This window comes from Helianthus annuus, chromosome 7 (genome assembly GCF_002127325.2).
Source record: "Helianthus annuus cultivar XRQ/B chromosome 7, HanXRQr2.0-SUNRISE, whole genome shotgun sequence".
NCBI classification, from domain to species: Eukaryota; Viridiplantae; Streptophyta; class Magnoliopsida; order Asterales; family Asteraceae; genus Helianthus; species Helianthus annuus.
The window spans coordinates 109,517,274-109,589,362 of NC_035439.2; the positions used below are offsets into that span (position 1 = coordinate 109,517,274).

Genomic DNA, 72,089 nt, shown 5'->3' on the forward strand with positions numbered 1-72,089 from the left:
TAACACCTATCTAAACCAAGATTTCGTCACCAAAACTTTTACCCACTGTATTAAAATAATATTTTGGGAATTTTAAAGATTTTTAATAATTTTTACCTCGCTCATAACCTGCGGTTATGGCTACGGTTCGGTAAATACCGAATATGCCCTTTTCGGCCAGAACATGAGTTCTACAAGGTCTTTTGACCCGATTCCAGTTGCTACTGGTTCCAAATAATAAATAAAGTATTTTAAGCTTTATAAGCTGTTCGGGAAACTCAGATTTCCTGTAGAACTCGAAAAGCTCTTTAAAAGTCTTTAAAATGACCGAAAAGCCCCTACGGGGCATAATATTAACTTAAACTCGTTACGGGCATCACGGAAGGTATCCTACTGATACCACAACCTCTTTAAGGCATATTGACTTAGGAAATAAGCGTACGACTCTCATGGTTAACCGTTTCGCCTATTGCGCGCACGGTTCGGCTTATGAAACTAGTTTTCATAAATAAACCGATACGGGTCAAATTATATTATTTGAACCCCAAAATCCAGAGTGTGAACCATAAACCCATATAAAACAAGTCTCTGAACTTTTTGGGTCAGAATCACACTCCATTCTCGGTTTTTCGCCTTTTCGCGCGATTAAACCATATCTATATATATCGGAACCAACCGGTCTAGGCTACGGCCATTATAACGACTCGTTAGGATTCTAAGAGGTTAATTAAAACCTTCGTTCCAGATTAGGAGCCCCAGTAAAAGCTATCGGTGATTTAATCCAAATTAAGGAAATATACTTGCAAAGGTAAATACTTTAACTTATTTCCCCTATATGGGCTTGGGTTACGGTATATTAATACCGCTTGATTGAGCATTGTATTCTTCCATCGCTTAGGTGGTTAATTAAATAATATGATCGGCTCATTTAAACAGTTTTGTTTCTTATAAGCCTTTGGGGGGTTTAATGACCGTTGTCCCGGATATCCTTGGCATCATTTTACGAAATGGCCACGACCATCGACATCCCGGTGTAGGCGTACACCCGGTATATATTGTCGACATTAAATTAAAAGACGTAGCCGTTGGTTTTTATACTACGGTTTTACGCAATGTGGTGTGTCTATAAATCTTTAACCCGGCACGACCCGGGCTACTGAACGCATAAAAGAACATGTAAAACGTTCACAAGATTTTATTATAATTTTCCCAAGTTATAAAAGAGTTTGTGCCTTGTGCATTCAAATCAATTTTAATAAACATTTTCAAATGTGTCAGTTGAATGTATTTACCAGTGTAAACTGACGTATTTTCCCCAAAATGATTAAGTGCAGGTACTATACGAAATGGGCTGGTATAGGCGTCCTAAGCATCGTACATAGTCTCGCAAACTCGATGCTGCATCTGAATGAACAACATTTATTACTTTTGATCCGCTGTGGATATATATTCAACTTCTGTAATACATTTGATATTACGACCAGAGGTTGAAGTTTATATAATTATCTTATGCTTCCGCTGTGCATTATATAATTGTGTGGTTTGACTATATTGTTGCCAACATCGTCACGGTAATCCCCCACCGGGCCCACCGGTGAAACACGTGGAAGTCGGGGTGTGACATCTATGCTTTGTTTTGCGTAAATTACCTTCTTGATTAACTAAAATAGCATAGATGTCATAATAATGGCGTCCCAACTTAAGGGTTCCCGTCGTTTATATTGTCACACGAGTCACGAGACAGATGACCAAATGAAATAATGTTCGATATCGGAATTATAGATATATGCAAGAGATTCCAGATAAAGAAGTCTAGAATTATCATTGACACACATGCTCGTGATTTATTCTAAATTGTCAATCGTTATGGCTTTTGGATTTCCTTATAGATATACATATCTATATAATCATATATTTCACATACTGTAATATACATACCATTCATAAGGTCAATGTATTTAACAGATTCATATTTCCAAAAACAGTTCAAACATCAGGTCATGGTACTATTTAGGGAATTTTGTCACTTGTTTGACATATCATGTACCCCATCTTACCCGGTTCTCACCGGAGAGGTAATTATCTTTGTATTTCCCATAAATAGATTTTCTCAAATCATGAATTAAAATGAATCTTTTATCAGGGCTTGTATCAAGAAATAAAGAAATTTGTATTCACATGATGATTTATATTCTAGAATCAAGTAGTACCATTAAGCATGAAATAACAGTGATCAAGTATTATGGCTTATTTATCGTATTTGCAATGTTCTCGTCATTATTCTTTTGGCATACCAATATCTACCATATTATACTTATACAAGTAATTAGCTTCTCTTAAAGCGTATATTAAGGCATCTCGTTCAAGTTCGAGTCTAAATACTATCTTGGGTGCTACCAGATAACATCTATTTTCTAACTCTTCGTTTAAACTTAGGTATTATTACAACACCTAATTGCTTAAACAAGTGGCTCTAATACCACTTCTGTCACGACCCCCGACCTCACCCTGGACGGGAGCGGGAGCCGTGAAGCAGCCAAGTGGTACCGGTGGTTTATTTTGAAAAGTATTGCAGCGGAAAATTTCATGAGGACCGTGAGTTAGGAAAAATATCAGAGTTTTGAAACACCAGATTTTATTTATTAAACAGATGGGATAAACCCATGTTTTGCAAAGGTAACTTTAATATGGGATAAGCTCGAATACATAAAACAACTTTTCTTAATTTAATTTAATTGATAAAATGAGCCACTTCTGTAAGCCTTTTGGGTGCCGTATCCAACTCTTATTCCAATATATTGTAATCACCTGAAACGCGTTTTAAAAAGGTTTTGTCAGCAGGAAATACTGGTGAGTACATTCAATTTGTACGAAAGATACGTTGTTATAATTTACAATATTAAGAACGATTACAATGTTTATATATCAACCAATTACCCCAAATCGGTATTTGTCACTCATCCGAATATGTGACTATGGTCATATCACCCATTGGCTAACCCGTTCTCCAATGGTCATGAAGATTATCAAGTAGTGTATACAAAACCCCACATATCGGCAGTAATTGAAGATTACAAAGACTTAATTACTGTAATTATAACTTTAAAAAAACAATTAGGGTTTTGCAAGGCAATTTGGTAAAAAGAGAATGACTCACATTATAAGCATGCAGTCTTGATTTAACAAGCTTCTTGATTCTACGCCTTCTGATAACTAAGCATTTACTTTATAGTTCTGAATCTTCTGATGATTAAATATCTTGTTTGATAGTAATTTTATGGATCGGAGTTTGTTGATAGTTAAACATATAGTTTAACAGAGTGGAATACGTATTAGTGTAAAACCATATCAAACCTAACGATGGTCACGAGATCAGAACCTTAACGAAATTCACAAAGTATAGTCGTATTTAGACAACACTTTGGCATTCGTTAGTTGGTTCCCGAATCGATCGGAAAGAATATCGTATCGGTGATTATTGGTTAGAACACCAACGTATAGAGAGAAGAATATAAGAAATGAGCAAAGAACAATGAAATCCTAGGCTCCTATTTATAGGTAAGAAGTATGGAATTTCTAGGAAGTTTCCTTTATACTTTCTAGGAAATTACATATATCTTTTCTAGGAAGTCACCTATACATTTGCTAGGAAGCTTCCTACCCACATATATATCCTCTTACACCTTCCTTGCACCTTCCTCATATATATCTATTTTCATGTATATCTATTTAGGTGTTCAATTTACTTAGTTAATTAATCTTACTTAGCTGATTAAGTAATCTTACTTAGCTGATTAATTAATCTTACTTAGCTCAATTAATCTTACTTAGCTTAATTAATCTTACTTAGCTGTTAAGTTTATTTATCTATTAAGTTTCTTAATTGCTAAGTTTTACTTAACTATTAAGTTTACTTAATTGCTAAGCATTCTAGTTAAACAGCTCCCTGAGTATGAGTTCTAATTCTAGATATAATGGAACTCGTATTAGTGTATTAACCCAATTCAACTTTAATGATAATCACGAAATCAAAACCCTCACGATGAATGACAAAGTATAGCCGTATACGGGCAACACTTAAACATTCATTGGATTGGTTTTAATTGATCGGATAAAGTATCGTACCAGTGATTAGAGTTATTACCCTAATAAAGGGTAGAGTTTCGGATTTTAGAGTATAATACCGAGCTACTATTTTGTTATAATAGAGGGTAAGAGAAAGAAAAGAATTGAACGAATCAAAATGTGCAGAGCTCGTTCTATTTATAGCTGAAACAGAAGTCTCTCGCGCCCCGCGAGAGTTTCTTCTTCTTCCTTCGCGGCCCGCGAGGAACCGTAGGGCGGTTTAGGGTATGCTGAGTCATGGTGTGGTCTTGACACGTGTCCCTCAACGTGTCCGGATAGAAACAAGTCTCTCGTGCCCCGCGGGAGATCTTTCTTCGTTGGTCGCGACCCGCGATAGAACAAAAATTCATTTTTATTTGATTTTTTAAACAGAATTTCATCGTACGTGTTTGGGATTACGATTATGGATTATTGTGGGACTTATTTGAGGGTTGTTACAGTGACGTTTACCGTTTGTAAGCGTCGTATTATTGCGTAGATTGTCTGTAAGTGCCGTATTTGTGCGTAGATTGTTATAGCGTATTATATCTCCATTGTTTGTATTATGGCGTATATTTAACAATAACAATCACAAACACACTTTTGGATTATAACTGATTTAATAGGATTACAATTATAGATACTTAACCTATATCTTGAACATTTGGGAAAAGATTAAGGTCAACGGGTGGTTTAATTAGCCTTCGATATGCGTCGATTAGATCCTTGTATTTGTCATGCCAGGCTGCTGCACTCTCTGTTATTTTCAAAGTCCAAAGATAGTTCGGGGGAGGCATTGGATAGGATTGTTCAAGCTTTACGTGGATGAAATGTCTATTGTCGATGAACACAACCGCAACCACTTGATGAGGCTTCTCAGCTTCATCCATACCGCCCAACAGAGGGAAAACTGTGTCGCTGCCAAGAATGTCCAACGTGTGAACAATCACACCATATCTTTGAGCAATAAAAGTCCCATATCAGTCATCACCATATAATTTTTGGACTCTGCCCTACCCACTCCCTTAAAACTTATCCTGTTGTACAGCTCATCATAATGTCCTATATTTTCAGGATTGAAGACTTGCTTCCAAATACCCTCGTTTTGATGCATCTCCATCAAAAGTTGTCGTTGGATAGACAGATACTTTGTGTGTTTCTGTCCTAACCCCACAGCTACTGATCGAAACCCACAGTGACCATCTGGTTTCACATCCTTTATTTTCGAGATGTATGGGTGAAACACTTTTGGAATTTCAGATCCATTGTTCCCGATAACTATATTCGACTTAGGACCCAACGTGATATTTGGGAAATCGGGGTGAAGGTTAAGCGGTTGTTGTTTTTTCTGTCTTCGAGAGTCTTGGGATGATACGTACACGCTGTGACGAGGAAGATCATATGAGCCGTCAAACCCACTTTCTTCGGACGGTATATACGGGCTTTTTCTTGCAGCTTCTACGGTCCTTTGTTCTTGCGTCTTTAATGTTGGTCGACCACGTGTGTTCATTTGAACAACCGGAGGTTTTTTGGTATTGTGGCCTGGCATGATGATTTGTTTAATTTTTTCCAGGTAGCTCTTTTTCACTTGAGGATGTGTTGGATTGATTTGTTGTTTGAGTTTTTCAAACTCCACGTCTACATCGATATCTTCAATCCTATTCGTTGTCAGCTTGAAGTCAAGCTTCTTCCAGAACACGTTTATCGAATTGATTCGGATTTTCCCCTATGAACGAAAACATATGGTAGTAAATTAGGTAGTGAAATCATAATAGCCAAGAGTCAATATGTAAACGTACCGTTTTTTTCTAACTTATCCAGACGACAAGCATATGGCAAACCACAACTGGTAAAAGGTTGGCAACCACAAGTTGCACCGTAGGCTCTCAACCCGTCTTCCTTACGTCGTAGCTCGAAAGCCATAAGCTCAATAGCATATATTGAAACCTTTCGAAGTACATTTGCAAGCATGGGGTGAACCTTGTGGTGGTCATTACTTTTCTAAGGCTTGTTTCAAAACCTCTTCTAATCTCCGTATATTGTTTCTCAACAATATGATCAACAAACCCCACAAGTTTAACCAGCGTGTTATGATGACTTGGAAGGTGACTTTTTAGCAATGCATGCATGCCCTCAACTCTGTTGGTTGTAGTCTGGTGAAAGTTAAGTTTCTTGTAAGTCCATGCAGCTATAAACTTTTTACGGTACAGATCCAACCATGATTTCTTCATATAGTCAAAAACCTTTAAAAATATAACCATAACTTGTTAGGTATGTATCTATGTATGTATGTAAAAAAGTATTTAAATAATTATGTAAGAAATACTCACATCCACGACCAACTTCTTTCAGCTACGGTTTGGAATATCCTGCTCTGCCAGCTGCTCAATCAGTCTTTTATCCTCTGAAGAAAGCCTTCTCGCATACGCGCGACCCTCGAAGTTTTCAATAGGAGTGTGGTTGTGCCTCGCGTCCTTCTCCTCTATCTTCCAAACACTTCCTTTTGCTTCCGTAAACCCTATCAACTCAAACGGGCAACCTATTTTCTTGCTACCTATTTTCCTCACTGTAGCTACACTCTTGTACTCCCCCCCCAAGACTGAATTGAAACCAAACCTTGAAATTACTTCCTCTTTTATTCGACCTTTTAATCACAATGATGTAGCCATTGTCCTTTCCCATCTTCTGTACATAATCCACCAACTCATCACGTGACGAAAATTTCCGGTTTGTATCAAAAGAAAATGTAATTGGGTAAGAGCATTCCTCATCTGCTCACCACCCTCTCCCTGGTCGGGATAGTCTTGCTGTACATAGCTCCGCTCACCACCGTAACCATGGTCGGGATAGACTTGCTGTACATAGCTCCGTTCACCACCGTAACCGTGGTTGGGATAGTCTTGTTGTACATAGCTCTGATCACCACCATAACCATGGTCGGAATAGTTTGGCTGACCATACGGATATTCACCCAGAGGATACGGTTCACCTCCGTATCCGTAATCCGAATAGCCGTGTTGTGCGTAGGAGTCTTCCACAGGGACATTCAAGTACAACTGCACCGTATTGTCATGATAACGAATGCTAGATACAACCTCCTCCTCCCTCGTGTTGAAGGGATCGGTATATTGTACGAGGCAGAATTAGCGGTTCCCTCGTAAGAATTTGGAACAACGGACTACTCAGAGTATTCACCAAAAAGGTAGTTGCTAAACCACGACATCGTAATCACTGAAAAAAATGCTCTACTCAACAGAATTTTCACATTTCAAAACAAAAAAACCCAACAGAACCTCAACCTCAATTTTTTGAATACGAAACAGAATGCATGACCTGCCTCTTAAATGCAACTGGAATGGGGCTCGAAGCACCTCGCTTTGGCCAAAGCGCGGCGTTTAGGTTAAAGCGTGACACTTTCTGCAACCTCGTACAGAATATAACATCGTATCAATGTCTCATCACCCTTTGTCTGCCAAAAAGAACCCTAAACGCCCCGCTTTGGCCAAAGCGGGGCGTTTTGGGGTACACCTCGTACACTGTCACATCATCTTTTGTCTGGAAAGCAAGCCTAAACGTCCCGCTTTGACCAAAGCGGAACGCTTTAGGGGGCGAGTGTGTGAATATCATGTTGGTTAAATTATATCACGAGAGTTCATTAATCTTTTCTTTAAATTCATTCTTCCCGGCAAATCAGATCCATAATAAAGTGGCCACCCTTTTTCCTGCATATTTTTATCTTTTCTTACAACATTGTCAGCCTCTTCACCCATGTGCACATATTAACTGTTTGGTCAAATACCCCAAAGAAACTGTACCCACTATACCATTTGCATTCTGCACACACTGTTACACCAATAACAATTCTAACCATATAAATAATAATAATTAATCCAAACCCATGTCATTTACAACTACTAATCATTAAAATCTGTAAATATAATCAAGAAAGTTTATGTTTTTGGCAACCCCTTTGCCCCAATAGCTGTTTGTTCATAAAATCATAACACACTCCTTCTATAGTTCTATAGCCATAGCCACTCATATATGTCAATATCTATTGAGTAAGTGGTCTTGTTTGATGCATTGTTATCATCTTTTGCCATAATTCTTTTGTGGGTCATTTTTACTAGACCTTTTTATCTTCCCTCATGTGTTTTGTCTCAGCTTTTTAGCAAAGTCTAGATAAACATTCCACAAAAGCAAATAGTCTTGTAGCTTTGTTTCAGCTTTCATCATTCCCATTGGTTGGTTTCAAAATTCCATATGTGTCTCTTCATCTTATTCCTTAGATAACCCATAAATACTTTTGGGATCAGCATTATTCCAAGATATCATTACATTCATGGGTAATTCATTGTTACCATTCGCAATATGTGTCTCATTTGTTCTTTTTACAACTTGTAATTCTCTATCTGATAAAGAAAAAGATAAGATTGAGAAACTACCTGGGCAACCACCAAATGTTGGTTTCTTACAATACTCAGGTTATGTTACTGTCAACCAACAATCTGGGAGAGCTCTATTTTATTGGTTAACCGAGTCACCGGCTAACCGTGATCCGAAATCAAGACCACTCTTGTTATGGCTCAATGGTGGTCCTGGTTGTTCTTCTATTGCTTATGGAGCAGCTGAAGAAATTGGTCCTTTGCATATAAATCATGATGGGAAGACCCTTTTCACTAACCCTTACTCTTGGAACAAATGTATGTCATTACTCATTTCTAACACAACATACAACTTTTTATGTTAAAGTTTAAACTGTCACCAATTTTGTTATTGAATATTGATCTTGTATTTTTGGTTCTTTAACTTGGTAGTGGCGAATTTGCTCTTCCTTGAATCACCGGCTGGAGTCGGTTATTCGTATTCAAACACTTCATCGGATTTGTATACTGTTGGTGATGCAAGAACTGGTACCCATAATTTCGACGAAAAGTCACCCTTTTAGGTTAGGCTGCATAAAGTTTTGTTCTATAAGTTAAAGTTTGTTAATTTGTACTTATTTTGTGTAGCGGAAGATTCGTATATATTTCTTGTCAATTGGTTTGAGAGGTTCCCTGAATACAAGCACAGGGCTTTTTACATCGCTGGAGAAAGTTATGCAGGTTCCTATACAAAAACTAGTCTTGTTAGTTGTTACTATAGGTTCTGTCGATAAACGATAAACGTTCTAATGCGTGTTAATCAATCTAATCAGGTCATTATGTTCCTCAGTTGTCTCAACTTATTTACCAAAGAAACAAAGGAGTAAAGAATCCGGTTATTAACTTAAAGGGCTTCATGGTATGACTATAAACTGAATTATAATCATCAATATTTTCCATCTTTTAATCATTCTTTTTTAGGTGGGAAATGGTGTTACTGATGATTACAATGATTATGTTGGCACATTTGAGTATTGGTGGACCCATGGTTTAATTTCGGATTCTACTTATAAGTCACTTCAAAAAGAATGTGAGGGAACTTCCTCTGAGCATCCACCCATTGGGTGCTCTAAAGCTCTAAGAACCGCTGAAATGGAACAAGGATATATTGATCATTATAGTTTATATACAAAGCCTTGCAATTACACCTCATCACGAAAGCCTAGAGGCCGATATGTAAGTTATATTATATTAAACGTTGGTTTTAAAATTATATTATAAGCAATCTTGATACATATGTGAAATTATGATTGTGACAAAAAGTTCATACTTGTAAATATTGTTTTGAGGTGATTAGTTTCTAAAAATGTTTTTGTCTTCTATGGACAGCCTTGGATGCGCGGAGCATATGATCCATGCACAGAGAAGTATGCAAATATGTACTTTAATCTTCCTGAAGTTCAGAAGGCTTTTCATGCCAACACTACTAAGCTTTCCTATCCTTGGAAAACCTGCGGGTGCGTATTAAAATTTAAAATCTTTAGCTCTTTTACGCCTTTTCTTTATTTTTATGCGAGTTATGATAATATTTCCTTAATTGTAGTGATATAGCTGGTGAGTATTGGACAGACTCTCCACTTTCAGTGCTTCCTATCTACAAGGAACTCATAGCTGCTGGTTTACGCATATGGGTATTTAGGTATAGTTTCTTGTTTTTCATATCTTTGCTTTACGGTTTTAAAGATTATACCGGCCATTTTAGATTTTGATAATGCGAGTTATATGATGATTAGTTGATAAAAATGTAGGATAAATTATTTTTTTGTCTTGCAGTGGTGACACAGACGCGGTGGTTCCCCTCACTGCAACAAGATACTCAATTGACGCGCTAAATCTTTCAACAATTGCCAATTGGTATCCATGGTATGATAATGGGAAGGTAATGAGTTTTAGTCTCATCCATCTTTTCATTTGAAATGTATGTATTTAAATAAATTTTCTGAGTAGTTGTAATGATTTTTCGGGATAGGTTGCCGGGTGGAGCCAAATATATAAGGGGCTGACATTCGTGACAGTAACGGGTGCAGGACATGAAGTGCCATTGCATCGCCCGCGACAAGCTTTTATACTTTTCAGGTCATTTTTGGAGAACAAAGCAATGCAAAGAAGCTAAAACTCCATCTAGGCTCAAATTATTTTCTGCATAATTAATAATTCAAAGACATCCCATTCTTCCTTCCATGATTATTATTTGTTTCTAAGTTCCCTAATTCATCATTGTTATGTACTTATGTTGTTGCCACAAGTGACAAGGGTGTTGATGTGGCAAATCGAAAAAAATAAGTGAGATTCTTTATACATTAATGTTTCAGCTTTTAAATGTTATTTTATAAAATATATATAGATTTTAAGGTGTTATTAATTGTTCGTTGAGAATGCGTCCTTGTCTACACAAACATGGGTGGAACTAGGGGGTGCCCCGACCCCTTTTTTTTATTTGTACTGTAAAGTTTACCGAAAACACTGAAAATTTTATATATATATAGTCTGATCCCCTATTTGTTTCTTTAAAACATTCTGCCATCCTATTTAATAGGTCAAGATCTACCGCTGTTAACACAAACACGGTGTATCATAAGTTGTTTGAACCAAATAAAAGGGCCATCTTTATAGAAGAAGTCACTTAAAAAGTGTGTAATCATTCTAATTAATAACATAATATTTATGGATTGAATCTATTTAATTAAACTTATCTAAAATATTATACTTTATTAATATCATTAGAATAGAATATGAGTTTCATTTCTCTCTCAAGTAGGATACTAAACGCGTTAATTACAATACTAGACACCTAGCTTTCATCTCTAGTGCCGGTGTCTTGATGTTCTTTCGGATCTCTACACATTTTACCGCTCCAAAGAAAATTCCTCCCCTACTGTACTTCAGCTTGATTATACTTACTCTTTATCTAAATAATATCAAGTCGGGTTCTTCTCCTACTACTCATTCACTGAGCATTCTTAATATTATTCCTTGAAGCTACTTAACCACTTTGCAGCATCAAAGAAGTATGTAAGATTTAGAAATTTCAAGTAAAAAAGTACTCTATCCAAATTATCGTAATTACACAAATAGTCAATAATTAGTAACACAATCTAATGTTTAATTAACCATAAGATATTATTTACAAGTCCCATATTTTCATCAAACACAAGGAAACAATTAGCTTTCACTCTAGAAACAAGTCATTCAATCAACATTATATATCTAGAGTTAAGTTTCTGTACAAATAACTATAATATACAAAACGTACGAACTGAAGGGTTTTGTAATTTTAAGCGGTGGCAATAATTATAGTGTTGACCTCCATAAAATTCAACCATCTCAATCATTTCTACACCTAAATCAATACAATAAACAAATCAAACCCCAAATTAATTCTCCTAAACCTAATCAAATTCAATACTAAAATCATTAGACTAAGGGGCCGTTTGCTTACCTCTTAATTAGGCTCTTAATGGTTCAGACCTCTTGGTTTAGCACTTAATGGTTCAGACTGTTTGTTTCACGAGCAGATGTCTGAATGGTTCAGACATTTGCCTCTGAATGGTTAACATTTATACAGAGTCTGAATAGTTAAGACCTCTAATCTGAATTGGCCAGACATTTGCCTCTGAACGGTTAAGCATTATACAGGCTCTTAATGGTTTAAACCTCTTACTGGTTCAGCACTTAATGGTTCAGACCTCTTACTGGTTTAGCACTTAGCAATTCTGATGTTGCCAAACAGCTCCTAACTTCCAAAAATCATCCGATTCAACTCCAAAATCATTTTATTTAGCTCTAAAAATCCGATTCATTTCCCAAATCATGGGGTTCAGTTCCAAATACATCCGATTCAAGTTCTAAAATCATCAAAATTAAACAAAATTCAGATGTTAGTGATATCTTGTTTTCTGATGAGCTTGTAGAGTAATTATTTCTCTTTTGTTTTATTTTTTGAAAAATTAGTAGGGTAATTATGATGTAGTTGTAGATTAATTTTGAATTATATGTTGTTTGTTGAATTTGTAGAGTAATTATGATACACTTGTAGAGTAATTTTGAATTTTATATTGTTTGATGTACTTGTAGACTAATTTTGAATGACTAGTGTTTGATGCAATATGTATGATTACTCTACTTGTAGAATAATCACTCTAATATAATTATTCTAACATAATTTCTCTAATAATAGAACAATTACTCTAGTTACAAAACATAATTACTCTACTTTTGATAATTACTCTACTAATAGAATAATTACTAGCAGGATAATTACTCTTGAGTAATTAATCTATCTCACGCCGATTCAAAATCATTATGTAAGATCAAATTCACAGTAAAAAACAATTTGCAAGGCTCAATTTAACAGTCGATTATGATTTATAAGCTTCAATTCATCATTAAAAAGTTTCAATTCATCTGATTCAAATTTGCAATTTTAAGGAACTTCAATTGATCGATATGAGAATCAAGGGAAATCAGAATCAAAGGAGTGTTCAAATCACGTTTAGCGCAATTGATCGATCTGTATTTATGATTTGCAAAGCCTCATTTGTTAATGAGGGCCGTTGATTGGTAAGAAAGAACGTAGTCTGAAGGAATTGTACTTTGAGGGAATTAAAAAATTGCCACCGCTTTTTTTCAAAAAATCCTTCGGTTCGTATGTTTCGATGGATAAGGTTATTTGTATTTGATCTTTTGTCTGCATATCTAAGGAAAAATTACCAAAATAAACAAAGTTGACCAAAGAATTTCCAAAATAGCCATATTTTCCATGTTTTACGTTTCAACTAAGTAGCACGCGATACATAAGGGTTTCGGCTGGGACGACTAGGGATCAGCCGTCAACCGGATGTTACTTTTTGGCATTGACTTTCATGAATTACAGACGTAGCACCTCCAACCAAGCTTAGCTCGACATGTAGCAACCAATGAGTATAATAGCCGACCAATCAGCCAGCCCATCTGTCAGTTGCCCAATACCGTCCCCGAGAATCATTGAATTTTTTTTACCATGGGCGAGTAGAAGATGACGGGCCCTATAATATAAAGTCAATAACTAAATTATGAAAAGAAAAGTTAAATATATTTGATTTAGTACATATTAATATACTAGAAAACATAATAATAAATGAAAAATAGGCTCTTAAAACATATTTAAAATACATATATAAAAACTAATGGAATTTAACCCGCACATTGTGCAGAGTAGCAACTTTATCTGTTTATGCACTTATAAAAACTAATGGTATTTAACCCGCACGTTGTGCGGAGTAGAAACTTATCTGTTTAAGCACTAGCTATACCAAAGGAAAGACAAAACCTAAAAAATATAGATGTAATATGCCTAAATTATGCTCGCATCATTAGTTTTTGTATAATAAAAGGTAAAAAAATATTTCAAGAGTGAAAATTGTTTAGTTAAATTTAACATAAAGAATAAACAAAATAAAAAAAAACATAAATAATACAAGATTTGAGTTTTAATATTAAAAAGAATACTTAAAAATGAAACAGGAAATAATAACGAAAAAACATGAAAAAAGAAAAAAAAGGAAAAACAAAGCTCATTTTAACGCAAAGAAGATTAAAAATATTGTGCAATGAAAGGATTCCGGCTCGAATCGAACGCGCGTTTCACTCTATAAGCTCATTTTAATGCAAAGAAGAGACCATCACACCAGCCTATGCGTTGCTTATTACTTCCGAAACCAAACTTATATATATATATACACTTAATATATAAAGAATTTAAAAAAAAAGTTTCGGGCCCTCGAGGAGGAGTTCGGGCCTTGGGCGGTCACCCACCCCGCATCTCCTCCAGGCCGCCCTGCATTAGCCGACAGTGACACGTTGGGTATCTGACTAATCTAGGCGGCCACATATGATGTCTGCCGGTGTCACATGGACTCTTGGATGTGATAGTCGCACACATATAATTTGAGCTGTCACAGTTATTTCAATTTAGTCGGCACATGCTAATCGGCTCGGTTGGCTATGTTGTAATGGCTAACCGACGTTGGTATACTAGCCGACATAGTACAAAGTAGGTGTTTTAGATTTAATATCTTTATTATTACTAGTGGGCTGGCTTGCACGATGCGGCAAGTGTCATCGAGGCTCTTTAGGGCACAATCTAACCCGACCTACCTTAAACAAATACTATTATATTTGGGTATAATTATTATGTAAATATTTGATAATTATATAGTTAAGTATTTAAATAAAATTATACTTAATTTAAATAGTATTTGTTTATAAAAATATAAATTATAAATGTGAATTTAAACCTTAATTTAAAGTTTTATAAATAAGAATACTTAATGTAGAGATTAAATGTAGTCTTATTAAATATCAGTAATAAGTGGGGGCAAATTAGGAATTCTATTGTATATAGCACTTATGCCATACACCGCAAAATTAATACACGTTATAGTTTGCGGATTTGAACATGCAAACCATTTGCCAGAAGATCGTGATTACCATTTGATTTAAATCTAGGGAAATTGGATTTTAAAAATATCAAATTTGACCTATAGGTCAGGAATAACCCCAACTTAGGAAATGTTTACAGATAGTCCCAACTTTGAATGCAAGTCACTTGCCAGAAGATCGTGATTACCATTTTGATCTAGATCTAGGGAAATTAGATTTAAATAAGATCAACTTTGATCTATAGGCCGGGATTAATCCCAAGTTCGGAAATGTTTACAGACATTCCCAACTTTGAACATATTTTCATTCGGCAATTCCTTACTAACAAAAAATTAAACTCAATTTGTTTTTGTTGACGTAGACTACTTATGTGGCAAAAAATCAAAGTTTTATATGACATGGACTGTTTGCGTGACAGTTCACACCAGCCAAAACTAAAACCAGCCAAAACTAAAACTAACTGGGTGAACTTTCAATTAGTATGGGACCAATAAAGGAAAATATGTTTAAAGTTGGGACTATCAATAAACATTTCCTGAGTTGGAATTAATCCTTTCCAATAGGTCAAAGTTGAGATTATAAAAACCTAATTTCCCTTAAATCTATCACCAGATAATTTTTTGTCGTTTTCATAGCCGTCCTCTAGTAATTACAACCGTCTAGTTAGTAATATGTATTGTATTCCAGAGTTAGAAGATCACGATCCAATGCCTAATATTGATCCAAAGAAAAGTAAAGTTTGAGGTTAATCTTCTACTTCTTTGATAGGCATGTGTTTCAAAGATTTGAGGCATAGCATATTAAGGCCTATACCATTTTGGTTCAAATCATTTTTTCGTTAGATATTCAATGACCAATACACGTGCTTGAGACTCGAATGTATCCCATATCTAAAAGGCAAATAAAAAAGTGGTGGGTAATGATATTTGAGAACACTTCAAAGACAGCGGGCATGCATACTATGCATAAGATATAACGAAAGATTTTCCTTATAAGCATAATGTGATATTAACTTACATATTATTCATTGAGGCTTTTCGTTGAGCTTCCAATTCACTGCTACAATCTTAAAAAAAGGAACCTGAAATTGTTACGCAAAGTTTAACATAGGAATTGAGTCGTAATAAAATGTTATCTGTCGCCATTAGTGTTACGCAAACTAGCCTAAAATTGATTTGGATTTTGATTTGATTTTTAGTTAACTAACAACCTAGTTTATAGTATTGAATCTAAAACAATAACTTGAGCAATGAACAACTGGGAGTGTGACCAGTGGTAAAAAAAAAGAACCCGAAATTGTTACGCAAAGTTTAACATAGGAATTGAGTCGTAATAAAATGTTATCTGTCGCCATTAGTGTTACGCAAACTAGCCTAAAATTGATTTGGATTTTGATTGTTTTTTAGTTAACTAACAACCTAGTTTATAGTATTGAATCTAAAACAATAACTTGAGCAATGAACAACTGGGAGTGTGACCAGTGGTAATAAACAAACCACCTAGGTAAGAATCCCTAATAACATGCAAGACTTCTAAGGTTGACTGTCACACCCAACCGATGGCGGAATCATCGGGGCGCGGCACTGGGCGAAACAGATTGTCCAGAAGTTTCCATAACAATTATCATTACTATTCAATTTAAAATAACATGTCCCATACCATGCCTCAAACAGTAAACAAATTATTACAGACCAAATCTAGGCAATTAATTCTGTTCCAACGACTCAGATTTAAATATAGCAATTGTTTATCTGCTTCTAGAGACCATTGATTCAATTACTACAGACAACTATTTGTTGGGCTCTATAGCTTTATTCTAGCCTCGCTTTCCTAGCAGATAAGCATCCTAAACACCTGTCACATACGTTAAAATAAAAGTCAATACACATAGTGTAAAGGCGAGTATACGAGTTTAATAATAGCATAGAGTTTGAAATAGTTTACGCATAACCAGCACGCACACAGTGGAAAACGAAGCATGTTAATTATCGACACGGATCTATCGATACCAATGACTGCGGGTTGACTGCCCGAGGCAGTTCGTAATACATGATCACCACTGTAATCCATGCAAATAATTGTCTTTAACAACCCCCGCATGAACGGGTGCTGAGTCCAAACTATAGTACTATCGTTGTTAAGGCAGGTAGACAGCATTCCATGTGTAAACATAACAAACATGCATTCATTAAGTCACGTAATACATGCGGTAATGGTTAGCGTTTTAAAATATTGCGTAGTGTGTTCGATGTGATTTCGTATATGTAACGTATGTAACACCCAAAAGTGCATAAAGCAAAACGGGATCGAGTATACTCACAACGGTTGATGGATTGAAGGGAGCGCTTGAGAGTAAGGTTAGCCTGAAAAGTTCGATAGTATAACAATAAGCGATGCGTAAAACGGAAACAAGTGTCGATGGATCGGATAGCTGGTCGATCGGACGGCTGACCGTTCGGTTGACAGTTCGTTCGGACAGTTGTCCGGTCGGACGGGAGTCCGGTCGGACGGGAGTCCGATCGGACGGGAGTCCGATCGGATGGCTGTTTGAGTCGATTGTTTCTTCCTTTGAGTAAGATGTGATTATGTATGATGGTTGACTTTTGAAGTTTTTGTTGTGGCATATGAAGACCTTGAATTATCTTTACCTTTCAGTTCGGTCGATCGGACGGTCGTTCGATCGGCCGGCAACCCGATCGGCTAGGTACTTCAGCAAAACAAGTTCTCAGCAGGGTGTCACCTGGTCAGATGGCTGTTCGATCGGGTGGCACTCCTAGTGCGTCGAACATGTTAAAAAATCGATTAAGTGTTGAAGTCAAGTATCTCATGATCCGAAGAGTAATCCAATTGGACGGTAGTCCATTCGGTTAGCCGTTCGTTCAATACCCAACTTCAAACAAGTTGATTAAGTGTGGGACCATGTGCTAGCCGATCGGCTGGCCAGTCGATCGGCTGACTGTCCGATCGGCTGGCTGTCTGTTCGGACAACAGTCCGATCGGTCAGCATCCTGACCTGGTCGGCCTGTTCGTCTAACACTTGGTTGTTCTGATTGTTTGTCGTTTTATCGAAGTATTTTGACAACGAGTCAAACAACAGTAGTCGCGTCATTACTTAGTTCCCCTATTCGGACAGGAATCACCCAAATCTGATTAGTGAACGGTTCGGAACGGTGTTTCATGTTTAACCCGAAATCGGTGAACCTCGTGGATAGATTCCGGATCTTGAGTCACGCAACTACCGAAATGGTTAGTAAGGCGGCACAAGCTCCGTTTCTATCGGTTTTGGAGGTATTGAGTGTAAAAGAGTTGAAAGAAAGTTGGAAAACCATCTTTCAATCTCTTTCACTGTGAATATGTTTAGATCTGTGAAAGATCTTCATTTGTTTATGTGGAAATCGGTTAGATCCAAGTCATTCTTGGTGGATTGAGGCCAAAACATGAAGTTCTTCAAGAACACCATGATGACATCATCCTAGAACACTTGAATCTTGATGATTTCACGGATAAAAGTTAAGATTTAAAAGACAGAAAGGTGTAGGAGCGCGTGTAGATCAAGAAAGTACAAGATTTAGGTCGAGATCTTACCGGAATCAAGAGAAATCTGAGAAAAGATGGAGAGCACGAGCTGGTCGGTCAGAAGGTTTCCAAAAGTAGAAAGGATGACAATGACAAGGGTATTTATAGGCTTCCAAATGAGGAAAGTGCTGGCCGATCGGCCAGGCAGCTCGATCGGATAGCCTGTCCGATCGGACAGCAGTCCGATCGGCCGGCTGGTCGATCGGTTGGTAGCCTGATCGATCAGTTGCCTGATTCGAGTGTTCTGTGCGACGATTTTTGATATTTCGGTTTCGATTGCGATAGATGCGAATGCGATAGAGTTTCCTATTCAAATTACTTTTAATCCCAACTACTATATTAACATACAATCATCCTTCGTTTGTATTCGGTTTGCGATTGCGATTTGATTGCGATTGAGTTTCGATTGCGATTCGATTGATTACCACATATAACATAAATAAACACGCACAAGTAACACATAAGGCACACATACACGTATAATAATCACCAAAATGCGTAGTTCGAGTTGCGAGCGCGATGTTGATTATATTAGTTCGATTTTCGTTTAACTAACTTTATCGCATTGCTACTTCCTATTATTCACAGTCGCAAAGCGGTTCGTATTGAGAAATATACTTCGATTACTTCGATTGTAATTAATTACTTCACATAATACAACTAACGTAAAAACATAAAATAGACTGATTACAGTCAAAGAAGTCAAACAGGGATTGAGCAAGGAGAGACAGATTGCTATTAGCGACCTTTTCCTCCTTGACTTCAATCTTGACTTTTGACTTTGACTTTCGAAACACTGGGGTGTTACATTGACAAATTAACAAGTTATGGTTTTAAGACCCGACTACCCTTTCATTAAAGAGGAAAAATCCTATAGTGATTAGACTATTAAGAATGTGATCCATACTCAAAATGTGACAACCCTCACTAAACCAGGTATCCGTACGATTTAATTAATTATTAATTACTTCTTAATTACTGTGCTTAACTGAAATTACTGATGAACTGCTACTTGACTGTTGATACTTGTACATATCTGCATCATACTTTGATTTCCGTCACTACATTATTTACATGCTGTACCTTAGTGACAAACATGATGCACAAAAGCACAGTAGCACTATGAACGGATAACCTATTGAACATGCTGATAAAGCCAGCATCAGGCAGACACTGCCTCTAAGGCCTGTATGAGCCATAAATATTTTGCTACACCCATAGTGAGTGTAGGGATACAAGGGTTGTAGAACTGCGTCTCTAGGAATAAGATATAATGACTGGATGTGCCTAAAACGTACTCTAAGCACAACACACAGCACTTTTATTAACATATCAGCTTCTGGCTAACTAATAAAGTGCCAAAACATGAGGAAAATATTCCTGACACTTTGGGAAATAAGTTGTGTCACTAAAAATGTTATTTACGACACTTAAAAGCTTATTTAAGCACTTTAACGGATTATTATCCAACCGAACAACCGGACTTTACCCGGAACATAAAAATATTGACATTAACAATATTGGTCTTTTTCTGAGCCAGTTAGGGTCCCTGAATACCCTAACACCCGCTATAGAGCACTTCACACCACTAACCGAGTTAACCCTAAATCTAACTTGGTTTAACTTAACTAAACCCTAACTATCTAGTTGAGATCGAACTAGCTTACCCCCCCCCCCCCCCCTTGGGCCGATTCGGTTACCATGGGACTAGACTTGTACAAATTTCATTATTTTATTAACTCTTGTCTCAAATCTAGAAGACATCCAATCCATTGGTCCATAATCCCTAAAATTATCTATAAGTAACCTAGATTGCACACAAGATTAATCACTTCACAAACCACCCAAAACTTTCTCTCCTCTCTTGCTCTAGCTCTCGGCCGAACCCCCATCCCCCACTACATCCATTTTCGGCTTCCATCTTTCAAGATTCAAGCATACACAAGTGATAAGGGTCGCATACGAGGAGTCTTGGAGCTAACGGAAGGCGAAGGACCTTTCTACCTTGCTTTTATCCACCTCTTCTTCGCATAGATTCTTCCCTAGCCCCGAGCTAGAGGTATAACACTTAAAACACTCTCTCGAACTAATCTAAGGTGGTTAATAAGATTTGTAACGGTTAAAACTCGGAAACTTGCATTTTGAAGCTTTAAAGTCTACTAAAACATGAATAATGTTGGTTAAAAGCATAATAGTTGTGTAAAAGTTGTAGTATTTGAAAGTTGAGAATATTTAAGCCCGATCTACGTTGTGGTAGCTCAGATCACCATTTAACCCGGTTTGGTTAAGATCATGGGTCTTGACATAAGCTTGTTTCGGACGGTACAAGGGTTAAAAGGTGAAACTCTACCACACGAGAAACATGAACTTGTGTAAAAGTATTTTTACTTGTAAAATAGTGTTTAAAACTAGCGGATCTACGTATCTGCAAGTGGTATTTTCAAAGGACCAAGTGTCGAGAAAATCATGTTTTCTAAAAGTCGGATGACACACTAACAAGCATGATTTTTACAAACCACAAGTGTATAAACACTTGTGAAATGAAAAGTTTCGACAAAATAACAATCTTTGTGAAAGATGACGGGAAGTTGTAAAGATAGATCTATTCTAAAAACGAGGTTTTTACGAGATTAAACTATTTTATACAAAGATCCACAAAATATAACGGGATCTACACTATAGTTTTCGGAAAAACTACAAGTTCATGCGATTATGCAATTTACATACTTGTCGACTAGTTTGATGTGTCGGAAATTGTTTGATTGAATCAAGAAGTTGTTAAAATGATTTTTGTAAAAGAAAATGATACGCTTGAAAGCGTGGCCACCTCCAGTTACAGGGGAAACTCTGGCGAAATTTTTCTAAAAACATAACACTTAGAATTATTTACAAGTGTTAGAATTATTTTTGATATGTTTTCAAAATATATTTCGCCATGACTTTATTTACAAATATTCGGAGGTGGGATTTTCACAAAATTAAACGTGATAGATATATATTTGGTAAATATAATTTTTCACAACACTGTTTATGATTATTTTGTGAAAATACACTAATATTTTTTTAGAGTAAAAGTAGTATTTACAAACGTTGACGAATCCAAAATAATACGAACGCTTTCACGATAAACATATAAGTTACAACGGTAATTATTATTACCACACGATTACTAAAACGTAACTTACGCATTATACGGAAATGGTTATGAACGAATATTCTATCAACATATTATTTTTGGGGAAAATTATGTGAAATAGAAATATAATATTTTTGAGAAAAATATTTATATTTGGAATTAGAAATGAAGATATATTAAGTGAGACTTAATATTATAAATTGAACGCACATGTATTAAATCCCCCATCCTTGGGAAGGAGATTAACTACCAAGTACATGCAAAATATAAACACGAAATAGTTGTCTAACTATTTCCCAAAAACCTAAACTATAAAGCTAAGGCACGGCCATCCGTCTAATAGAATTAGTACAAGTAGGTCGTCGCACAGCTGACATTCGGAGTACTTGGTAGAGACGCACCGACAGTGAGTTCATGTCCCCCTTTTCTCTTAACTGTTTTCAGTTCTCTAAACTGCGGGGGTGAAATACATGTTACTATTTACGAGTACTTTATACATGGTATGGTTAGCGTAAGGAGGGTTACTACTTAGATCATGTGAGTGGGTAGGCGCAACTTGAGGCCATTAATCCTCATTGTAGGACCGAGGGACAGTAGCGGTAGATCTATCTGGGTGTAGCGAGCCCAGCCCCAGGCCCAGCATAACGGACCTCGGGGTGACTTTGTGCCCAACGCAAAATCCGCTAGGTTTGAGTCTTCCTACTTGCACTTCACACATATCAATGGCCTTGCAAACCATTTGTGATCTCTTTTTCCTTATTTGCTACATACCAGGGTTTTGATAAATACAAAGGTTTATTTACTCACTTACACATGAACTCGCTCAACATTATTGTTGATTTTTCAACTTACATGTATTTCAGGGAATTAAAAGATCTGGCACGGTATGGCACGTTTTCCCGCTGCACTAGTTCCCAAGATCATCCGGGGTTTAGGGAATGTGACTCTTTCCTGGACAAGTCACAGTCCTTAAACTGTGTTTATGTTATGTTTAAGTTGTAATGTTTGTTGAACAAGGTTATGGTTGTTAGGGCGTGATCCCGTTTTAAAACAATGGTACTGTATTTGGTTTTAAAACTTAATGGATGATTCTTGCATGTTTTTAATTCATATAGCTTTGTTATGATTAAGCTATGGTATTAAGAAGTCACACCAAATTTACCACGCTTCCGCAAAGCCAGGGTGTGACAGCTTGGTATCAGAGCTCTGATCATAGCGAACTAGGATTCCTTCTCGAGTCTAGACTATGATCACTAGGGCTCTCACGAAAACATTTTTACTGCATACCACTTAAGTCCAGATCCAAAACCTTTTTATAAACAAATGTTGAGCGCATTTTATTTATTATTTTAGGCTCAGTCTGGGAGGCTGAGGCTCGGTCTGGGAGGCCGAGGCTCGATCCAATGGATCGAGGTAGTTGTCTAGTGGGACTAGGGAGTCAGTCTGGGAGGCTGGGAGAATTGACTAGTGGGACTAGGGAGTCAGTCTGGGAGGCTGGGAGAATTGACTAGTGGGACTAGGGAGTCAGTCTGGGAGGCTGGGAGAATTGTCTAGTGGGACTAGGGAGTCAGTCTGGGAGGCTGGGAGAATTGGCTAGTGGGACTAGGAACGTCAGTCTGAGAGACTGGGAGGCTAGTGGGACTAGGAAGAGTAGTCTGAGAGACTGGGAGGCTAGTGGGACTAGGAAGAGCAGTCTGGGAGGCTGGGAGGCTAGTGGGACTAGGAGAATTATGTGATATCTTACTTGGTGACTTATGTGATAATTTGATTGTGCGACTGATTATTTGTGCATACTTGTGTCTATGTTACAGACTTATGGACTCCGCCGGTACTGGTGACTCGGACACCACTGGACCCAGACCTATCGTATCTGATGACCTCACGTCCTCCGAGCACGAGGTGCACAATTCTGATTCTACCAGCACGGACGAGGGTGATTTCCAGCCCTTCGCACTACCCGAGGGTGCTGATGAGCCTGCAGATGGCCCTCCTGCTGAGTACCTACCTCTAGTAGTGATTCCGGCTCCTATACCTTTAGCCGTCTATCCCGCATATGACTTACTTCTTGACGCCGAGGCTGATGGCGATATCGATCTGTTTGAGGATGAGCCTATCGAGGATGAGATCCCGGACGCAGCCCTACTTCCTGCTGGCGATCTTCTGATGATCGCTGATGCCCCTGCCGAGGACTCACCCGCACATTCACCGGTCCCAGACTCCTTTGAGTCTGTGGCATCCGCACCTTCTCACGAGGTGAGCGCACAGCACTTTGCACACGACTCGGATCCTGACCAGGCATCCTCTGCTGCACCTATTCCGAGCTTTGCGTTTGACCATGATGACATAGAGGATTCTGATCCCATCTTTCCTCCAGGATTCGACCCGGATCATGATATTGAGTTTATCCCGACGGACCAGCCCATGGAGGATCCCGCTGATCCAGTTGATCCTATTGATCCCGAGTTTGATTTCGAGATGGCTTTTGATGACCCTGAGCCTGCCTTGGCTCCTGAGCAGGCAGCTGCTCTAGACCCTATGCTTGAGCATGACCCCGTACATGCTGGCATCCCTGTTGAGCCTGTTCTAGCTGACCCGCCCAGTGATGATCATTTGGAGGGCGATCATGTCGTTGTTGCTGACCCTGTTGTTCCTCTACCTGTTATTGATATACCTGTTGACCATCCTGTTGATCACATTGCACCAGTTGATCCTGTTGTTGCTCCCCCATTTGATCCCGTTCCACTTGAGCCTGAGCACGCACTGTTTGCAGACCACATGGATCCACCGAATGAGCATGCACAGCAGGTTGGATACCTGCTGATGAGGATGTTCCATCTTTGCCCCCTCAGATCCCTGTTACACGACATGTTGATTTCACTTTTCAGGTTCCTCAGTTTGTACCTCCAGCGAGGCCTGGAGAGGGTTCTTCAGCCCATCCTTTTGGGCACGTACCGATGTCTATCCCCTTCATGCCCCAGATGTCATCTGTTCCACCCTCTACCTCACCGTTTCATGTGGCACCGTTTGACCCCACCAGTGAGCCTTTGCTTTGGTCGACACCACCAGTCATGCCACCTACTGATCCTTACCATCCATTTCATGTGGGACACACTATAGAGGATGTTTTGATGTCCTTCGTTTATCAGCACGAGTCACACACACAGCGTCTCCAGGAGCTTGAGAGAGCTCAGCTGCCACCATGTTCATGCCATGGTCAGACACACTCTCCTCTTCAGCCATGTCGATCATTACCCCCAGATTATGCTGCTCGTCTCTTTACACTAGAGCAGCAGGTTGCTTCTGTCATCCGTACTCAGCGAGCTATGGAGGAGGACTGGCTCCAGTTACGTCGCTTGCTTTACACTTACTTTCCCCCTCCTCCACCGCCATCTGTATAGAGCTCATCAGTACTGCTTGTGTAGACGTTGGTAAGAGGACCGCGATTGCTTTTGGTTGCACAGCATTTTTGGAGACTACATGATGATCCTGACTTTTGTTGACACATACTTGTTGTATTTGACACTGACTTGATATAGTTTTTGGATAGGGGTGATGTAGCCCCTAGTTGATTGATGATTGTATGACACAGTGATGTACTGATACACTTATTCTGTGGTCTCGATATATAGCAATCGCATTATTCTCATCATATTTGATTCATTTGATTGCTTATCTACATTATTATGACATGGGATGTTGTGTGTATATTTTTATGACATGGGATGTTGTGTGTAAAATATTTATGACATGGGATGTTGTGTGATCCATATTTGTGATATATTGATAACATGAGATGTTATGAGTTATTACTATTATTATACGTACGTTATATTATGGCCTGACCGACGTAAACACATCTTTAGAAGATGCCGCCAAGACGTCAACAACAGCAAATGCCTACGACTTAGGCCGAACTACAGCAAGTCATTGCTGCTGCCATTGCTCAATATGCTGCCTCTCAAGGAGGAATGAGTGGAAGCAACTCTGGCAACACTGGCAACAACAACAATCCACCTCATGGTAACCCTAAGTCATTAAGACATACCATGACCTAAATGGATTTCCTTAGCAAGAATGCTAACGCCAATCATATGTTATAATGTATGTGCAGGGTGCACCTACAAGCAGTTCTTGGACTGCAAGCCCGTAAACTTTGATGGCACAGGAGGTGCTGTCGCTTTTATCCGCTGGGCTGAGAAAACCGAATCCGTTCTTCGCATCAGCAAATGCACACTGGATCAGCAAGTCACCTATATCTCTGGGCTATTTTTGGATGGAGCCCTCTCTTGGTGGAATCTACAAGTACAGACACTTGGCGAAGCTGCTGCCTACGCGCTGACCTGGACCGAACTGAAGGAACTCATGCGCAAAAAGTACTGTTCCCGCGCTGAAATCCAGAGATTGGAGACCGAGTTCTGGCATTTGAAAATGGAAGGCCCAAAGATAGCAGAGTACGTTCAGAGGTTCCACGACTTGTCGCATGTGGTACCCTACATGGTCACTCCTGAGTTCAAAAGAATTGAACGTTTCATTTGGGGACTAGCTCCTCAAATCATAAGTATGGTGACCTCCTCCAAACCTGCGACTATCACTGAAGCCATTGATCTGAGTGTGGCTCTCACAGAGGAGGCAATTCGTTTGAACAAGTTTGATGAAGCGGAGCCTAAGAAGAAGGAGACTCATGTGGAGTCATCTGGAGGAAACAAGAGGAAGTTTTCAAACTTCAAGCACGGCACATGGGTGGTGGTTAAGAAAGGGGAATCAAATGCGCCGGCACAGGATACAGCTGGTAGTAGGAGGAAAGGTAAGGGATATATGGGTACACATCCCAAGTGCAACTCATGCCAACGACATCACTCTGGTCGTTGCAGGCTAAAAGTATGTGAAGCTTGTGGAAAGACTGGCCATTCAAAGGATTCTTGTTGGGCTAATGCTGGCCGGGGAGGCCAAGGAGGATTTGGGAATAGGAATAACCGTGGTGGTACTGGGAACCGCCCACAAGGAAACAATGGAGGTGATGGGAATCAGATCAATAACGCAAACCAAGCGGGCGCCATGAATCGTAATCAGAGAAACAATCCAGCTGGAAACGATGGTGGAAACGGGCAGAGGCCCGGATGTTTCAATTGTGGTGATCTTGGGCATTACAAAAGGAATTGCCCGGAGTTGAACCAAGCCCGCGGAAGGGTTTTCAACATAGAAGCAAGGGAAGCGCGCCAGGATCCCAATGTTGTCACTGGTACGTTCCCTGTAAACCAACACTATGCATCCGTTTTATTTGATACTGGCGCCGATTATAGCTTCGTGTCGTTAGAATTTAAGAACATGCTTGGTTTAGCCGCTAGTAAGTTAGATATTCCGTACTCGATTGAATTGGCGAATGGGAAGTTAGTAGAAGCTAATGAGGTGATTCGAGGTTGCGTAATCGAATTGGGAGAGCGTGAGTTCGCTCTAGATCTACTACCAGTCCAGTTGGGAAGCTTCGACGTGGTAGTAGGAATGGATTGGTTATCGAGTAACAAGGCCGAGATAGTTTGTCATGAGAAAGTCGTTCGTATTCCGACTGAAGATGGTGAGACCATTGTTGTTCACGGAGAGAAGCGTGAGACGCCGTTGAGGATTATTAGTTGCCTGAAAGCAAGAAAGTGTTTGTAGAAAGGATGTGTTGCTTTCCTGGCACACATTGTGGATAAGAAGGCTGAAGAACCGAAGATCGAAGACATCCCTGTCGTGAGGGAGTACCCAGAAGTCTTCCCAGAAGATTTGCCTGGCTTGCCGCCTCAAAGGCAAGTGGAATTTCGCATTGACTTAGTTCCAGGCGCCGCGCCTGTGGCTAAGGCACCCAACAGACTTGCTCCGTCTGAAATGCAGGAACTGTCGACACAACTTCAAGAGTTGTTAGACAAGGGATTTATCCGACCGAGCTTCTCGCCTTGGGGAGCTCCAGTTTTGTTTGTCAAGAAGAAGGACGGTAGTTTCCGTATGTGCATTGACTACAGAGAGTTGAAGAAGCTGACGATCAAGAATAGGTATCCCCTGCTAAGAATCGATGACCTGTTTGACCAACTACAAGGTTCAAGCTTTTATTCAAAGATCGATCTTCGATCTGGATACCATCAGCTACGGATACAGGAGGAGAGTATCCCGAAGACAGCCTTCAGAACTCGATATGGACACTACGAGTTTCTCGTTATGCCGTTTGGTTTGACAAACGCACCTGCAGTGTTCATGGATTTGATGAATCGGGGTTGTAAGCCGTACTTGGATAAGTTCGTGATTGTATTCATCGATGATATTTTGATTTATTCAAAGACGAAGGCTGAGCACGAGCAGCACTTAAGAGCCATTCTGGAGCTGCTAAAGAAGGAACAATTGTACGCCAAGTTCTCTAAGTGCGAGTTTTGGCTAAGAGAAGTGCAATTCCTTGGGCACGTGGTTTGGGAAACGCCAAAGACGCCAACCGAGATTCGGCAATTCTTGGGTTTGGCTGGCTATTACCGCAGATTCATTGAGAATTTTTCAAAGATCGCTCAACCATTGACGCTCCTCACGCAGAAAGACAAGAAGTTTGATTGGGGAATCAAACAGGAAGAGGCATTTCAGGTATTGAAAGATAAGCTCAGCAACGTGCCAATCTTAGCACTACCGGAAGGTACTGATGATTTCGTGGTATACTGCGACGCATCGCGTCAAGGATTGGGCTGTGTGTTGATGCAACGCCAAAAGGTTATTGCCTACGCGTCACGCCAGCTGAAGGTACATGAAAAGAACTATACCACACATGATTTGGAGCTAGGTGCCGTAATTTTTGCATTAAAGATCTGGAGACACTACCTTTATGGTACGAAGTGCACAATCTTCACAGATCACAAGAGCCTCCAACATATATTCAACCAGAAGGAGTTGAATATGAGGCAAAGACGATGGGTAGAACTGTTGAATGACTATGACTGCGAGATAAAGTATCATCCAGGGAAGACGAATGTGGTCGCCGATGCCCTAAGTCGAAATGAGAGGATCAAGCCCATAAGGGTTAGGGCTTTGGAGATGATTATTCAGACCGATCTTTCCTTACGCATTCGTACAGCGCAGCAAGAAGCTCTCAAGGAAGGAAACATTGAAGAAGAGTATCTCCGTGGGATGGAGAAGTTATTGGTACCAAACAGGGAAGGAACGTTGTGTTTTGAGAAAAGGATTTGGGTTCCTCTGTTTGGTGGTTTAAGGAAGGTTATTTTCGATGAAGCTCACAAGTCGCGGTACTATATCCATCCTGGAGCGGATAAGATGTACCAGGATCTTAAAGATTATTATTGGTGGCCTAAGATGAAAGGCGATGTGGCTGTTTATGTGAGCAAATGTTTAACATGCGCCAAAGTTAAGGCGGAATACCAGAAGCCTTCGGGACTTCTGCAACAACCAGAGATTCCCAAGTGGAAATGGGAACAAATCTCTATGGATTTTATTACGAAGTTGCCAAGAACGCCAAGAGGCCATGACACTATTTGGGTAATAGTGGACCGCTTAACGAAGTCAGCACACTTCCTACCTATCCGAGAGAAGGATAATACGAGCAAACTGGCCGAAATTTACATGAGAGAGATTGTTACACGCCATGGAGTACCTCTCTCAATCATCTCCGATAGAGACGGAAGGTTCGTATCGAGGATATGGCAATCCTTCCAGGAAGCTTTTGGCTCAAAATTGAATCTGAGCACCGCGTTTCACCCGCAGACCGACGGCCAAAGCGAGCGGACGATACAGACGCTGGAAGACATGCTGAGAGCATGTGTGATGGATTTAGGCGGTAGCTGGGATAAACATTTGCCTTTGGTTGAGTTTTCATACAACAACAGCTACCACACCAGTATTGGTGCCGCGCCATTCGAAGCTTTATATGGGCGCAAATGCAGATCACCGCTCTGTTGGTCTGACGCAGGTGATAAACAGTTGGTTGGTCCTGACATGGTACAGGAAACCACAGATAAGATCGCACAAATACGAGATCGCATCAGTGCGGCTCGTGACCGGCAGAAAGCCTACGCAGATCGAAGCAGGAAACCTCTAGAGTTTGAGGTTGGTGATATGGTTTTGTTGAAGGTATCACCCTGGAAGGGTGTGGTACGCTTTGGGAAGCGTGGGAAGTTGAATCCAAGGTATATTGGACCGTTCAAGATCTTGGAAAGAATCGGGTTAGTAGCATACAAGTTGGATTTACCTGCTGAACTAAATGGTGTTCACGATACATTCCATGTATCCAATCTGAAGAAGAGTCCAACACAAGTTACCGTTGCCATTCCCACCGACGAAATTCATGTTGACGACACGCTCCATTTCGTTGAAGAGCCTGTTGAGGTCACGGATTAGAAAGTAAACAAGACCCGCCGGAGCAGTGTAAAGCTCGTCAAAGTTCGTTGGAATGCTAGACATGGTCCTGAATTCACCTGGGAGCGTGAGGACCGAATGAAAGAGAAATACCCCCACCTATTTCCTGAGAACCCTGCTTCTACAAGCAGAACTTAAAATTTCGGGACGAAATTTTTCTAACGGGGGGAGAATGTGACAACCCTCACTAAACCAGGTATCCGTACGATTTAATTAATTATTAATTACTGCTTAATTACTGTGCTTAACTGAAATTACTGATGAACTGCTACTTGACTGTTGATACTTGTACATATCTGCATCATACTTTGATTTCCGTCACTACATTATTTACATGCTGTACCTTAGTGACAAACATGATGCACAAAAGCACAGTCGCACTATGAACGGATAACCTATTGAACATGCTGATAAAGCCAGCATCAGGCAGACACTGCCTCTAAGGCCTGTATGAGCCAGAAATATTTTGCTACACCCATAGTGAGTGTAGGGATACAAGGGTTGTAGAACTGCGTCTCTAGGAATAAGATATAATGACTGGATGTGCCTAAAACGTACTCTAAGCACAACACACAACACTTTTATTAACATATCAGATTCTGGCTAACTAATAAAGTGCCAAAACATGAGGAAAATATTCCTGACACTTTGGGAAATAAGTTGTGTCACTAAAAATGTTATTTACGACACTTAAAAGCTTATTTAAGCACTTTAACGGATTATTATCCAACCGAACAACCGGACTTTACTCGGAACATAAAAATATTGACATTAACAATATTGGTCTTTTTCTGAGCCAGTTAGGGTCCCTGAATACCCTAACACCCGCTATAGAGCACTTCACACCACTAACCGAGTTAACCCTAAATCTAACTTGGTTTAACTTAACTAAACCCTAACTATCTAGTTGAGATCGAACTAGCTTACCCCCCCCCCCCTTGGGCCGATTCGGTTACCATGGGACTAGACTTGTACAAATTTCATTATTTTATTAACTCTTGTCTCAAATCTAGAAGACATCCAATCCATTGGTCCATAATCCCTAAAATTATCTATAAGTAACCTAGATTGCACACAAGATTAATCACTTCACAAACCACCCAAAACTTTCTCTCCTCTCTTGCTCTAGCTCTCGGCCGAACCCCCCTCCCCCACTACATCCATTTTCGGCTTCCATCTTTCAAGATTCAAGCATACACAAGTGATAAGGGTCGCATATGAGGAGTCTTGGAGCTAACGGAAGGCGAAGGACCTTTCTACCTTGCTTTTATCCACCTCTTCTTCGCATAGATTCTTCCCTAGCCCCGAGCTAGAGGTATGTAACACCTCGAATTTTTATGTCCAATAATGTGTTAACACGTGTCATTTGATTACACGTGGCATCTATAATAAATAAAGGGCGAATTTTTATGTCCAATAATGTGTTAACACGTGTCATTTGATTACACGTGGCATCTATAATAAATAAAGGGCTAATTTTGACAAACCTTGAAAGTATATAAATTCGAGGGTTATAAATGTCAAGAAGGGTAAATATACTGTATAGTAACCCTAAATAATGCTTGTACCTTCAAACGAATATATCATAGATCGTACGGAGGCGAAACGCGGAAGAAAGTGCGATCGATTTAGGTGGTAACTGGGATAAGAATCTACCCTTGATCGAATTCTCCTACAATAATAGCTACCACACCAGCATAAAGGCTGCGCCTTTCGAGGCATTATACGGTAGGAAATGTAGATCGCCTGTTTGTTGGGCGGAAGTAGGAGAGGTCCAATTATCAGGACCAGAGATTGTTTTCCAGACGACGGACAAGATTGTCCAGATCCGGGAACGTCTCAAGGCTGCCCGCGATAGGCAGAAGAGCTACGCTGATCCAAAGCGTAAGGATTTTCACTTCGAAGTGGGTGAAAGGGTATTGCTTAAGGTGTCACCCTGGAAGGGGGTGATGCGTTTCGGCAAAAAGGGCAAGCTGAGTCCAAGATACATAGGACCTTTTGAGGTCATTGAACGAGTCGGATCAGTTGCCTATAAATTGAACTTGCCTGAGGAGCTCAATGGAATTCACAACGTGTTCCACATCTGCAATCTCAAGAAGTGCTTCGCCGATGAATCATTGGTGATTCCGCATACAGATGTGCATATAGATGAGAGCTTAAAGTTCATAGAAAAACCTTTGTCGATTGAGGATCGACAGGTAAAGAAGCTTCGCAGAAAGCACGTACCGATTGTAAAAGTCAAATGGGATGCTCGTAGAGGTCCTGAATATACGTGGGAAGTCGAAGCTACAATGAAAGAAAAGTACCCCTATTTATTTGAGTAAATCTCGGGTCGAGATTTATTTTAAGGGGGTGAGGATGTAACACCTCGAATTTTTATGTCCAATAATGTGTTAACACGTGTCATTTGATTACACGTGGCATCTATAATAAATAAAGGGCTAATTTTGACAAACCTTGAAAGTATATAAATTCGAGGGTTATAAATGTCAAGAAGGGTAAATATACTGTATAGTAACCCTAAATAATGCTTGTACCTTCAAACGAATATATCATAGATCGTACGGAGGCGAAACGCGGAAGAAAGTGAGAGATTACGAGCTACAGGGGTTAACTGTGTCAACATGTTTAATTATACCTCTGAGTGACCCTTTAACGTTCCCAAGGCTTCGTAACAGTAGTATACACTCACTAGAATATACTGTATAAATTCCGCGAAGTTCCGTCTTAAAACGAGAAAGTTATACTTGAATTCGTATGAGAAGGGTTAAAAGCGTCAACAGTGAAAGTTAAGGCTTTCCAAATAATTAATAAACTAACCGGGGACTTAATAATGCGGGTAAATAACACGAGGCCCCTATCGGTAAATAATCGAGGGCCAAACCGCAAAGTTACCCCTTCAAACCCGAAAGGTCAGGTAAATCATTACGAAAGATTTCGTTATTAATTACCGGATTCTGATAATCATTACAAAAGATTTAAAATTTCTGGAAATCTGGCCTCTCGCGACCCGCGTTAAGTAATAGCCTAAGTGTAGGCGGGTCGCGAGCCTCCTAAAATACGCGCCTGATATTTGAATATCAGGCGACCCGCGTTAAAGTGCATGGGAATGTCCATGCGGGTCGCGTGAGACGCCCAGATGCAGAAAGTTGGTGTTTTCTTGACTTTTGAGCATTATGAACGATCAATCTCCAATAAATGAGGCATGGGCGCCCCCTACTCGACCCATAGCCCTCTGGGACACCTACCCATCATCTCTGGACTGTTGTAGGTGTTTGTAATGATCATAGATGCTTGGCATTGGCTATAAATAGCCACATTATGCACATAACATTCACAACACCAAAAACACACATCTCTGGTCATTGCAAGAGCCCTCAAGTCCTCTTCTCTGCTCTATAATCAGCTCTCAACTTCTGTAAGTTGCCTAGATCATTTATAATTCAGTTTATGCTTAGTAAATAGCTCGAAAACAAACCGTCGTAAATACGGTTTGACTTTAAATTAAATCCATGATGGTTCTGTCTTATGACGAATCAAAGGTGGTTATAAGTTGGTATCAATGAGGGTAATAAACCCCTAAAAGGGTTCCCCCTGATCACCACTCTAACTATGTCAAATATCGAGTCAAACGTGCGGTTAAAAAGTCAACAGAAAGCTATTTTAGCGATTTATGCATAATCTGTAATGTATATGTTATGAAACCTGTTTTGACACTTATAAAACGTGATATTAAGTATATAAACTTGTTTGCGCTCGTTTGAATCGACCATTTGCTATATTGAACCGGTTCGGAGCCGAAAGTCGCAAAAGTTTGACTTTTGCTTTGACTTCGGTTCTGACCCGTTTTAGTGAGGTATAGATATACCTTAGGACTCTCTTAGGACCAGGTTACATGATGGTATAAACCTCTGTGATCGGTTCATGAGTTATCCGAGTCTTTTACGCATTTCCGTTAATCGCCTAAAAGTTGACCGTAACGCCATTTTGGAAATAAAACGAGTATTTCGGACACGTGAACGGACCAGAACCTTGCTTATTAAATTATAAGCATGTCCTTAAAGTTTCACGTCAATCCGAGGTCTAGAATGAGAGTTATGCTAAATGGCGCATTTAAAGTAAACTTTAGTAATTAACGGCGCAATTAGCATAACACCTATCTAAACCAAGATATCGTCACCAAAACTTTTACCCACTGTATTAAAATAATATTTTGGGAATTTTAAAGATTTTTAATAATTTTTACCTCGCTCATAACCTGCGGTTATGGCTACGGTTCGGTAAATACCGAATATGCCCTTTTTGGCCAAAACATGAGTTCTACAAGGTCTTTTGACCCGATTCCAGTTACTACTGATTTTAAATAATAAATAAAGTATTTTAGACTTTATAAACTGTTCGGGAAACTCAGATTTTCTGTAGAACTCAAAAAGCTCTTTAAAAGTCTTTAAAATGACCGAAAAGCCCCTACGGGGCATAATATCAACTTAAACTCGTTACGGGCATCACGGAAGGTATCCTACTGATACCACAACCCATTTAAGGCATATTGACTTAGGAAATAAGCGTACGACTCTCATGGTTAACCGTTTCGCCTATTGCGCGCACGGTTCGGCTTATGAAACTAGTTTTCATAAATTAGCCGATACGGGTCAAATTATATTATTTGAACCCCAAAATCCAGAGTGTGAACCATTAACCCATATAAAACAAGTCTCTGAACTTGTTGGGTCAGAATCACACTCCATTCTCGGTTTTCGCCTTTCACGCGATTAAACCATATCTATATATATCGGAACCAACCAGTCTGGGCTACGGCCATTATAACGACTCGTTAGGATTCTAAGAGGTTAATTAAAACCTTCGTTCCAGATTAGGAGCCCCAGTAAAAGCTATCGGTGATTTAATCCAAATTAAGGAAATATACTTGCAAAGGTAAATACTTTAACTTATTTCCCCTATATGGGCTTGGGTTACGGTATATTAATACCGCTTGATTGAGCATTGTATTCTTCCATCGCTTAGGTGGTTAATTAAATAATATGATCGGCTCATTTAAACAGTTTTGTTGCTTAAAAGCCTTTGGGGGGTTTAATGACCGTTGTCCCGGATATCCTTGGCATCATTTTACGAAATGGCCACGACCATCGACATCCCGGTGTAGGCGTACACCCGGTATATAGTGTCGACATTAAATTAAAAGACGTAGCCGTTGGTTTTTATACTACGGTTTTACGCAATGTGGTGTTTCTATAAATCTTTAACCCGGCACGACCCGGGCTACTGAACGCATAAAAGAACATGTAAAACGTTCACAAGATTTTATTATAATTTTCCCAAGTTATAAAAGAGTTTGTGCCTTGTGCATTCAAATCAATTTTAATAAACATTTTCAAATGTGTCAGTTGAATGTATTTACCAGTGTAAACTGACGTATTTTCCCCAAAAAGATTAAGTGCAGGTACTATACGAAATGGGCTGGTATAGGCGTCCTAAGCATCGTACATAGTCTCGCAAACTCGATGCTGCATCTGAATGAACAATATTTATTACTTTTTGATCCGCTGTGGATATATTCAACTTCTGTAATACATTTGATATTACAACCAGAGGTTGAAGTTTATATATTTATCTTTAAGCTTCCGCTGTGCAATATATAATTGTGTGGTTTGACTATATTGTTGCCAACATCGTCACGGTAATCCCCCACCGGGCCCACCGGTGAGACACGTGGAAATCGGGGTGTGACAGGTTGGTATCAGAGCCAACATTGAGTGAATTAAACACTATCCTAAAGTGTTTAATCTCAATGACACAATTGCACATACTTGAGTCTAGACAAGAACTTAGGACAAAATTGGAATAACAATTCGAGGAGGAATAACAAAATTTTGTCTTTCCTTTTATTATTTGTATTTAAAGTTTTATTAAGCAGGAAAATGCCACCTGTAATATTCCGAGGAAGAGGAAGGGGGAGAAGAGGCAGAGGAGAAGTCGTGACACATCACGATAACGAAGCTGGACCATCTGGTACAAGACATCCTTCGATGACACGGAGCGAAGAGCCTCAACGACGAAGAGATCTTTACGAACCCGCGAGGCATTCCACCTTGCACAGCTCGACGCCATCCTATCGGCACTCCTTTGGGCCAAACTCAGAGAATGATCCCAACAACCCACAACCTTCCTTCATACCTCTACAACGTTCGGTATCGACCCGGAATTATGACGACCCTACTCCATACTTCATAGGTCACTTCAATCCAGCTGATTACATACAGGAACCTTCAGGATTTGTTCCGCTTGGTCCACAAGACCACTTTTCTGAAGATCCCATGGAGGAAGATGAGGATCCTACTGAACCAGCTCGTGGTACGCCCACGCATCCGATAGAAGTCTCTGATGGGTCATCCTTCCATGGTACACCCTATCAGGGACCCGACAGTTTCCAAGCGATGTTTGACCGGCATGAGTGGTACTACACACCACCTCAATAGACATCACAACAACCGCGACATCCACAGAATCCCTCTGAGGATTCACGCTTTGAGGCAGTTACGCCACCACCTCCGCCACCGGCGCAACCAGTAATACCTGATCCGCCAAGGCGTAGGAGGACGAATGCTCGTATGTCTACACGAGGAGGAGGGGGTATCCACTTCAGCACTCCTCGACATTCTAGTAGTAGCCACTATCCGCCACTACAAGAAGAAGGACCTTCAAGTCCTATACAGGAGGCGAACTCCGCACCAGCTGCATAAAATTCGCCACCATTTGGGTATGACCAACCCATACCTGCTTACACGGGTCCAACGACTTACAACCCGTTCGAACCGTCACAAGCACAATACAACTACGGCTATGAGCGCGACCCATATGTGGTGTCGGCTAGGTATAATGCGCGCTACCCTGACGGAGCTCATGGAAACATGGGACCACCGGACTACTCAGCTCATGGGTATCCAATACCTCCCAGACCTTCGGTTCCGCATCAAGCGCCACAGCCACGATTTTCTCCTCCTGAACAGGAAGAGATACTCCATCGACTAGATCGTGTGGAGAGAGAGTTCGAAGAAGAGAAAAAGAGCCACCGAGGATTTCTCAAGGGCTTAGCGAATCTACTAAAGGGCAAAAAGAAGAAACATGACCATTAGCCCTTAATAGTTGTACTAATGTAATTTCTACTTGGAAATAAGTCCCTGTGTGGACACTTATCGTATTTCGGTCCCTACGTGGACTTATCTTTAGTCCTTGCATGGACATCTATCTTGTATTAGTCCCTGCGTGGACTTGTCATTTATTTTTAAACCTCTATGGAGGTATGTACTATTTGAAAGACCCGTTTAGGGCAATATGTAATTGTATTTGAGATTTTGGAATGTATGTTATGAGTTTTGTTTTAATATGTATAAAATAAATCAAAACCATTCCTTTTATATTGATCTGCCTAGATAAAGAATCTTAAAAGGTGAAACCTAGCTTGGTGTCTTTTAAGATCCAGTCAAGATGGTACGACCTAATTGAAAAGATTCTGATTCCCTGTTAACCTCTGTACGCATGTTAACAATCATGGCAGATGTGATTCATTAAAATCACGCACGTCATTCTTATACAATAATCCTTTAAGGATTTCAAAACCCCACTAAATGATTTATAAATCGTGGGTTAAATCACCAATGAAGGTGATCAGTATTATTAAAACATCCATTAGAGATGTAGTGCCTACGGGCCAACCTTATAAAAACATCCATTAGTGATGTAGTGCCTACGGGCCAACCTTATAAAAACATCCATTAGTGATGTAGTGCCTACGGGCCAACCTTATAAAAACATCCATTAGTGATGTAGTGCCTACGGGCCAACCTTATAAAAACATCCATTAGTGATGTAGTGCCTACGGGCCAACCTTATTAAAACATCCATTAGAGATGTAGTGCCTACGGGCCAACCTTATTAAAACATCCCTTAGAGATGTAGTGCCTACGGGCCAACCTTATTAAAACATCCATTAGAGATGTAGTGCCTACGGGCCAACCATATTAAAAACATCCATTAGAGGTGTAGTGCCTATGGGCCGTAATAATTGTCTTATAACGACAAAAGGCAGTGGTGGTCTATGACTCCCTGTCAGAAAGAGATAAAAGAACTACGGTTCAACTCTCTATGCCTTTGATTCTCTGAAATCTCGGTTAATATTATAAAACATCATCATAATTAGGCTTTATGCCGCCAATACTATTTATATAGCTGAAATAGGATATATTCAAATCCTAATATATAATGAAATAATAAGTTAACCAAATATGGTCTCTGTACCATGGTTGACAAATTGTCATAAAAGACAATTATATAATAATCTCCTGAATAAAACTTTGTTATCTTCTGTAACAGATTCAAGTTACAATGGCGGATCCCAACGGAGAAAATAGCCATACTAATGATGATGACTACGACAATACGCCAGTGCATCTGACAGGCGCACAACTGAAGGCTCTGATTGACAATGCTGTTCAGGCAGCTCTTGATCGTCAATATACTGAGTCCCAAGGCAGAACCGTGTCAAAACCACCCTCTAAACCAAAGACACACTCCAAACCACCATCTCAACCCAAGAAGGATGACGACAAACACTCGTCCACTGAGAACAGCGTCCATCGCGATAGAGAATATACTGATGCATCAAATGCTAAGGGTTGCACCTACAAATACTTTGTATCGTGTAAGCCCCGTGAATTTACAGGGGAGAAAGGTGCCGTTGATTGTATCACCTGGCTAGATGAGATGGACACTATTGTGGACATCAGCGGGTGTGCAGCGAGGGATGTGGTGAAATATGTGTCCCAGTCATTCAAGGGCGAGGCCCTGGCATGGTGGAGGGCGTTGGTGCAGGCATCTGGTAAGTCTGCTTTGTACAAAATGACATGGGAGGAATTTATTGCTCTCATTAAGGAAAACTACTGCCCTCAGCATGAGGTTGAGAAGATCGAGGCTGACTTTGTGTCACTGGTGATGACGAACCTGGACTGCCAGGCATACTTGACGAGTTTCAATACAATGTCTCGTCTGGTCCCGTACCTTGTGACCCCAGAACCTCGAAGAATCGCCCGTTTTATTGGGGGCTTGGAGCCCGCAATAAAGGCGAGTGTAAAGGCCTCTCGGCCGACGACCTTCAGGTCAGTTACTGACCTTTCCTTGTCTCTTACCTTAGACGCTGTCCGTCTGAGGACACTAAGGAACAAGGAGGCTGAGAAGAGAAAACGTGAGGATGATACCTCACGAAGATCAGGGAAGAAGCACCGTGGAAGCGGTGAAGGCAAAAGAGGGTCGGAGGCAAAGAAAGATGGGCAAGCTGCTGAAAGGCCCAACTGCAAAATCTGCAAGAAACCCCACTCTGGGAAATGCAGATTTGCATCGAACTCACAGTCGCAATCAAAGACTCCTTCCTGTAGACTATGCAAGTCCAAGGATCATAAGACGGTGGAGTGCAAGAAAATCAAGGATGCAACCTGCTATGGTTGTAATGAAAAAGGGCATATCAAGAGTAACTGCCCTAAGTATGCCAAGAAGGCGGAAGAGACAAAGAAGTCAAATGCGAGAGTTTTTCGCATGGATGCAAAGGAAGCGGTCCAGAACGACAACGTGCTTACAGATACTTTTCTCGTAAATAATATATTTGCAAGAGTACTATTCGATTCTGGCGCTGATAAATCCTTTGTAGACCAGAAATTTTGCCAACTACTAAATATGCCTATCAAAACCCTTGACGTGAGATACGAAGTAGAGTTAGCAGACGGCACGATAGAAACCGTCTCTACTGTTCTAGAGGGATGTGAAATGTCCATTAAGAACCATTCTTTTCCTTTATCTCTACTTCCCTTCAAATTAGCGGGTTTTGACATTGTGCTAGGCATGGACTGGTTATCCCATAACCAGGCCCAAATCATTTGCGGCAAGAGGCAGATAGTTTTAAAGACTCCGAGTGGTGAATCGCTTACCATTCGAGGAGATACGCAGTACGGGTTACCCGAGGACGTATCTATGCTAAAAGCTTCAAGGTGTTTGAACAGAGGCTGTGTAATTTACATGGCTCAGGTGATAATTGAAGAACCAAAGCCGAAGATCGAGGATCTTCCTGTCATTTCTGAATACCCCGGGGTTTTTCCCGAAGAACTACCTGGTTTGCCACCAGATAGACAAGTGGAGTTCAGAATAGACATCATTCCTGGAGCGGCTCCGATAGCAAGAGCACCTTACAGATTAGCTCCAACGGAAATGAAAGAACTGAGGACCCAGTTGGATGAACTGCTGGCGAAAGGTTTTATCAGACCTAGTTCATCTCCCTGGGGAGCACCAGTCCTATTTGTAAAGAAGAAGGACGGATCGATGCGTTTGTGCATCGATTACCGTGAGCTAAATAAAGTGACCATAAAGAACAGATATCCTTTGCCGAGGATCGATGATCTGTTCGATCAGCTGCAAGGAGCGAGCTACTTCTCAAAGATCGACTTAAGGTCGGGTTATCATCAGCTAAGGGTCAGAGATGAAGATGTACATAAGACAGCATTTAGGACTCGCTATGGTCATTACGAGTTCCTGGTGATGCCTTTTGGGCTCACAAATGCACCGGCTGCGTTCATGGATCTCATGAATCGCGTCTGCAAGCCGTATTTGGACAAATTTGTCATAGTCTTCATCGACGATATCCTTATATATTCCAAGAACCAAGCTGACCACGAGAAGCACCTCCGTTGTATTCTCGAATTACTACAGCGTGAGAAACTCTACGCCAAATTCTCGAAGTGTGAATTCTGGCTACGAGAGGTTCAGTTTTTAGGTCACGTTGTAAGTGAGCGTGGTATCCAAGTGGATCCCGCTAAGGTAGAGGCAGTCATGAACTGGCAAGAGCCAAAGACGCCTACCGAAATCCGCAGTTTCCTGGGGTTAGCAGGATACTACAGGAGGTTTATTGAAAATTTTTCGAGGATTGCTGCGCCCTTGACTTCCTTGACCAAGAAGAAAGAAAAGTACATTTGGGGCCCAAAGCAGCAAGAGTCCTTCGAAATACTGAAGCAAAAGCTAAGCAACGCACCTGTGTTGACACTACCTGAAGGTACAGATGAATTCGTAGTTTACTGCGATGCATCACACACAGGCATGGGGTGTGTGCTTATGCAGAAGGGCAAGGTGATTGCCTATGCTTCAAGGCAATTAAAGGTGCACGAAAAGAATTACACCACCCATGATTTGGAGTTAGGTGCCGTTGTATTTGCACTGAAATTGTGGAGACACTACCTTTATGGTATTAAATTTGTGATTTATTCTGATCACAAAAGCCTCCAGCACCTGTTCAATCAGAAAGAGTTAAACATGAGGCAACGTCGTTGGATGGAAACCTTGAATGACTATGATTGCGAGATCAGGTACCATCCCGGCAAAGCGAATGTAGTCGCTGATGCCTTAAGCAGGAAAGGAAAGGGTAAAACCTATTCGAATCAATGCCAAAAGCATTGAGGTCAAGAACAATTTAATTGAAAAGATATTAGCTGCACAGCGAGAGGCTGTGTTGGAAGCTAATTACCCTATTGAAAAGCTGGGAGTAACTGAGGAGCAGTTGACTCTTAGCAAGGATGGAATCCTTAGATTGAACGGACGTATATGGGTTCCAATTTATGGAGGACTACGAGATGTTGTTCTCCAGGAAGCCCATAGTTCCAAATACTCAGTTCATCCTGGTGCTGATAAGATGTATCAAGACTTAAAGGCAAATTATTGGTGGATAGGCTTGAAAAAGTCTGTAGCCGCCCATGTAGCAAAGTGCTTGACTTGTGCTCAAGTCAAAGCCGAGCACCAAAAGCCGTCTGGCTTGCTACAACAGCCTGAGCTTCCCGAGTGGAAGTGGGAATGCGTAACTATGGACTTCATAACCAAGTTACCCAAAACCAGGAAAGGAAACGATACAATATGGGTCATAGTCGATAGGCTGACTAAATCAGCTCATTTTCTACCCGTCAAGGAGACGTATAGCTCCGATATGTTAGCCCAACTTTATGTTGATAAGATTGTAGCCTTACACGGCATACCTGTGTCTATTATCTCCGACCGGGATACTAGATACACGTCTCACTTCTGGAAGAGTTTCCAGCAATCTTTGGGCACGCGTTTAAACTTTAGTACGGCTTACCATCCACAGACGGACGGTCAAAGTGAGCGTACTATCCAAACGCTTGAAGACATGCTTCGTGCATGTGCGATCGATTTAGGTGGTAACTGGGATAAGAATCTACCCCTGATCGAATTCTCCTACAATAATAGCTACCACACCAGCATAAAGGCTGCGCCTTTCGAGGCATTATACGGTAGGAAATGTAGATCGCCTGTTTGTTGGGCGGAAGTAGGAGAGGTCCAATTATCAGGACCAGAGATTGTTTTCCAGACGACGGACAAGATTGTCCAGATCCGGGAACGTCTCAAGGCTGCCCGCGATAGGCAGAAGAGCTACGCTGATCCAAAGCGTAAGGATTTTCACTTCGAAGTGGGTGAAAGGGTATTGCTTAAGGTGTCACCCTGGAAGGGGGTGATGCGTTTCGACAAAAAGGGCAAGCTGAGTCCAAGATACATAGGACCTTTTGAGGTCATTGAACGAGTCGGATCAGTTGCCTATAAATTGAACTTGCCTGAGGAGCTCAATGGAATTCACAACGTGTTCCACATCTGCAATCTCAAGAAGTGCTTCGCCGATGAATCATTGGTGATTCCGCATACAGATGTGCATATAGATGAGAGCTTAAAGTTCATAGAAAAACCTTTGTCGATTGAGGATCGACAGGTAAAGAAGCTTCGCAGAAAGCACGTACCGATTGTAAAAGTCAAATGGGATGCTCGTAGAGGTCCTGAATATACGTGGGAAGTCGAAGCTACAATGAAAGAAAAGTACCCCTATTTATTTGAGTAAATCTCGGGTCGAGATTTATTTTAAGGGGGTGAGGATGTAACACCTCGAATTTTTATGTCCAATAATGTGTTAACACGTGTCATTTGATTACACGTGGCATCTATAATAAATAAAGGGCTAATTTTGACAAACCTTGAAAGTATATAAATTCGAGGGTTATAAATGTCAAGAAGGGTAAATATACTGTATAGTAACCCTAAATAATGCTTGTACCTTCAAACGAATATATCATAGATCGTACGGAGGCGAAACGCGGAAGAAAGTGAGAGATTACGAGCTACAGGGGTTAACTGTGTCAACATGTTTAATTATACCTCTGAGTGACCCTTTAACGTTCCCAAGGCTTCGTAACAGTAGTATACACTCACTAGAATATACTGTATAAATTCCGCGAAGTTCCGTCTTAAAACGAGAAAGTTATACTCGAATTCGTATGAGAAGGGTTAAAAGCGTCAACAGTGAAAGTTAAGGCTTTCCAAATAATTAATAAACTAATCGGGGACTTAATAATGCGGGTAAATAACACGAGGCCCCTATCGGTAAATAACCGAGGGCCAAACCGCAAAGTTACCCCTTCAAACCCGAAAGGTCAGGTAAATCATTACGAAAGATTTCGTTATTAATTACCGGATTCTGATAATCATTACAAAAGATTTAAAATTTCTGGAAATCTGGCCTCTCGCGACCCGCGTTAAGTAATAGCCTAAGTGTAGGCGGGTCGCGAGCCTCCTAAAATACGCGCCTGATATTTGAATATCAGGCGACCCGCGTTAAAGTGCATGGGAATGTCCATGCGGGTCGCGTGAGACGCCCAGATGCAGAAAGTTGGTGTTTTCTTGACTTTTGAGCATTATGAACGATCAATCTCCAATAAATGAGGCATGGGCGCCCCCTACTCGACCCATAGCCCTCTGGGACACCTACCCATCATCTCTGGACTGTTGTAGGTGTTTGTAATGATCATAGATGCTTGGCATTGGCTATAAATAGCCACATTATGCACATAACATTCACAACACCAAAAACACACATCTCTGGTCATTGCAAGAGCCCTCAAGTCCTCTTCTCTGCTCTATAATCAGCTCTCAACTTCTGTAAGTTGCCTAGATCATTTATAATTCAGTTTATGCTTAGTAAATAGCTCGAAAACAAACCGTCGTAAATACGGTTTGACTTTAAATTAAATCCATGATGGTTCTGTCTTATGACGAATCAAAGGTGGTTATAAGTTGGTATCAATGAGGGTAATAAACCCCTAAAAGGGTTCCCCCTGATCACCACTCTAACTATGTCAAATATCGAGTCAAACGTGCGGTTAAAAAGTCAACAGAAAGCTATTTTAGCGATTTATGCATAATCTGTAATGTATATGTTATGAAACCTGTTTTGACACTTATAAAACGTGATATTAAGTATATAAACTTGTTTGCGCTCGTTTGAATCGACCATTTGCTATATTGAACCGGTTCGGAGCCGAAAGTCGCAAAAGTTTGACTTTTGCTTTGACTTCGGTTCTGACCCGTTTTAGTGAGGTATAGATATACCTTAGGACTCTCTTAGGACCAGGTTACATGATGGTATAAACCTCTGTGATCGGTTCATGAGTTATCCGAGTCTTTTACGCATTTCCGTTAATCGCCTAAAAGTTGACCGTAACGCCATTTTGGAAATAAAACGAGTATTTCGGACACGTGAACGGACCAGAACCTTGCTTATTAAATTATAAGCATGTCCTTAAAGTTTCACGTCAATCCGAGGTCTAGAATGAGAGTTATGCTAAATGGCGCATTTAAAGTAAACTTTAGTAATTAACGGCGCAATTAGCATAACACCTATCTAAACCAAGATATCGTCACCAAAACTTTTACCCACTGTATTAAAATAATATTTTGGGAATTTTAAAGATTTTTAATAATTTTTACCTCGCTCATAACCTGCGGTTATGGCTACGGTTCGGTAAATACCGAATATGCCCTTTTTGGCCAAAACATGAGTTCTACAAGGTCTTTTGACCCGATTCCAGTTACTACTGATTTTAAATAATAAATAAAGTATTTTAGACTTTATAAACTGTTCGGGAAACTCAGATTTTCTGTAGAACTCAAAAAGCTCTTTAAAAGTCTTTAAAATGACCGAAAAGCCCCTACGGGGCATAATATCAACTTAAACTCGTTACGGGCATCACGGAAGGTATCCTACTGATACCACAACCCATTTAAGGCATATTGACTTAGGAAATAAGCGTACGACTCTCATGGTTAACCGTTTCGCCTATTGCGCGCACGGTTCGGCTTATGAAACTAGTTTTCATAAATTAGCCGATACGGGTCAAATTATATTATTTGAACCCCAAAATCCAGAGTGTGAACCATTAACCCATATAAAACAAGTCTCTGAACTTGTTGGGTCAGAATCACACTCCATTCTCGGTTTTCGCCTTTCACGCGATTAAACCATATCTATATATATCGGAACCAACCAGTCTGGGCTACGGCCATTATAACGACTCGTTAGGATTCTAAGAGGTTAATTAAAACCTTCGTTCCAGATTAGGAGCCCCAGTAAAAGCTATCGGTGATTTAATCCAAATTAAGGAAATATACTTGCAAAGGTAAATACTTTAACTTATTTCCCCTATATGGGCTTGGGTTACGGTATATTAATACCGCTTGATTGAGCATTGTATTCTTCCATCGCTTAGGTGGTTAATTAAATAATATGATCGGCTCATTTAAACAGTTTTGTTGCTTAAAAGCCTTTGGGGGGTTTAATGACCGTTGTCCCGGATATCCTTGGCATCATTTTACGAAATGGCCACGACCATCGACATCCCGGTGTAGGCGTACACCCGGTATATAGTGTCGACATTAAATTAAAAGACGTAGCCGTTGGTTTTTATACTACGGTTTTACGCAATGTGGTGTTTCTATAAATCTTTAACCCGGCACGACCCGGGCTACTGAACGCATAAAAGAACATGTAAAACGTTCACAAGATTTTATTATAATTTTCCCAAGTTATAAAAGAGTTTGTGCCTTGTGCATTCAAATCAATTTTAATAAACATTTTCAAATGTGTCAGTTGAATGTATTTACCAGTGTAAACTGACGTATTTTCCCCAAAAAGATTAAGTGCAGGTACTATACGAAATGGGCTGGTATAGGCGTCCTAAGCATCGTACATAGTCTCGCAAACTCGATGCTGCATCTGAATGAACAATATTTATTACTTTTTGATCCGCTGTGGATATATTCAACTTCTGTAATACATTTGATATTACAACCAGAGGTTGAAGTTTATATATTTATCTTTAAGCTTCCGCTGTGCAATATATAATTGTGTGGTTTGACTATATTGTTGCCAACATCGTCACGGTAATCCCCCACCGGGCCCACCGGTGAGACACGTGGAAATCGGGGTGTGACAAGGTATAACACTTAAAACACTCTCTCGAACTAATCTAAGGTGGTTAATAAGATTTGTAACGGTTAAAACTCGGAAACTTGCATTTTGAAGCTTTAAAGTCTACTAAAACATGAATAATGTTGGTTAAAAGCATAATAGTTGTGTAAAAGTTGTAGTATTTGAAAGTTGAGAATATTTAAGCCCGATCTACGTTGTGGTAGCTCAGATCACCATTTAACCCGGTTTGGTTAAGATCATGGGTCTTGACATAAGCTTGTTTCGGACGGTACAAGGGTTAAAAGGTGAAACTCTACCACACGAGAAACATGAACTTGTGTAAAAGTATTTTTACTTGTAAAATAGTGTTTAAAACTAGCGGATCTACGTATCTGCAAGTGGTATTTTCAAAGGACCAAGTGTCGAGAAAATCATGTTTTCTAAAAGTCGGATGACACACTAACAAGCATGATTTTTACAAACCACAAGTGTATAAACACTTGTGAAATGAAAAGTTTCGACAAAATAACAATCTTTGTGAAAGATGACGGGAAGTTGTAAAGATAGATCTATTCTAAAAACGAGGTTTTTACGAGATTAAACTATTTTATACAAAGATCCACAAAATATAACGGGATCTACACTATAGTTTTCGGAAAAACTACAAGTTCATGCGATTATGCAATTTACATACTTGTCGACTAGTTTGATTTGTCGGAAATTGTTTGATTGAATCAAGAAGTTGTTAAAATGATTTTTGTAAAAGAAAATGATACGCTTGAAAGCGTGGCCACCTCCAGTTACAGGGGAAACTCTGGCGAAATTTTTCTAAAAACATAACACTTAGAATTATTTACAAGTGTTAGAATTATTTTTGATATGTTTTCAAAATATATTTCGCCATGACTTTATTTACAAATATTCGGAGGTGGGATTTTCACAAAATTAAACGTGATAGATATATATTTGGTAAATATAATTTTTCACAACACTGTTTATGATTATTTTGTGAAAATACACAAATATTATTTTTAGAGTAAAAGTAGTATTTACAAACGTTGACGAATCCAAAATAATACGAACGCTTTCACGATAAACATATAAGTTACAACGGTAATTATTATTACCACACGATTACTAAAACGTAACTTACGCATTATACGGAAATGGTTATGAACGAATATTCTATCAACATATTATTTTTGGGGAAAATTATGTGAAATAGAAATATAATATTTTTGAGAAAAATATTTATATTTGGAATTAGAAATGAAGATATATTAAGTGAGACTTAATATTATAAATTGAACGCACATGTATTAAATCCCCCATCCTTGGGAAGGAGATTAACTACCAAGTACATGCAAAATATAAACACGAAATAGTTGTCTAACTATTTCCCAAAAACCTAAACTATAAAGCTAAGGCACGGCCATCCGTCTAATAGAATTAGTACATGAAGGTCGTCGCACTGCTGACATTCGGAGTACTTGGTAGAGACGCACCGACAGTGAGTTCATGTCCCCCTTTTCTCTTAACTGTTTTCAGTTCTCTAAACTGCGGGGGTGAAATACATGTTACTATTTACGAGTACTTTATACATGGTATGGTTAGCGTAAGGAGGGTTACTACTTAGATCATGTGAGTGGGTAGGCGCAACTTGAGGCCATTAATCCTCATTGTAGGACCGAGGGACAGTAGCGGTAGATCTATCTGGGTGTAGCGAGCCCAGCCCCAGGCCCAGCATAACGGACCTCGGGGTGACTTTGTGCGCAACGCAAAATCCGCTAGGTTTGAGTCTTCCTACTTGCACTTCACACATATCAATGGCCTTGCAAACCATTGGTGATCTCTTTTTCCTTATTTGCTACATACCAGGGTTTTGATAAATACAAAGGTTTATTTACTCACTTACACATGAACTCGCTCAACATTATTGTTGATTTTTCAACTTACATGTATTTCAGGGAATTAAAAGATCTGGCACGGTATGGCACGTTTTCCCGCTGCACTAGTTCCCAAGATCATCCGGGGTTTAGGGAATGTGACTCTTTCCTGGACAAGTCACAGTCCTTAAACTGTGTTTATGTTATGTTTAAGTTGTAATGTTTGTTGAACAAGGTTATGGTTGTTAGGGCGTGATCCCGTTTTAAAACAATGGTACTATATTTGGTTTTAAAACTTAATGGATGATTCTTGCATGTTTTTAATTCATATAGCTTTGTTATGATTAAGCTATGGTATTAAGAAGTCACACCAAATTTACCACCCTTCCGCAAAGCCAGGGTGTGACACAAAATGCCTAAAAACTGTATACGATGCCCAATCAGAGACTATGAATGAAGTGCTAGATAGAAACAAGTCTAACCAAAATTCTCGAATCACACAACTGTAAAATTGAAGAAGAAACACTTTGACAAACTTTTAGATGTGAGGCTAGTTCTAAGATGATAGACTGAAAACCTAGGACTCACTAGACGCGAATAAGTAGAAGAAACCCGTGCTAATGAGTGTTCAACACTATCAAACAACAAGTAGACAAACCCTAGCAAATCCAAATTATCTTCCAAATCAACGGAATTGGATGCACACTAAAGTCTACTGATTTTAATTAATTATTTGTCCTATATTATCTCTAATGATAAGGTTAGAACGAAAACTGGCTGGATTAACGAACTAACAATTGATTTTAACATATTTATGGTGAATCTCATCTTTATAAACACATCAATAATGAAAACCAATCAATAAATCACTGCATAACGCGTACATAATCAAATTCAGTAACAACTTGAAACTATTTTACGTCAAACACAAACTATGATAAAAGTCAACCGAAAAAGTCAAACATAGTGAATTTGTTCATCAACCCTAGGAGGCTATGGATGTTTAGCCTCTAAACATGTTTCTAGAATCAAAACTCAAGTAAAAGCAGAATACATGGTGTTCATAATCAGTAAAGCAAAGAAAACCAAATGAATTTAAAACATTACTGATAGGCTTATAGAAAATTCCATAGCTACAACAGGTTTCCATGCCAACAGGCAGGGATATCGTGTTGCATTGTTTATTCGATCTAAACACAAGGCACAAAGTAGATGGGTTATTGTGGCTGTGAATAAGGCATTCGCCAAGCCATAAAAAATAACCATAAAATATTTGTTATCATCATAGCCAACCATTAAAAGAAAAACACTACCTATGAAACGTACAATACGTTTGGTAAGCATACACTGCCTACAAAATGTAAATCTCAATTATATAGGCATCTGGCAATATAAAAAACCAATGAGGAATCTACCAAACAAATACACGTGGCAGATCTAAAACCACCAAACAACACGTGGCTGTCGAGCTTTGAGCCCAAACGCAACAACAAATCAAATCAACAACAATGCCAAATATACAACAACGTAATGTAGACAACAACAACAACAATGCACGATGTACAAACACATAAAGCCTACAAAAGTTGATAATTGACATTATATAAATATAACGTACTTGAAACTAACATCTTAAATGTGCACTTTATGTTAGCCCAACTAAACCTCACTTGCTTAAAAAGTTGACAATTTATATAATATCTGTTATCAACCATTATACATTACAAGTGATCATAGGCTCAAATTAAAGTAGGCATGGTTTCTTTTTAAAAGCCATCTTAGTCACCAACCTAAAATAGGTCATCATCACTTCCTAATATTAGTTGAGCCAAATCCGATATAACCACAAAACAACAACAAAAAGGCTCAGCAACGCTTCACAGCCTGAATTTCCAAACACATAAGATTAAAAAGTACGTCTTATCCGCATATAATGCAGTTTTTCAGTTAATGAGGAAAACATGAGTCAACCATGCCATCACAACTGCCAATCCCCCAAAGGTATCGAGACAAGCATCCATGCCCTTGAAACTTAGCTAAGCATCATAGCGTCGGTATCTTAAAAGACACAATTAATATCCAACGAAACAAATCCAGATGTAACGCAAGAAACAACAAAACCCAAGGAACCTTAGGAAATAAAACATAACAATCATAGATCCAAATATCCAGTTAAAGTTCTCTCACAAATCATCATATCCATGGCTTACCAATGGTTCATCGCCACTATCAAATCCAAATCTAAATATATGCAACCACAAAATCAGGTTTAACTACATAACAACCACATATCTAAAGACTCGATTAAAGCTTTTTGGGAACACATCATATATAGGGCTCAACTACAGATCAACACCACTGCATTCGGAGAACAAAGTCCGATATAAGCACAAAAAATGTAAATTTAGAGGTAGCGATCCAAAGACACATCATATACACGGCTCACCAACAGATCATCACCTATGCATTTTAAAGATAAACTATGATTCACCCAAAACAAACACAAATTTAACCTTACATGAGTCACCGCCTCTGCATTTCGAAGAATAACTCTGATTCAACCCCAACAAACGCAAATTTAACGCGTTCTAGAGCAAGGGTTTTAAAGTCAACCCAAATAAAGGAACGCTCAACAAAAAAGCACCAAGTCACACCTGATGACGATCAGCGACAAACAACGGCCAAAACGGAAGTCAGTCGACGATTTTTAGAGAGAGAGAGAGAGAAAGAGAGAAAGAGAAGGTAATGCAATAATGAGAAAGAAATATAAAATGTGAAATATAAAACAAATGAGAAATCCACCAAACAAATACGTGTGGTAGACTAAAAGGCCACCAAACAACGTGTGCTCGTTGGGCCCAAAGCTCAAATGTAAAACAAATCAAACAAACAGTAATGCATCACGTATAATAACTTAATGTGGACAACAACAATAAAAAACGTACAAACAAACAAAGCCCACAAAGGTTGATAATTGATACTATATAAATTGAAAATTATATATCAAGGTATAACACAATTTTTTTTACATTGTCACGGGCAAAAAACAGATAATGTTTACAACTCTTAATTCTAGATAAAGAGGGTAACTTGTCAAACAGAACAACGTTATATATAAAGAGGTATTTGGCAGTTTATGAAACATTGTTATAAACTAGAATTGACGCCTCGCTTTGTGGTGGGGTCGTTGGAGGTTGCTGGTGAGGATATACTTGTTTATGATATATCGATGAGTTATCATAGATAATATAGACTTTAATCTAAACAATGTTAAAAATAAGTAATCAACACGGTTAATTGAACATGTCTAAAATCAAAAGTTAGCTTTAACTATAATAAGGTAAATAAAAAAAAAAGATTATATTTGTTACCTAGTGTATTAAAGGGTTAATATAGATCATATAAGCTTTAATCTAAACGACAGTAAAAATAAGCAAGTAACATGATTAAGTAAATATTTCTAGAGTTAAAAGTTAATTTTAATTACAATAAGTTAAATTAATAATAAGTAAAATAAAACATATAAAAAAAACACATATTTGTAAAAAAAAATTATTAAACTTCAAAGGTCATATGATAACTCTATTAAAGTTCTGGGGTCAAAACATAAATTGTTTATCGAAAAAAGAATTATTATTAAACGTCCACGTGATAAATCTATTAAAGTTCAGAGGTATACGTAAATTGTTTATAAAAAAAACTATTAGAGTTCCATGGTCATATAATAAATATATTAAAGTTTAGGATTAAAAACGTAAATTAATTATAAAAAAAATATTATTATAGTCTTATAATTGTTAATTATTAAACTATATTAAAGGCAAAAAAAACCAATAATATATAGTACTGTTCATTTCCTTTTGTTATTATATCGATTTGCTTTTGTAAAATTATATGTATATAATTATATAATATAAAACCTTAGTGTCATGTATTAAAGTGTATGTATAAATATATATTTTAGAATTATATGTATAAATATATATATTTTAAAATATTAAGATTTGCTTAAGTATAGTTATTCATTTAACTTATTTGTGCCACCCGTGTAATATAGATGTTCTAAACAAATCTTCTATACTCTATAATAAAAGAAACCATTTATAGGACACAAGTCACTCGTTGAAGCCATCTATTTTTTAGCCTATTAAAATTAAATAATTATTTAAATTAAATAAATATTTACGAGATATATGAAGAGATATCCATTTAATATATATAATTATTAAAAATACTGATAATAAAAATAGTCATGTTAGATTATATTATTATTTAAGATACTATAGATATTATTTTTCATTAAAATATCAGAAGTATTGGTTTATTAATTAGTACTTTAAAGGCTCAATCAATCTGTTCGGTCAACATCTTATTTTATTGTTTATTTAAGATTAATAACTTACTTAGAAAATACACTATTAATCTTAAATTATTATTTTTATAATATATTTTCTTACATATAAGAATAGGTTACATTATAGTTTTATTATATCACAGAGAGATTTTTTTTTTAATATTTACGTTTATACTTTTGCATCCAAATTTAGGCAACATATTCAAATTGTCTATAACTCTTTATAATTAATAATATGTTTTAAATGTATTTAATCTTCAGTAGTATGTTTTAAATATATATTTATTTTAAATAAAATATTATATATTTTTTAAATATGTTTTATAAAAATAAGAATATGACATAAGATGTAATTTTAAGGAGAGAAAAATTATTATTATTTAATAGGAGAGAAAATGCAGTAAATCAAAATCTAAAATTAATCAGAAATCAACTCGTATATTACACGAGGTTTTATAAAGATATAACTTTTTTATTATTTACTATACAAAATTACATTTATTCAACCTGTGTAATACACGGGGTTTTTAAAGATATTTTTTTTATTATTTACTATACAAAATTACATTTATCCAACCCGTGTAATACATGAGGTATTTCTAAATATAACTTTTTTATTATTTGAACTTTTTTTTATAAATTACCATACAAAATTACATTTATCCAACCGGTGTAATACATGAGTTTTTAAAAATATAACTTTTTTATTATTTGATATATAAAATTATATTTATTAAACCCGTACAATACACGAGGTTTTTTTTAAATATATAAATAATTTATTATTTAGTATTTTTTTCATTATTTGATGTATAAAATTATATTTATTCAACCTGTACAACAATACACGAGATTTTTAAAGATATAACTTTTTTATTTTTTAGTATATAAAATTATATGTATTCAATCCGTGTAATAAACAAAGTTTTTAAAGATATATTATTTTATTATTTAGTATATAAATTTACATTTATTCAGCCCATGTAATACACGGGGTTACAATCTAGTATTTTATAAAACATATCAACAATATAATCTACGTTTAACTTTAATCAAAGTAGTTCGATAGATTATTAATTGGTCAATTAGAATCGAATATAATTTTTGTATTATTTGATATTGGCTTTGTAGGTAACGAATATTATTTTTGTATTATTTGTTATTGGCTTTGTAGGTAACAAAGAAGTTATAAAAGGACCAATATTATTTTGTAACATATGTTATTTTAAGATATGTCGATTGTGATAATACTATCTCCTTTTCTTTTTCATATCTCCTTTTCTTTTTCAAAGTGTAACGACTGGATCCAAAAATAATAAAGAAATGGCCAAATTAAGTCCCAACAAAATGGGCCCTACCCATAAGAATCTACTTTTGAGTACATTTACCAAACTGCTCTTCGACATGTTCTTTTCCTATATTACGTACCTCGAAACTAGGTGTAGTCAAGATATGAGTTTGAAGCCATTTTTTTTAAAGGTAAATTTCATTAAACGAAAGGCCAGCCCAAACCGGGCCGACACAACGACAATAACCACTAAATGGAAATAAATGTTAGTTAACGATTACACTCTCTAATGGAAATCAGAAAAAAACTATTACACCCCCACACCACAGAAATCAAAATTACACCAATTCTTCCATGTAAACGTATAACCCTTTTCTTGGTTTCGGACTTTTCCTGGTTTCGGATCCATAAGAACGCCAACTTTTATTTATCGGATCATTTCGAGACTTCCAGATACACTATACCGCAGTTTGCACCACCGCATGTATTACCTTCTTCCACTTCTTAGATCTGTTCATGAATATTTAGAATATCTTTGATAAGGGTATTCTGCACCAAACCGATAACAAGTCCCACACCCCTTGTGAAAACGGACAGAAAGCAAATCATCTATTATAAAAACCAAAATCAATATTGTTGGATAAATATAATATCCACAAAGTAACTAATATATTAATCAAAATTAAAAGAATATTAACATAACATTATGTAAGTTAATATTTCACATGCTTTAATTTTAAATATAATATCCACAAAGTAACTAATATATTAATTAAAATTAAAAGAATATTAACATAACATTATGTAAGTTAATATTTCACATGCTTTTATTTTAATATAACATGAACATTATATTGATATTAATATAATAAAGATGGTATTATACCAAAAATGTAATGGTATATATCTTATCAACTCTTATTTATAACCTTTGAGAAAGACAATTTTATTTGATTGAGTTTAGTTTATAAAAACAAACCAAACCTTTAACCTCTATATTATTTAATGTTTAAAATTACATTTATTCAAACCATGTAATACTCGAGGTTTTGTAAAATATAACTTTTTTTTTTTAACATTTAGTATACAAATTACATTTCTTCAACCTATCTAATACACGAGGTTTTTAAAGATATAATTTTTTTTATTAGGTATACAAAATTATATTTATTCAACACGTGTAATACACGAGGTTTTTAAAGATATAGTTTTTTTTATTATTATTTGGTATATAAAATTACATTTATTCAACCCGTACAATACAAGGGGTTCTTAAAGATTTTTTTTTATTTAAATGTAAAATTACAGATATTTAACCCGTGTGATAAATAAGATTTTTAAAAATATATTGTTTTATCATTTAGTATATAAAATTATATTTATTCAACCTATATAATACACGAGATTCTAACCTAGTGTTACATATATATATATATACATATATATATATATATATATATATATATATATATATATATATATATATATATATATATATATATATATATATATATATATATATATAAAACTTGAATAGTATCATATACATGCAATTAAAATCACACTATCAACATACCTATTTTCATATATTTAACATAAGTAGGCATATCTTATTTAAGGATTTTAAGTTGTGAGAGTTTGAATTTGAATTATAAGAAGAAAGCAAATGGTACAATGGTTACATATACTTATATTATGAATTGTATTTAACGAAATAAGTAAATATAAAATTATAAATATTTTAAATAATTTTTATTTAAATTTTCTAGTGGGTAAACATGATATTATTAATTTTTTTAGGAGTATATATGAAACCATTATTACAATTCTGCTTTTCTTCATTATTTCACTTTGAATTCGGTTACTTGTATATATGAAACCATTATTACAATTCTACTTTACTTGTTATTTCACTTTGAATTCGGTTACTTAATGGCTAAGAAGTGCATTTTAGTCATTCCGCCTACTTTGTATATTAAAGTTCTTCCTTACCATAGTGCATAACAAAAAAGCAATGAAGCCAGATGGACATTTAAATTTGAATTCATATAGCTTTTCAGAACAACACCATTAAAAGTTACAGAAACTATGATATCACAACAATTTATTTAACAAGAAAGCAATATGTCAAAGGTTAGCAACACATTGATTGGTTTCTTGAACCTATTGACACTCCTAGCTTCGATCCCAATCATTGGTGGTGGCTTATGGATGACGAAAAGCACCACCACCTGCGAAAGCTTCCTCCAACGACCGCTTATGGTGGTAGGATTTGTGATCTTGCTTGTATCACTGGCCGGTTTCATAGGGGCATGTTATCATGTCGCATGGGCGTTGTGGGTGTACTTGGTGGTGATGTTGTTCTTGATCGCCGCCTTGTTGGCAGTGACAATTTTTGGGTTCGTGGTGGTGGGCCCGGGTGGCGGCGTGGAAGTTCCCGGTAGGGCTTATAAGGAGTATCACCTCCAAAATTATTCACCTTGGTTGAGGAAAAGGATTGAGAATTCAAATTATTGGATGAGTGTCAAAAGTTGCATTTTGGGATCCAAGACTTGTAGTAAGATTGTTATGTGGACTCCTGTTGACTATTTGACTGGAAACTTGTCCCCAATTCAAGTAAGATTATTTATAAGTTTGTACTGTCTACTAAAAATGCCAAAATCTTTTTTTTTTATTAAATGTTAGCAATATTAAATTTAATATCTTTTCGTTCATTTATGCAGTCAGGTTGTTGCAAACCACCAAGCGCGTGTAACTACCAAGCACCAACAATGACACAAGATCCTGACTGCTATAAATGGAACAATGATCCAAATTTGTTGTGCTACGAGTGTGACTCATGCAAGGCCGGAGTGCTTGAGGATGTGAGACGGCATTGGCACAAACTCTCGGTTCTCAACATCGTCATGGTCATGCTTCTGATTGGAATATATTTCGTCGGTTGTTGTGCATTCCAAAATGCAAAAAGGGCCGATGGTTATCATCCGCATGGCGAATCAAGAATGTATAAAACTCAACCTAAATGGAATTTCTATCGGTAGGTCCTCATAACAAGCAACAAAGCTAGGCATCTCTCTGATGCTACCCAAACGTAGCTACAATAGCTTTAGCGAACAATATTGTTTTATGGTAGATTTTATATGAAATTTAGTTATTTAAAACGTGTTTCATGTGTATTTAAAGAAATTTAATTTATTTTGAAAACTAGAAAAAGAATTGTGTTTGAACGACATAACTGAAAACTTTGCTGAGTGTAGAATTAATATATATATTTGGATTTATGAAATATTAATTTAACCGAACAAGTACAAAAATTTTACCGATTACTTGATAAAATCCTTTTTGTTAAACAATTAGTAAAAAAACGTAACATTCTTATATTATATTTACCTATTTAGCCTACTTTAGGTTTTCAAGGAACATGGTGCGCTGAACTAGGGCTGTCCAAAGCGCTCACCTGTCACACCCCGACCCGCATGCAACGGAATGGTACGAGGCATGATAATTGCCATAACTATTGAGAACTAATCATTCTTACGATATTTAAAATGTGTCCATTTAAATTGTCATATAACATTTAATAATCAAAGTTACTCATACATTGTTCAAAAACAAGAGTAAATTACAAAAATCGTCCTTTATGTATGTCACTTATTGCAAACTATGTCCTTTGTCTTCAATAATTACAGAAAACATACTTGATGTTTGCAAACCCTTGCAAGTTGTGTCTTTTAGCCCTAACTCAGTTAATTTTTGTGGTTAAATCTGACTAAATGGACCGTACATGAGGGTATTTTCGTGGTTAAATCTGACCAAATGGATCCCACATGAGGGTATTTTGTGGTTAAATCTAACCACAAAAATTAACCGAGTTTGGGATAAAGGACATAACTTGCAAGGGTTTGCAAACATCGAGTACGTTTTCTGTAATTATTGAAGACAAATGACACAATTTGCCATAAGTGACATACATAAAGGACGATTTTTGTAATTTACTCCAAAAACAAACATATCATAAGATTTCAATTTAATTTCCTAAGTCCCATGCTACGTATCCTCATCACTTGTTTATCGACTTTGAAAGCCTGCACCACGTTAGAAAAATATATTTTTGGGTCAACAAATATGTTGGTGAGTAATTTCCACCTTTTATAGAAAACAATTTTATATTTAATGTTTTAGAAAAATATTTTTAACATGCACCTCAAGGTTAGTATGAAAACAGTCTCATATCATCAACATAGTCAACATATCCATATATATCCAAATTTACCAAACAAGAATACACAATCAAATAACAACACAAACAACTAAAATAAATAGACTAATGGCAATAGCGTGCATTAGTCTCAAGCTCCGAGGAGTGAGTCTAATACCGTTGGCGATACTAGGCTACAACCCATGGCCGGGGGGAATCTAGTCAGCCGTGGATCCACTAGACACAATAGCATACAATAGACTTGACATCAGATAGCATATAGAATAATAGAATACACATAAGACGTTCACATAATAACACTTGATTATAGCATGTTAAGTAAAACAAAAAGTGTAACGTGATGCACCCCAAAATTTGTAAAGTTAAAAATAGAAAAATAGAAGAGATTACTCACAGGTTGCGAAGAGTTAATCCACGAGAATTACCGCACGTGTACACCAGATATAACAATTGACTAAATCACCCTAGAATAAATATAACCAAAATTTTAAATAAACGAAATGGCAAAAAACGGTCTAATGATTCAAGTTCTTTATCTGGGACATATGTATAAGATGTCTAAGAAAATAAAGTTATATTATTAGTCAATAATAGATAATTATGATTAGGACGAGATTAAATTAAACCTTAAATATATGTATATATATCTATGGTTAAATAACATGTGTAGGCTAGGTCAAATTTGTACATTTTATTTTCGACCAATATATATATATATATATATATATATATCTAGGGGAAGGATGTATAGAAAACTTATTTGTACTAAGGAAACCTAGTAAACCCAATCTATAACCATTGATCAAGATCATCCAATGGCTCATAAATTTTGAAGCATTTTTGAATTAAATTAAATAGAATGATGAGATCAACAAAAGTACTTGAAGGACATATAGGTAAAATCAAATATAATATTATTACATTTTATATATTATTTTAATACTGATTTGACATGCATGAAATGATATGAAGGGAGGCATACGATTTTCAATAACAACTACTCAAAATCCAACCTCATTTCAAAAGTCATCAACCCCAAGACTTTTCATTTCAAAATCATCTCTTTCTCTCTCAAGACCTTCCATCTACCCCAAACCCACTGGAGAAGAAAGACAAGCTGGAGAAGAAAGACACGCCGGAGAAGAAAGAAGGTGCGGTGGTGAATCGAAAACGCCGGAAAGAAAGAAGGTGCACCGAAGAAAAAAGAAGGTGCGGCGATGAATCGAAATCACCGGGAAAGAAAGTGCGGCAGTGAATCGAAACCGTAAACCCACCAGAGAAGAATATATATGAGATCAACGTTTCAGCTGTTATCGTTCGGTAAAAGTCACCGGAAATGGAAGAAAGCAAGAACATGCGGAAGCAAGTAAGTTTGATTCGGGTTCCTTATCAGTAGGTGTTTTTTGTTTTTTCCGATCGATCGGTGTTTGAACGCCTGAACAGATTTGCTCCAATTCTATGTATAATTGGTTATTAACAGAGTTGGAAAAATAGTAACAAAAGTTAAAGAGCTCTAGAAGGATCTACTTTGCAATTGCTTTGTCCCAAAAAAAATCATATTTAAATTTTAACACTAACTACTTCATGTTTATAAAATACCCGTTCGAGTAAGAAAACATTAAGCAAATTTGCATGCATACATGTGTATGATTGTCCATCATAATTTCCTTTTTGAACTTTTCCCTAAGTAGGTAGGTGTTTGGGTCCGATCAGTGGTGATTTTTGTTTTGAATGCGACTAGGAAACATGTGTTAGACCTGCCTTGTTTTTTGTCAAAAACAAATTAGGTAAACCTATGATATTAGGGTACAAGTGTAAGGGCTCAAAAGCATATAAATATATTAGCGTAATATGTGTTAAACCTGTCTGATATTAGGGTACAAGTCAACGGACTCAAAAGCATATAAACGTATTAGCGTAACATGTGTTAAGCCTCCCTGATTAGGTAAACATATTAGTGTAACATGTGTTAAACCTGTCTCAAATTTATAAAATGATGTAACATGTGTTAAACCTGTCTTATTACCATGTGTTAAACCTCTCCTATTGGGTAAACATGTTAGTGTAACATGTGTTACACCTGCCTTATTTTTATCAAATTATGTAACATGTAACCTGTATAATTTTTATCAGATTAGTTAACATGTGTTAAGCTCTCATATTTTTTCCAAGTTATCTAACAAGTGTTAAACTTGTCCTATTTTTATAAAAATAGGTAACATATGTTAAATCTGACTTTATTTTATCAAAAACATATTAGGTAACCTGTTTTATTTTTATGAAATTAAGTAACATGTGTTACACCTATTTTATTTTTATGAAATTAAGTAACGAAGAAACTGACGATGTACAGATTTTGAGGATTGGGACTCGGACACACTAATCGTTAAAATACAAAAAAGGATATTTGGTTTGTTCTTTTTATATTGACTAGTGTTTTCATAGGTAGTAAGTTGGGTTGATTTTAGCATTTCCTAATTTTTTAATAGGAGTGGTGCAATTTTAAGATGTGTAACACATGTTACAATTACCTATTGTTTTGAAGTAATAGTAAAAAAAAATATTTACTGTTACTTCAAAACAAAAAGCAATTGTAACATGTGTTACATGTGTACAATGCCTGTTGTTATTTGAAAAAGATAAACAATTTTAAGATGTGTAACACATGTTACAATTACCTATTGTTTTAAAGTAGCAATGAAAAAAGATATCTTTATTGTTACTTCAAAACAAATAGCAATTGTAACATGTGTTACACATGTTAGAATTGTCTTTTGTTTTGAATTAACAATAGGCATTATAACAGGTATCTGCATAATGTTCTGAAGTGTAACACATGTAATACGTCTTACGTTGGTTAGGAAAGATTTTAATATAAGAGCTACATGTCTAACATATGTTACAACTACCTATTGTTTTGAAGTAACAATGAAGGAATCTTTTTTCACAACATTATGCTGATACATGTTAGAATGCCTATTGCTACTTCAAAACAATAGACAATTCTAACATGTGTAACACATCTTAGAATTCCCTATCGTTAACAATGAATTTCTCTTTTTTCCCAAACCCCCTGGCATAAGGCCCACAAGGTCGTAGTAGAAGTTTGGAAGACTTTCCCTTCTATCACGAAGGCGATCCAGAAAACAAAAACGAAAGCTATACGACGACAAACAAATACGAAAGGTTGTGCTAACATATGTTACATGTTTTTTAGTGCTTTTAGCGAGGGAGTTGGTTCCACCGGATAGTAGTTGTTTGAAGTGTATGCTAACTGTTTACATATGTAACCTTTTTTTGGGTGGTTTTACTTAGTTTTTTCTTTATGTGTGAAATGATGCAGATAAAAACTCAAAATTTGGGGAGACTTCAAGTTCAGGGCATAATTGGGTAGAAAGTAGCTAGTCTTAGTTATGTTACTACTATTTTTTTAATTAGTAGATTAAAAATGTTGGACTGTAACTTGTGTTATTACGACTTGACCATAGCAGTTGCATCCAAACGAGAAGGGATCTTGGCAGGAAGGAAGAGAACCACAATATCGGATACGACAAAAGGTGGCCATAAAGCGAAAGAAGGTAGATGGAGAAACCGATGAAGAATGGGAACAAGAAGTCGATGAAGGGCATGTGGTGGGTACCTTTGACGTTGTACAAAAGTTACCCTCTAGTGTAACACATGTTACAAACATGTGTTACATATGTTCAACCCCTTTGTTACCAAAAATCGGGGCTGCACATATGTAAGACATGTTTGTAACTAATGTTACACTATAGGGTAACACATGTATGATCAGTTTTCGATCATTTGTATATATTTTAAGCCTGTATAAACCTACAACATCGATACCCCAAAAAAGGTTACACATGTTACGACAGAATTGGAAATGTGTAGCAGCGTTCAATACTGTTGTTTCACTCTATAGTGTGTAACATGTGTGACATGGCGTTTGTCAGCAAAACATATAACTTGTAAGGTGATATGGTTGTATCTTTAAAATATGTTTACCTATAAGTACTTACATGTTATAGGTTGTATCTTTAAAACATGTTTAAACTGGAAACTGGAAACATTTACAAAATATAAAGCAGAGTTACACAAGATGTAACATGTGTAAACTAGAAACACTTGTGTAACATTTCGGTGTAACACATGTTACATGTTGAATCTTTAAAACATGTTTACCTATAAGTACTTGCAAAATATAAAGCAGAGTGGGAATACAACTTTTAAGGATGTTACACACGTTGTAGAGAAGATGTTACATGTAACATGGCGACAAGTGTCATGTGTGATCTTTTTTGTTACCCAAGGGTGCTAAACGTATTACAGGGTTCATAACGCACATAAACTTATACTAACATCCTTCCCTATGTCCATAGATGATCTAGAACATACTCCATGTTACCATCTTCACGAGTCTTCTAATGGCACTAAATTGTGGACACCGAATGCCAACGAGCAATATCATCATATTATTGTTAAATCATACATCACACTGGAAGAACTTATTTCCATGTATAAGACTTATGACCAATAAGCTGGGTTCAATGTAAAAAATATACGTTAATGCAGGTTTTTTATCTACTAATAACATTGTTAATAACAACTCTAGGTACATATGTTACATGAAGTGTATCGTTTATCCCTTTAATTCGTTACACTAGTCACATATACTTATAGTTACATATATAACTTGTTTGTTTACTGATATGACATTTTGGATGATGTAATGTTGTTACATATGTAATTTTACTAAGTTTAAATTAACACCAAACGGGCTGACATATGTAACACATGTTTATAACATATGTTACACTATGGGGTAACATATGTAACACGTGTATAACCATCTTACACATGTTACATATAGGTGTTACATGTGTTACAACGTCACTGTTACACATGTTACATATAGTTGGTGGATAAAAAAATTGCCTTCCCAACAACATCCGTATTCATACTAACAATGAAAATAAAAATGAATTTTATATCAATAGTTGTAATGATTCTAAAAATGGTCATCACAACAACATCCATCTTTACAACACATAGCAGCCAACCAAAAAACACACCATCGTCACCACGAAAACCTAATGATGCGTTGTAATGCTTCGACGGGCTTCGCTTCTTGATAACCATCTTCATCTTGAACAGAAAACATCTTTTCACCTATGAACAAAACAAGTACATCAATATTAATCTTCTATAGTTAAAACTTATTAATCTCCTATGTAACATGTGTAACGTGGCTATACATGTGTTACCTCTCTAGTGTAACATGTGTTACATATGTGCAACCCCCCTTTGTGTCTAAAAAAGGGTTGTGGTAACTATAAAGTAAGTTGTGTAACGTTGTTACTACATATGTAGCTAATTATCCCACAAAAAACACGACTTTTTATTTGTAAAATAAACGAGATATTCCGAATAAATTATGAAGTTTATACATTTTGTATCATTTTTATATATTACCCTTTTAATGATGTTATGGTAACATTTAATGTTATATTACCCTTTTCTAACATTATAGTTTACGTGTTTCATTGAATGGTTTACAACAACATTTTTATGGTTTACTTTTAATGATGTTATGTGGTACATGTAATGTTATATTACGTTCAACAATACTCCTCTTTACGAGATGTAATACTTCTACTGATTTTAAGAGAATCTACTTATGTTAACATATGTAACATCTTCAGGGTTTTGGTTCTTGGAAGTTGTAATGTAATACATAAGGTAACAAAAGTGGCAAAAGTGTTTTATGTGAACTTAAATATATAAAAATGATCCAAAAACTATTGTAAGTTAACAAAAATCTAGCTATGCTTTGCTTCTTGATAGCCATATTCATTTTGAACACAAAACAACCATTCACCTATGAACAAAACAAGTACATCAGTATTAATCTCCTATATGTTATAAATCCGATTAAAATAAGACAGGTTTAACACATGTTACCCTAATAAAGACAGGTTTACCTAATATGTTTTTTTGATAAAAATAATGCAGGTTTAATACATGTTACCTAATTTGATAAAAATAAGACAGGTTTAACACATGTTACCTAATCTGTTTTTCTGAGTTGAAATTGCACAGTCTCCTACACAGTTTACGGCCATTGTTCTCAACATGTTTTCAAACAAAAAAGCAAACAAACCAACAGTTCATCAAACAACCTTTCGTCCCCTAGAATATTAAGTCAACATCCTTAGCATATAACAAAACTCAAATTCAACATTATCTCACCCAAGTGAACATCTCAATCCTAACTTTTATAAAACCAACTCTCTAATAAACCAATTAAGCACATAACAGTTGTCATGGGATCCTACTTGAAATCTTATAAAAAATCACAACATCAGTTATGAACAAGAAGACACATATTTCTACTCTCATTCAAAACAACTAACAATTTTGTATCAGATTAAAAGTCGCAAAAACATGAGACATTCGAAGCTAAACACCTACCGATCGACGACGAGCGATGAGACAAATGGTTGTCTGTTCCGTCAATCATCGGAAAAAACCGTAATTTTTACTAACTATTCTAACATGATCCTAATCAGTATCCTAAAGTCATTTACACAATAACATGTCTCTAAGATCAAAAGCCCCCAATTTCAAGAACTCAAGAACCCTAGAAATGAAGAAATAAAATTCTTACAGATTATGCCCTCTATCACAGAAATGGATTGAGGGGTTTTGTAGAGCTCGAAAAATAAACGAGATTAAGCTTTGGAATCACCTGATTTGGATAAGAATTGAAGGAGATATCGTCCGAACAACTTACGAGCCCTAGAATGATCTTCGTTCAAATTCGCGATGTAGAGGTGATGAAATACGAAGCTTTCAGTGGGGTTTTCTTTAGTTTATACCGAGGATTGAAATAGTGTTAAGATTGCAACATAACTTTGTGTATTGATATGAAACCCAAAAGCGTATCAAGAAACTTTAATGGTGAACATGATTAATTTTAAATAAATCGATTTTTGGATGCATAAACAAATGATTAGTTAATTCTAACATTAATATTCATTAATGCGAGTTGATTGGGGGTGAAAATGAAACGGTATAACCAGTAAAACGCTTGAAATTTTCGGGTTTAGTTTGGGAGTTACCGGGTCACGTTTTAAGTTTCAATGAAGAAGAAGATGATTGCGTTCAGTTTGTATATTTATATTAGACATGTCTTATTTAGACTAGTTGCAGCTCAACTGGTCGGGCATTGATTTGTTGAAGTATGGGTCCGTGTTCGAATCCCGTCCCACGCGTTCCATTTCCCTTTTTTTTAAATGCAAATGGGTTCACGTTAGGTTTATGTATTTGTTGACTCGGGTTTATGCATAAGCTGTGCTATGGCCGAGTGGTTTGAGGTTGTTGTTACGCGTAGTATTGCATGGAAGTGGGTTGGGTCGCCGATCGACTCCCCGACCACACGTTGTTTACTTGTTTTCTTTTTAATGATGTTTCAAAGATGACGATCCGGACCCCTCGACTTCCAACTTCACTTCTGTTAACTACCCTTAACCTAATACACTAACCTAGTTAGTGTATCCCTTTGATAACTTTATGTAGCAACCTCACCAAGTTAATTAATTGTTCAATTTTAAAGTTTGAATTATTTACATAATAGATTCCTAGCCTTAATAACTTTATTTAACTAATAACCTTAAGTCCGTTAAAGTTTCCCTTTTAAAAATCTAACGATACTAACTGGGAACCTTTATAAACTTAACGTTTCTAGTCCGGTTTTAATCGATCATGACATGTGATGTTAATTAATTACTGAAATATAAAATATCAAAAATTATTAAAGTTATTAGAAACTCTTATATTGTTTTTACACTATTGCAAAGGGTTTGGTTTTTTTACGATCCGGGTCGGATTTTGGAGATCCGATTTAAAAATATAAAAATATAAAATATACTATCAAACATGTTAAGTTATAATGACTGATTCTAAATTTTGCGTAAAATTCGTGTTGGTATTTATGCCTATTTAATACGTTACATAATCGCGACACATGGGCAAAATCCAAGTTAATCTCTATATAGAAACTTATGACCGATTTTTGGAATGGATGACTGATTTTGACGATAGAGTGCTACAAAAAATACAAACGCTCTAGCTTAACCACATATTACTTCTGATTTTCGACTAAGCAAGTTGGAAGACAATGACCCGTTGTTCTAGTCTTTATTTCCACTCCAACCACATATCCTTGTTTTAAAAATTTAAGTAGTTCCGAAGGAAGTTACACTACACACAATAAAACATCAATGGTATCATCAGAGACGTCTATGAGAATTCATGTACCCTGTTCGAGCTTGAAAAAATATGCCCTTTTGTAATGTTTTTTTTAATTATTTTTTTTTAATTCAAATAGGCATTGGACTCACTAAAACTAATACTAATGAGCTAACTTCTAAACTATAAAAAATGTTTTGTAAATAGGTCTATCTTTAAGTTGGTACGGGTATACTACTCTAAAAAAATTTAACATATATATCGGATTTAAAAAGAACACGTGCCCCAGGCAGGGGCGGACCCACATGGTTCGGGTCGGGGTCCACGGACCCCAGTCTTTTTTAGAAAATAGTAGACTCGGTATGTTAAATTTTCAAGGAACCCATAAAATAAATTAATTGGACCCCATAGTATTAAAAGCAAAGATGGTGTGACTATAAGGCTTAGATATAGTCCACCACCTTTGGACAGGGAGCCATATGGCCACAACTGTTAGTGTCTCAACTGACAATAAAATATAGCCTGTAGGCAAATCTTTTTAACATTTCATAGAATCTTAAAAACAGGTTGATCATCACATTGATTATATTAATATTAATAGCCATGATCTTATTTGATCATATAGGCTATAAGGCTTGGACATAGTCCGCCATCTTTGGATAGTGAGACATATGGCCACATCTGCCAGAAATACTAACATTACTTCAAAAGTTAATACAGGAAGAATGTCTTAATGGTTTGACAATAAAAATATATATCTTTAGCCATGGTCTCATTTGACCATCAAGGCTATAAGGCTTGGACATATTCTACCACCTATTAGGTTAGTGTGATTCATTATTGCCACACTTCTATTTATCATTGCCAATAATATAGGCTTTGCCATATGGCAGGTCAAAAACCATTAAGAAGATTTTTGTGAATTTATGCACAGATCGATAAAGTTTGAATTAAAATCGAGACGATCACTTGAACAATGGTGAAATAAATATATAAGATAATTTCAAATTATCATTGAAATAGGAAAAATTACAATACTTATCTACATAGGGACTTTTGGAAATTGAAATACAAATTTAGTCCACGAAGGGACTTTTGTAATTGAAATACAATGACATGTCCACGCATGGACTTTTGGAAATTAAAATAAATTACAATTAAAATAACAATCTTCACTCATCCTTCTTTCCCCTGATTATCTTGGAAAGTTTCTTGAAGATCTTGTTTGTTCACTTTTCGTTCTTTTCAGCCTGTTGCTGAATCTGCTCCGCCCGCTCCAAGGCTTGATTAATAGTCTCGAGTTGTTGCGGTGGTTGTGGTTATGGCACAACAGGATACTGGTACCCATAATTGGGATATCCAGCATTTGGGTAAGCGGGAGGAAATCGTGATGGATAAAGTGCATTATGAACAACCGCCTGAAGATAGGGGTCGTATGATGGAGCTGGATAATTATAATCTACAGGAGCTGAAAAAGATGTATTATGGGTTTATCAAAACCCAAAGGTGGTTGTTGAGCTGATGATTGTTGAAGTGGCTCAACAATAGGTTCAGTGTTAGAGGGGCCACCCATTTGTGGGTCCTCTAGGATAGTAGGATAAGTTAGAGGCAAAAGTGGAAGCAAACCCGACCATTGCCTCGCATATACCGACATACATGCACCACGAGGCTTCCTCGATTGTGGTGGTAGTTGAGGTTGCTTCGCGGGCTCCATTGGCTCGTCCTCTTGTGGAGGCGGCGGCGTTTGTGGAGATGGATAAGAAGGTGTGTTTACAAAGGTAAACTAATTAAAGTATTGGTCCCATTCATCGGGACCATGATATGGAGATGCTGCATAAGATGAAGTATCACTTGAGAGTTTAATTGGGTGCTTGTGGGATCCAGATGGTGGCATCTCTGGATCAGAATCCTCGTCTTATTGGTTTTGGCTAACTGGTGTGTTAATAAACTGGTTAGGGTCGAATGAATCATGATGAGAGTGTGATCTAGAATGGTGAGAATGGTGTGAGTGGTAAGAATGAGATGAAGGTGTGAGACAGGATGTCTCGCTGTCTGGGACGAGTGAGACTCGTTCGAATACTGCGGGTGATCCGAGCTATGGGATTGCGAGGGTATGTGTCCAGATGGTCCTCCCCGCATGGGACCTTTTCCTCGTCCTCTAATTCTTGGCTGCATATAACCTGTTAAATATAAAAAAACAATAGCAATAACTTAATATAGATATGAGTAATCCTAGGTTAATGGCTAGACTCAGAAAGTCTGAGGATTAAGTTATTGTGATATTTGAGATTAAACACAAAAGGCTAGTATTTAATTCACTCAAATGTTAGCTTTGATACCAACCTGTCACACCCTGATTTCCCGGTGGGCCCGTACTTGGGGTATATGACAAATTGATACAGATAATCACAAATAACACAACGGAAGTCTTGGAAATATAAATTACTACAAATTACAAATGTCCAAAAGTTCAAAAATATTATACAAACCGAAAGTGTATTGTTGGATCTGAGTTTGATTTTGATTGTATTTTATGTTTGAAAATAAGATGAAAATGGATGAGTGTGCAGCGGAATTTATAATGAAAACAAACTTTGCATACAATCAAACGAGAGTAATACTTTTATCAAACATCTTTACACAGAGAACCGAAAGATTGAATTTATTTCAACTACGATTACAATCATTGATGTAAGAATGCAAACTCCCCCTCAGCCAGAGCTCAGTAGTTTGTTCGTGCATAGAAGACGAATGATACAAAGAGCTAATAGAACAGTACCAAGTACTGAACTATTTATAGGCACTTGCAAACTACTGAGCATCTTTGCTGACGTCACCATGAAAGTGACATCTAACCTCCTAACAAACTCTAACCTCTGATCTATACAGACACTGCTTGTGTTAACTACTGCTAATACATTCTATTACAAAACAGACTTTAGAACAGCTGCTGCAACCTTCTACTGCTATGAACCCAGCAGCACTTGTCCGGATCAGCAGTGCTTGACTCAAGGCAGTAGATTGAATCAGCAGGACTTTAGTCTTCCACCAAATCTTTAGTTGAGCAGCAGTTATGGGTAAGCAGTTTAGCAAGATCAGCACATAGGAGGTCATCAGTAGTTGTAATCACTTTCAAGGGGAGAGATTTGTATATCAGCATCTGCTTATTCAGAATCCACTGCTCTGATCCAGTTTTGGCTTTAATTATCTGTTCCTCTGATAGGGTTCAATCCCAACATGTATAAAGATCCACAGGCGGATCGGATAAACAAATGTTTACATAAACAGACTACTAGGGACCTTGCATGGATTTGCAAATTCCACTTAAGCAATTACCGGGCAACTTCCAGCCTATTTACGACGTACTTTGCAACTTGCGCTTAGTCTTTTGAAGATACGTCAGTTTAAACTGGTAAATACAAATAACCGACACATTTTGAAAATATTTCAAAATCATTTTATGTACACAATGGCACATGTATTTTCTTAAATAACTTGGGATAGAATATATCTCTTGTTATCAGTATTACATGCTTGTCAATACAAATGGGGCCCGAAACTAAACTCCAATAACATGATTAACCGACACACCACATTTAACCCATAAAGGGTATCCCCATAAAAGCTAAGAAAAATATTTTATTATAGCATTAGCATCTGTCGGGTGTATGGCTACACCTCGTGCTTAAATCGTGGCCATTTGCAATTAAATGTGCCGAGGATATCCACGACACGGTCACATTAACCCCCAACATTTAAGTTATCAAGCAAAACGAATTAAAATGGGTTATGTGGATCACAATCTGTCATTGATCCCATACCCGACCAAGAGGTAATAATTTACCGTATCCCAAGCCCGTATAGGGAAAATAGGTTAAGAGTATTTACCTGGCTTAAATCTTACAATCCAAGATATACATACATATATATATATATATATATATATATATATATATATATATATATATATATATATATATATATATATATATATATATAAAGCACAACCGTTCAAACAAAACAACTAGCATGGTTTGCAATTTACTGGACGCCCTTAGTTTGGATTGAATGGTATAATAACCAATTAGAATGTTAACGGGTCCTATTCAAGTCATAGACTTGGACCGATTAACTATAATGTAAAGAAAACGGTACGATACGCTAGATTAAGCGGTGACCGATTAACTTTTGTAGGTTGACCTGACCACATCTTCTTTCCATCTAGCAATTTGTCTTTTTATACCAAAATCAGCAACAACCAGTTCTTCTTTCATTCTCTTCAGTTCCATTTGCTTATCAGGTACATTCTTTCTGAACTTTGCCCAATCAGGAGGAGTGTGAGTGACTTTCCTTTTTATCATGTCTTGAATTCTTGCAGCTTCAACTTCAAGCTCAGGAACAGTCCACTCTTTGTACATGTGTCTCTCTCCTTTGTATCTTTTGTAAAACATAATGCTTTCAATGTAGTCTTTCTTCAAAGTTTCAGCTGCTCTTTCTGAAATTTGTTGACTGACATTCTTTGCAAAACGTTCTAGGGAACTGACTTGTGTGAGCAGATATTGGTAGTATCTTGATACTTCTTTGTCAGATTTCCCTTGTGTGTTTCTTTTCGAGATATCCTCTGCTTGCTTGGCCTTTATCTTCAAATATTCATCAATATTTTTGGGCCAGGGATATCCTTTGATTGAAGGCAAACTCCTTTTGGCAGGGTCATCCTCAGTATAGAAAGATTTTATTTCTTCTCTAATAGCTTCTAGTTCAAGAGGAAATTAAACACCTGCAGGAGGTAAGGGCTTGTGCATTGGAACAGAAGAGAGTGGAACTGGTTTTGGTATATTGACAAGAGCTAAAGATTTTGAAAATGTTTGGGATGGTGCAGTGACATCATCTTTAGGAATTAGCCTTCTCCTCTTTATTTGAGGAGGGACTGATGATGTTTTGGATGGAAAGGTGGTTGTAGTGGCAGTGGTTTGTGATAGACTAACAGTTGTTGAAACAGCTGGTGTTCCAACCACTGTTGTCTTTACAGCAGAAGTTATGCCTTTTGACAGGAGGTGATTTTGATTTTGGTGGTGATGGTGGTAAAGCAGTGGATGTAGTGTGTGTTGAGGTGGTGTGTGTTGAAGTGGGAGCAGATGTTGAAACTACTGAAATACCAGCAGCAACTGATACAACAGGAGTTACAACAGCTGTTTTAGGTGGTGGTTTTTTAGCAGACTTTGAACGTCTGACTGGAATGGATTTGGGTAGCCTTACTTTTCTTGTAGGCTTCTTCTTTTCATCAATATGATTTTCATCATCTCTTGACCCTGAAGTACCCTGATCCGGATAATCCACCGTGGCTTTCTTTTTGGCCTCTCTATCCCTTTTCACACATGCAAGTGCTTCTGCAAGTGCATTTGTGGTCACATCAATTTTCTTACTCCCATCTGGCAAAGGAATCTGTTTGGTCATATTTGAATTTTCTGGTGCAAGGTAGAGACCATCTGTTATTCCTTTCCTTCTCCACTCCTGAATTTCCTCCCCCTTTTTGGCATTATCTTCAGGGAGGTGATCAATGAAGAACACAGGTGGAGGAGCAGTGACAGAGTTGTGCAGGATCTGAGTTTTGAGAGCCTTTAGATCAGCCTGAGTGTCTTTGAACCTAGACTCCATAGCATTTCTCAGCTCTTGAACATGTTTTTCATGTTGCTGATCTGCTACTTGTGCTTGAT

The 72,089-nt window shown here is 37.4% G+C and overlaps 2 protein-coding genes and 1 long non-coding RNA gene across 3 annotated transcripts; all 3 read left to right on the forward strand.

Annotated features, from left to right (window-relative positions):
* The first annotated feature begins 8,098 nt into the window (after positions 1-8,098).
* Positions 8,099-10,811, forward strand: LOC110889271 (serine carboxypeptidase-like 27). Its single transcript, XM_022136774.2, has 9 exons — positions 8,099-8,786; positions 8,901-8,996; positions 9,096-9,188; positions 9,281-9,366; positions 9,429-9,683; positions 9,837-9,964; positions 10,051-10,146; positions 10,281-10,386; positions 10,477-10,811. Exons 1-9 carry the CDS (start codon positions 8,426-8,428, stop codon positions 10,618-10,620), a joined length of 1,365 nt encoding a protein of 454 aa, XP_021992466.1. The 5' UTR covers positions 8,099-8,425; the 3' UTR covers positions 10,621-10,811.
* Positions 10,812-55,964: 45,153 nt separating this feature from the next.
* On the forward strand, positions 55,965-57,205 carry LOC110889270 (tetraspanin-6). The gene is made up of 2 exons (XM_022136773.2): positions 55,965-56,519; positions 56,627-57,205. Exons 1-2 carry the CDS (start codon positions 56,028-56,030, stop codon positions 56,942-56,944), a joined length of 810 nt encoding a protein of 269 aa, XP_021992465.1. The 5' UTR covers positions 55,965-56,027; the 3' UTR covers positions 56,945-57,205.
* Positions 57,206-59,154: 1,949 nt separating this feature from the next.
* LOC118480386 lies at positions 59,155-62,121 on the forward strand. Its single transcript, XR_004862352.1, has 2 exons — positions 59,155-59,488; positions 61,466-62,121. It is a non-coding gene; the product is annotated as an uncharacterized LOC118480386 (long non-coding RNA).
* The last annotated feature ends 9,968 nt before the right edge of the window (positions 62,122-72,089 follow it).

What these genes read in the sequence shown, in the direction of transcription:
- LOC110889271 (XM_022136774.2), top strand. Translation starts at nt 8,426, where the DNA reads ATGGGTAATTCATTGTTACCATTCGCAATATGTGTCTCATTTGTTCTT. An exon ending in CCCTTACTCTTGGAACAAAT is followed by an intron (nt 8,787 to 8,900) that starts GTATGTCATTAC and finishes TTAACTTGGTAG; the next exon opens with TGGCGAATTTGCTCTTCCTT. An exon ending in TTAACTTAAAGGGCTTCATG is followed by an intron (nt 9,367 to 9,428) that starts GTATGACTATAA and finishes ATTCTTTTTTAG; the next exon opens with GTGGGAAATGGTGTTACTGA.
- LOC110889270 (XM_022136773.2), top strand. Translation starts at nt 56,028, where the DNA reads ATGTCAAAGGTTAGCAACACATTGATTGGTTTCTTGAACCTATTGACA. An exon ending in GAAACTTGTCCCCAATTCAA is followed by an intron (nt 56,520 to 56,626) that starts GTAAGATTATTT and finishes TCATTTATGCAG; the next exon opens with TCAGGTTGTTGCAAACCACC.